We start from the raw sequence: 72,089 nt of genomic DNA on the forward strand, positions 1-72,089 counted from the left end.
CAACAAAATGATTCTGTATATTTTCTTTTTCAAGGATACTAACATAGTAGAAGTTTCCTATTACTCAAAATTTATTTTCAACTTGAAAGCAACATAAGGTAAACACTATTTGAACTACATGATCCTCCAACATTACAACTCTCAAATACGTCCTATCAAACACATGAGCCCACTCCCATCAATGCGTCCTTGAGAATACCAGATGTTGACCTCATCTTAGAGTTCATTACTTTGTAGGCAAACAACCAATCCCTTCAATATGTTCTCAGGTTAGTTATGGTAACTCAGACCATTGTTGTTGGCAGAGGCTAGAATATATGAAGACACCAAGACAAGCCTGCAATATTGACACTAAAAATCCTGGATCACATCTTGCAGGAGAAACTTCTACTACAATGGAAGTTTCTTATTACTCAAAAGTTATTTTCAACTTGAAAGCAACATAAGGCAAACCCTACTTGAACTATATGATTGACAATGCAAGTCCACTTGGTGAGACAATATGGGCCATGAATGAATTCAATTGCAATAACAAATACGAGTCTAAACAAATTAATTCAAACAACAATAACTACCAGATCTTCTCATAGTACTAGAAGAAGGCGGAAAACGACAGTAGTTTTCCAAGTAAAAATACAGTCATGGTATTTTAAGTGTAAAAACAAGTTATCAAAACAAAAATCATTGATAATTTTGAAGAAATACAACAAAATGGTTCTGCAGTTTTGATTTTTCAAGGATACTAACATACATGTTGATAATTTCCTGTAATAAAGCAAAAGTATATTTTCCTTGTATGAAAGCCTAATTCCAAATATTCTTAACTAAATGCATGCAATAATTTTGCAGGTTGTTGCATCTATGGCAAGGATTAGTTATGTTTCTCGTACAAGGAGAAGTGGCAGGAGAGTGACAAGGGGTGCCCAGCTGCGATGCCCATCATCAAATGAGGATAGGGCAGGTGATGCCAATGTCAAAAATGCCCCAAGGAACATTATTGAGGATGACCATGCGACTGAAGCTGATGTTCTCACACCATCACCCATAGAAACACCGTTAACAACAGTCCAAGGGGAAAGTTCAACTAAAAAGATCAACACTATAAGAGGATGGAAAAAAGAAGAAATGTTAGTTGCAATTGACGACATAGAGTTTAATGGATACTCAGTTCGGGCATATACAAAAAAACATGGTATTCCTCCCTCATCAATACATTATTGGATAAATGGACTGACTCATACAAAACATAGAGGGCCTCTTACAGTTATGACTAACGAGGGGGAGTCCGAGGTGGTTGAGTGGTGTAAAGAGATAGCCCAATTGGGACATGGGCTAGAGTTGACAACTCAAAGCCACAGTTGCTCAAATCTGTCAAGGGAGGCCAAACCCATTCAAAGATGGGTTTCCTGGTAAATCATGGTGGTTTGGGTTTAAAATAAGGCATCCAGACCTTGTATTGCGTACTGTTGAGGTCCCTGACAGAAACAGAGCATTAAATTTGTGCTTTACAGTTGTGCAAAAGTTCTATAACACTCTTTCTAGTGCTTATGATAAACATTCTTATGGAGCAGACCATATATGGAACTGTGATGAAACGGGTTTACAGGCAGGGAAGAATTGTGGCATGCGAGTAATTTCCAAGAGAGGGAGCCAAAATGTGCCAAATATTTTGCCTAGGAGTAGGGAGTGGATAACTATTTTATGTTGTGTTAACGCAATTGGTACTTCAATCCCAGGATTTTATATATTCAAAGGTAAAAATCAACTGAAAAACTATATACAGAACTGTGAACCAAGTGCATGCATAGCTGCACATCCCCATGCATGGATGACTAAAGAACTGTTTTTAAGTTGGCTTTTGCACTTTGTTGCATTGGTACCAAGTGGCGTCTCACCTAATAACAGACACCTATTGATATTAGATGGCCATGGGAGCCACATGGATGTACAAACAATTGAGGAAGCAAACAATTTAGGCATCGACCTATTGACATTACCTTCTCATACCACTCACAGGCTGCAACCCCTTGATGTTAGTGTGTTTGGCCCTTTCAAGAGCTATTTCAGGTCAGAGCGTTTTGTATGGATGGTAAAGAATACAGGGGTTGAGGTGAAAAGGTTCGAGCTAGCAGAGCTTGCAAGTAAAGCTTTTAAAAGGGCTTTGACACCATCAAATATCAAGGCTGGCTTTGGGAGGACAAGAATCTGGCCACTGAATTATGATGCTCTTATGCATGATACTGGTTGTAGCCAGGCGTTTCATGTGGATGGTCGGGAAGAAAGACATGTCCAAACAGGTGTTGAAGTGCAAGAAGTAGATGACCATGATGATGTGGTTGCAATTGGTAATATGATTTCCCTCTCTCAAGGACACTTATATGATGAAGATGACGAAACTGTATGTGAAACAAGGTATAATCATGAACAAATTTGCAGTAACATGGAAATCGTTCCACCAACTCAAGAACATAAAAATCATGTTTTTGATATTGTTAATGACATTGTTGAACATGCAGTTGACAATGACCAATTGACATTTCCAAGCCAAGTAACCCCACCGTCATGGCTAGTAGAAGCCATGATTAATATGAATGAACATAGTGTCTCAACAACCAATGAACAAAGCATGAAAATTCCCTCACAACCAACAGAATTGAATAGTGAAATTGTTCATTTTTTGTGGACAACAGATCAATGGAAGAAGATGAAGCACATAATGAGGCATCAAATGAAGATAATGAAAGAGTTCAATCAGTTGTCTCAGATATTGAAAGGGAAGTACTAAGCAATGACATGCAGGTGGGAGGGTGGAGAAGATACTTGGCCAGTTCCTAAAGCTACCAATAGACAGAGTATCAATGAAAAAAAGCAAGGTACACGGGGTAGTCTTCGTTTGGGCTGAAGTTCATAGTTACTCACCTCAGAAGACTATATAAACCTATTTCTTGAGTCTGAAAAAATAGAAATTTGAAATGTAGGAATTAAAACAGAAAAATACGGATCTCGTCAAGGAGAAGAAGGCAACAAGGATTGTTGCAGCACAACGTCGAGGAGATGAAAGGCTTGAAAGAGATAAAGGAAGACAAGTTAATAACCAACAAAAACAAATGGCAAGATAGGAAAAGGAATCAAGAAAGACATAACAAATGCTTGAAAATGAACAAGGGATGATCAATATGGTTGAGAATGATGCAAGCATAGCTAATTAAACCAGGATTATTTCAAACTCATTGGACAATATTGCAGATAATACACCATTATTCCAAGACCTCATAAACATTCAAGAGCCTCACTATCAAATTGAGGGTTTACCCACTTTCCTTATTCCTATCAAAGGCGGTGTCAATTCTATGTATGCTCATTACACACCTCCACTTAATGCAGGGATTAGTAGTACAAATGTGAGGTATGGGTACTCAATTCCTCCATGGTTGGAAGGTGCAAATTGGACTCAATCATATGGCAACAATCAACCCTTTTTAGGTAGGCCAACCTACCTGGCTCAAGAAGGTAACACGGGGAGTTTTGGCACTCAAGATTCTCAAGGCCATAAAGAATAGGGGTGTCATATGTTTTTGGTTGTAACCACATTATAATGTGTATTTTGGATGGATTGTATCTTTTTCTTGTCACAAAAAGATTTTGGCTTACAACATAGGTTGTTTTATTTCATACTGTTTGCGGCATTGTAACCAAAATCCATTTTAGAAGGAACATATATAGTTCATTATAATGTAGAAATCTTTCCTGAAAATGCAAATGAGATTTTATGTTATGCCTCTACACACCAAATGATTTACAAAACATTTATAACGGAGTTGTAAATATCATGACAAACGAGTGAATAATGAAATCTTGAACAAGTCACTTATTTTAATATGAAAATTCCATAAAACAGTGAACCAGATTTCTATGAGCATCAGTTTACCTTTTTAAATCAATGTACTTCCAATTAAAACACAATACAAATGGGCAATGCACTATGGGCATTGAATTTCTCTTATAAACCAACATTCAATACATCAACAATTATGGAGACAGTGCAATAAAGAAGCTCCTCAAGATGACAATTTACAAAAGGACCACTTAGATCCATCTGATATCAACTCAATAAGACTAAATCTGACAAGAACCAAAACCATTTCCAAATTGACATAAAATCCAGATTTATCCACAAACCAGATGCCACAAAGGAATGAAACGACAATACACAAGTAAAACCTCTTAATGTAAAATCTCTACAATGTGAAACCTCTGCATATTATCACAGAATCACACCTTGTAACAATGTATTATGCCTAACGCTACAATTACATATAACATCATGTCCATGCCTGGAGCAATAGTTTCATGTATAAAAGAATTAGAAACTTTTTTTCACTTTTTACGATGTTTATTACAGTGTCGAATAATTCATACCAAAAATTTTGGCCCAGCACCAAAGCTACATAACCCAAAGTAACCAGTCAGTGTTAGTTTGACAACGAATTAGTAATTTTGGGTAAAATGTAATTAGTCAGTTTTATACCGAATTGTCAGTTATGTAACAGAGGTTGATGATATAAAACTGGTGAATGCCCATGGAATGTATATGAGTGGAGAATCATTGTTGAATAATATATTCCAATCCCTTGCCCCTTGGATGTTTCCTTGACACATTGTCGAGGTTTTACCACGTAAATCCTGTGTCTATGTGTGTGTTTGGTTTCCAGTTAGTTATGGTGTTTTCTTGGTCAATATATAATAGAATGTGTGTAATTCTTTCCTATTTTTCCTTCTAATTCACCAACAAGTGGTATCAGTGCCGTGAGTCCAAAACCTGGGCGTGTGGCTGTATCAGCGTGAGAGCCGTGAGTCCAAAACCTGGGCATGTGGCTGTATCAGCGTGAGAGCCGTGAGTCCAAAACCTGACCGGCGTGAGCCGAATCTTGCTGCGTGTATCAACATCAGGCGTGAAGGGCTGTAATTGCTCTGCGTCAAGGAGTGGAGCCAAATCTTGCTGCATGTATCAACGTGAGGCGTGAAGGGCTGTAATAGCTCTGCGTCAAGGAGTGGAGCCAAATCTTGCTGCGTGTATCAGCGTGAGGCATGAAGGGCTGTATGTGCTCTGCGTCAAGGAGTGCAGAATCGTTGCTGAAGAACCGTTCCAGTGCTGGTGTTGTCCCTGCGTGACCAAAACCCTGCGTGAAGGAGGCATGAGGCTGTGTGTGAAGTGAAAGGCTGTGCGTGAGGCGTTTGTGAGTCCAAAACCCTGCGTGAAGAGCTAGACTGCTGGTGTTGTCCCTGTGTGAAGAGCCAGACTGTTGCGTATTTAAAAAAAAAAAGGAGAGCCTGCGTTATCTGCCTGCTGGCCTGCATAAAGTTGCAGAGGACTTGTGACAGAGCCTGCGTGAGATCCGGGTAAATTTAAAAAAAAAAAAAAATAAATAAATAAATAAAAATAAAAATAAAAATTGTTGAAGACAATTTTTTTTTGTTTACCCAGAATATTTTGGTTTGGGTTCATAAACCAGTTGAAAAGGAAGTTGTCCAAAATTGATAAAGAGCAGGGTTTCAGTAAGAATAACAAGTTTTATTTTTCAATAAAATTTGTTGAAAGGTTTCTCTAAAAAAAAAAATATTGCAAAAAAACAAAGGCTCAAAATTGTAGAAAGAAATTTGTAAAATTTGTTTGTTTAAAAAGCAGGCTCAGTTTTTTAAGAAAAAGGGAAACAAAGTTTTTTTTAAGAAAAGGATAGCTGAAAGACTGAAACCTAGGAGAAGAACAAAATGGCCAAGATGTCGAATGCAAAATTCGAGGTGGAGAAATTCACCGGAAAGAGCAATTTTGCTCTTTGGAAACTGAAGGTTAGGGATTTGCTTGTGCAACAAGGGTTGCACAAGGCATTGGATGGGGCAACTAAGAAACCTGCAACCATGACTACTTCAGACTGGGAGGACTTGGATGCCCGAGCTCTCAGTACCATCCGGTTATGCCTAGCGGATGAAGTTCTCTTCAATATTGTTGAAGAGACTACGGCGTCAGGATTGTGGGAAAAACTTGAAAATCTCTATATGACAAAATCATTAACCAACAGAATTTATCTGAAACGACAGTTATACAGTCTTCAAATGAAAGAAGGTTCAAACGTTGTAGAACATTTGAATGTTTTTAATACACTAATATGTCAATTAACAGATATGGAAGTCAAAATACAGGAAGAAGATAAAGCCATAACCTTGCTGTGTTCTCTGCCTGAATCATGGGATCACTTCGTAACTTTAATCAGCTTGAGCACTGTTGATTCTTTGAAGTTTGAATCATTCGTGGGAGCTCTCCTGTTTGAAGAAGTACGAAGGAAATCCAGCACTGAAACAGCTACATCAGAAGCCATGGTCGCTAGAGGACGCTCAAAGGAAAGAGGAGAAAAACCAAGGGGGTCTTCCAGATCGAAATCGAAGGGAAAGAAGTGTAAGGCAAAATGTTGGAACTGCGGTAAAATTGGACACTTGAAGAAGGACTGTTGGAAACGAAAGGAATCTGACAACCCGAAGAAGGAAGCGAATCAGGTCGATTCAGGTATGATAGACGAAGTTTTATCTGCTGAAGAATTATGTATGATAGATGAAACTTCACCTGAATGTAATGTCTCTCAGGGTTTTGATAGCTGGTTGTTAGACTCTGGTGCTTCGCATCACATGTGCCCACATAGAAATTGGTTTACTTCATATAAAAATGTAAACGGTAGTTCTGTGTTTATGGGTAACAATGTGTCATGTCAGACTGTTGGGATGGGAGATATCAGGATTAAGATGTATGATAACACAGTTAGAACATTAACTAGTGTTAGACATGTACCTGATTTGAAGAAAAATTTGATTTCTTTGGGAGTGTTGGATTCATATGGTTATAAGTTTACAGGTCAGGATGGCGTCTTGAAAGTCTTTAAAGGAGCCCTTGTGGTTATGAAGACAGAAAAGGTCGGAAATCTTTACAGGTTAAAAGGAAGTACTCAAGTCAGTGAAGCAGTGGTTGCGTCAGAAAAGGAAGAAGCAGGTACTCGTCTATGGCATCAGTGATTGGGTCATATGAGCGAGAAAGGTCTTCAGATACTGATGAAACGTAAATCTCTTCCCGATCTGAAATCCTTGAAGTTAGATTTCTGTAAACATTGTGTGTATGGAAAACAATGTAAACAGAGATTTAAAGTTGGAAATCATAATAGTAAAGATGTTTTAGACTATATTCATTTTGATCTGTGGGGACCATCCCCTGTTGTGTCATATGGAGGTGCATTGTATTTTTTAACGTTTATTGATGATTACTCTCGTAAAGTTTGGGTCTATATGCTAAAAAGGAAAGTTGATGTATTAAATGTCTTTAAACAATTTAAAGTAATGGTAGAGAAAAAAACAGGCAAATCTATTAAATGTTTAAGAACTGACAATGGTGGTGAGTTCACTTCAATTGAATTTGAACAGTACTGTAAGGATGAGGGAATTGTTAGACACAACACTGCTGTTTATACTCCTCAGCAAAATGGTGTTCCTGAGCGTATGAATCAGACTCTTATGGAAAGAGCCAGAAGCATGATCAGCAATGCTAACTTGCAAAAGGAGTTGTGGGAAGAAGCAGTATCTACTGCTTGTTATTTAGTTAACAGATCACCTTCAGTAGCAATTGATTGTAAAATTCTTGAAGAAGTTTGGACAGGTCAGTCTTGTGACTATTCACATTTGAGGATATTTGGCTGTGATGCTTATTCTCTCATTCCGAAAAATCAGCGTTCAAAATTAGATCCAAAGTCGAAATGTTATGTCTTTGTTGGGTATGACTATGCAGTGAAAGGATATAGGTTGTGGGATCCTACATTGCGGAAGATAGTCATTAGTAGAGATGTAACATTTGATGAATCCTCTCTGTTAAAATCAAATGTTGAAAGAATTGAATAGGAACAGGTATCGCCGAATCAACGAGTTCAGTTGGAGACTAGACCTTTCGGTGACAGTCGAAAGGAAGGAGAGACTTCTGGAGAAAAAGGTGTTGAAGACACAAAGGAATCCGTTGAAGCTTCTGAACCAGTGCAAGTTTCTAAACCAGTTCAGCAACCAGTCGCTCTAAGAAGGTCTACAAGGGAAAGGAAAACTCCCAAAAGGTATGAAGATTCTGCTTCATCTTTTGCTTTGATTACTGAAGATGGGGAACCTTCTTGTTATCAGGAAGCAGTAGATGATACAGATAGCGAAAAATGGAAAACGGCTATGGAAGAAGAAATGGACTCCTTAGCCAAGAACAATACCTGGGATCTTGTAGAGCTTCCTGAAGGGAGAAGTGTTGTTGGATGCAAATGGGTCTTCAAGCTGAAACGGAAAGTTGATGGAAGTATCGAAAGGTATAAGGCGAGACTGGTAACAAAAGGGTATTCTCAGGTTGAAGGTATAGACTTTCATGAGATTTTTTCTCCAGTTGTAAAACTTGTTTCTATACATACTGTGTTGGCACTAACTGCTTTGCTTAATCTTGAGTTAGAACAGTTAGATGTTAAAACAACTTTTCTACATGGTGATTTGAACGAAGAGATATATATGGAACAACCAGAAGGTTTTGTACGAGGTCGCAGCAGAAGATTAGTTTGCAAGCTCAGGAAATCATTGTATGGTCTAAGGCAGTCTCCTAGACAATGGTACAAGAAGTTTGATTCCTTCATGGTGAGCCAGAATTTTATAAGAAGTGAGTATGATCATTGTGTATACTTCAAAAGTTTCAATGGCATATTCATTATCTTAGCTTTGTATGTTGACGATATGCTTATTGCAAGCAAAATCATGGAAGAGATCAACAGGCTAAAGGCTCAACTCTCTAGGACGTTTGATATGAAGGATCTTGGAGCAGCAAAACATATCTTGGGCATGGAGATACATAGAGACAGGAAAAATGGTAAGCTTTGGTTATCACAGCAGAAGTATGTGGAGAAAGTACTTGAAAAGTTCTCTATGAACAATGTGAAACCTGTTAATGTTCCACTAGCTTCCCATTTTAAGCTTTCTTCGGTTTTGAGTCCTAGAGCGGATGAAGAAAAGCAGTATATGTCTCATGTACCATATGCAAACGCTGTATGCAACTTAATGTATGTGATAGTATCTACAAGACCTGACATTTCACATGCAGTTGGGGTTGTCAGCAGGTTCATGGCAAATCCAGGTAAAGAACATTGGCAAGCAGTGAAATGGGTGCTTCGATATCTAAGAGGCACAAGTGACCATTGCATCGTCTTTAATGGTAGTGAAGGATCAGTCTGCAGATATGTAGATGCTGACTATGCAGGTGATTTGGACAAAGAAGATCTACTACAGGTTATGTCTTTACTCTTGCAGATGGAGCAATTAGTTGGATGTCAAAGCTTCAAGAAACAGTTGCGTTGTCCACTACCGAAGCTGAATATATAGCTGCTTCAGATGCCAGTAAAGAAGCAATCTGGTTAAAGGGTCTGCTCGATGAAATTGGAAGAACGCAGGAGAAAGTGAATGTACTATGTGATAGTCAAAGTGCTATTCACTTGGCTACAAATCCTGCCTATCACAGTAGAACCAAGCACATTGATGTAAGGTATCATTTTCTGAGACATGTGATCAATGGCGGAAAAGTAGCTCTTCAAAAGGTCCATACGCGAGAGAATTGTGCAGACATATTCACAAAGCCAGTTACAATAGAGAAGCTGTGGTGGTGTTTAGCTTCTCTTGGCTTGCAGAAAAGATGATGAATGGGCATGGGCAAGGAATTAGGAAAATTGTTGTCAAGGTGGAGTTTGTTAGTTTGACAACGAATTAGTAATTTTGGGTAAAAAGTAATTAGTCAGTTTTATACCGAATTGTCAGTTATGTAACAGAGGTCGATAATATAAAACTGGTGAATGCCCATGGAAAGTATATGAGTGGAGAATCATTGTTGAATAATATATTCCAATCCCTTACCCCGTGGATGTTTCCTTGACACATTGTCGAGGTTTTACCATGTAAATCCTGTGTCTATGTGTGTGTTTGGTTTCCAGTTAGTTATGGTGTTTTCTTGGTCAATATATAACTGAATGTGTGTAATTATTTCCTATTTTTCCTTCTAATTCACCAACACTCAGTTGGTCATCCTCTCATATCCTAGTGATGACGAGAACTGCAGATCGCTCTCAGGTTTTCGACTGGTCTTAATCGTGGAGAAATGCCTGCTCTTCGTTCAGTATGCTTAACGGCGTTAGCGCAATGAGAGGGACCCCGCCAACCTAGCGCCTGCAACTAATTTCTGTAGGTGTGAATGACGGATTCAGAATGCATAAAGAAATATTCTGACAAAACAATGAAGTGTGAGCAGCTAAACTCAAAATGGACCTGGAGAATAATATAGAGAAGCTAAAAGCTACATATGCCAAAACTCCAGTAGACAAAGAAACAAGATTAACAATTATTTTACTTGTCTGTTTTCACCTGCCTCCCTGCAGGATGGATTCAAGGCGCTGTAACTTGATTTTCCTTCTGAATTTTCAGATGAATTCCTCGGCTTCAGTGTCAACTTCCGCGGTATAGGCCCCCAGTGCTACTTTCTCCTTGCGTCTTGCTGTCCAGGCCGGTTGATTCAGGGATCTTGCTATCTAAGCCCCTTCGAAAACTGACGAGGCTAGAAAGAAATGACCCCGTTTTCCTCAAACCCGTAGGAGGAGGAGGCGGTGGGAGTCGAAACTGTCTCCTGGAAGAAGATGTTGCTCCGACGATCTCACCGGAAGACGATGATCGACCTGCCGTACTCTCACCAAAACTGCCATCTTGTTGGTGTACATGCACTTAGACTAGCTGTGTTGGTGTACATGCACCTAGATTAGCTCCAGTTAACTTATTGCTTGCATGTGGCACATGTACACATTAACATAAGATAAAGCACAATTAGCTTTAGTTAGCTTTAGTTATTGCATGTACAACTAAGCTTAACTTAGTTGCTTTTATGTATTTATTCTAAAACTAATATTGTAGAATCAATTTTCATTCTTTTCTCAATTCTTGCTCGCTTCCTTCCTTCTCTTGCAAGCTTGTTTATTGTTTTGCAGATCTAGATCTGTGTATCTCAAAAATCTTACATGGTATCAGAGCACAGGGATTTGTAATCAGTGCACAAGCAATTTTATTTGCAGGTTCAGAAGATTGAAGCAACAACAAAGAATGGAGTCTAAATTGGAGTTTCCACAATCGGCAATTCTCACTCCATATAATTATTTCGAATGGAAGCCAAAGATTCAACTTCATCTCAGAAGTAGAGGCTTATTTCGAATAACCATGGAAACGGAAGTTGAACCAACATCGGCAATGGAGAAAACAAGATATTTCAATCGCATGGACGAGGCCTTCGGCATCCTATGTTTATCTATTTCTCCGGAACTGCTATTTCATGTTGAATCATGTTCAATTCCAAATGAAGTATGGAAAATTTTGGAAGGATTGTTTGGAAAACAGGATGAAATGCAAGGTCACATTCTCGAAAATGAGTTAAACTCATTAGATCCGAGAAACTTTGAGAACATTCAAGAATTTTTTACAAGGTATAAAGTCTTGTTCGTTCAGCTGAAAGGATGCGGGATCGACAAATCCAAGCAAGAAAATCAGTTGATTCTTTCCATTTTATCAAAACTTGGTCCAGAGTATGCAGTATTCGTCTCTACATTCCACACAGTCAGATCTGCAACTGGTGCAGCTTGGAAGATGCCCTCACTGGATTCTTTTATTCAGTCTTTGATGCATGAGCAAGATAAGCTCATCAAAATGGGCACACTTAAAAATTCCAAAGCGCATGCACTTACTGTGCATGCAAAAGGAAAGGCAAATTCCAAAGACCATCAGAAAGGAAAAGGGAAGAAGGATCCTGATCCAAGAAAGGGAGGACATCCCAAACCCCCTGATGGATCATCTGGCTCAAAGGAAAGGAAAGGAACGAAAGGGCAATCAATGTGCAATTATTGCCACCGTGGTTTTCATCCTGAATCTGCATGCATAAAGAAGACTATAGATCTTATGGCGCAGACACTCCAGCAACACAATCTTGGAGACCACATTCCTGAGAATGCTAAGAAGAAGTTTGGAGAAAAAGCACCAGATCCAAGAGGTAACGGGCATGCTTTGATTGCTCTTCATTCTGCACCACAAGAATGGATCATCGATTCAGGAGCTTCACATCATATGGCTTCTTCAAAGGAATCCTTTTCTTCTCTACATGCATACTCAGGTCCTCCCATTCTCATGGGGGATAATTCTGCAGTTGCAGCAACTGGACAGGGAAGGGTGCAATTCGAAGATGGAAGTTTTGAAAATGTCTTGCATATTCCAAGGCTTTCTGTGAATCTTCTCTCAGTGTATCAGATGACACACACAGGAAGCGGAAGGAAAGTGGAATTTACCCCAGATTCCGTGAGCATTTATGACATGCAAACCAATTTGAAGATTGCATCTGGCAAGGTAAATGATCAATCTCGTCTGTATACATTTTCTGATTTTGTTCCTCAATCAGATTCTATTTTGCTACTTACGCATGCAAATGAAGAAAGTAAGATTTGGCACGAGAGATTTGGGCACTTGAATTTCAGATATATGCAACAGCTTAGTAAGCAAGGGATGGTCAAAGGATTGCCAACCATTGAATTTTCAGATGGTGTTTGTAATGGATGTGCTCTTGGAAAGCATCCACAAGAAAAATTCAAGAAGGGGCATGCGTGGAGAGCCTCTTCACCTTTGGAACTTGTACACAGTGATCTCATGGGTCCATTTCCGGTGCTTTCAATGAGCAAAGCAAGATATGTGTTGTCATTTATAGATGATTACACGAGATTCACTTGGGTTTACTTCTTGAAACTCAAGTCTGAAGTTTTTCAACATCTAAAGATTTTCAAAGCGCATGCCGAAAATCAGTCTGGAAAACGCATCAAAACACTCCGCACAGATAATGGGACGGAATATGTCAACAAAGATATCAAGAATCTTTGTGATGAAGCAGGCATACAGTTGCAGCATACAGTTCCTTACACTCCACAACAAAATGGCGTGGCTGAAAGGAAAAATCGATCTTTGAAAGAGATGGCTAATTGCATGTTGCATGCAAGATCTCTTCCGTCGAAATTGTGGGCCGAAGCTATTAATTGTGCCTCATACATCCAGAACAGATCTCCTCATAAATCTGTTACTGGAAAAACACCTTTTGAGGCTTGGACTGGCATGCAACCTGAAGTTAGTCATTTCCGCATTTTTGGATCTCGAGCATGGGCCCGCATTCCTCTAGAGAAGAGAAAGGCTTTGGAGCCTCAAAGAAAAGCATGCATGTTTGTTGGATATTCTGATGAAATCAAAGGGTACAGATTGCTTGATATCCACACTAAAGAGCTCTTTATTGAAAGGAGTGTAAAGTTTGACGAAGATATTTCGCATGCACCAGTAGATGAACTTGTTACCAAATTTTCATCACCACTCATTGATGAGTATGCAGATGAAACTTCAGACCAGCATTCTGATGAAGATGAGTCTTTTCCTGTGACCCCTGTTAGACCACCTGTTGTTGAACATCGAGATCATATTTCTGCATGTAGTTCGGAAGATTCTCGACCACCTTCAACACAAAAATGGCGCAACATGAGTGATATCCTTGATGATCTTGCCTCTACCCCTCTGTTTGAGGAAGATCCGCAAGCACTCTTAGCTATGGAGCCATCCATGCCCATGCATGCTTATATGATGCATGGATCTGATCCACAAACTTATGCAGAAGCAAATGGGCATCCTGAATGGGAAGCCGCCATGGATGAGGAATATAACTCTCTCATTGAGAACCAGACTTGGGATTTGGTTCCGCTACCTTCAAATCGCAAACTTGTGAGATGCAAGTGGATTTACCGGACCAAGAAAGCATCAAATGGCCAAGTTAGTCGATATAAGGCACGATTGGTAGCAAAAGGTTTTCAGCAAGTACATGGTGTTGACTATGATGAGACTTTTGCTCCAGTGGCAAAAATGGATTCCATTCGGCTAGCTCTCTCCATTGCAGCAGCAAGAGGATGGGAGGTGCATCATATGGATGTGAAGAATGCCTTTCTTCATGGTGATCTCGAGGAGGAAATCTACATGGAGCAGCCACCGGGATACATGCAGAATTCATCTCTGGTATGCAAACTAAAGAAGTCTCTCTATGGCCTCAAGCAGGCACCTAGAGCATGGTATGCAAAGATGGATTCTTATTTGTTATCTCAAAATTTTGTACGCTGCAAATCTGATTCCAATGTTTATTTTCTGAAGAAAATTGACTCCTTGTTGATCATAGTACTCTACGTAGATGATCTTTTGATAACGGGTAGTTCAGCTTCTGTCATTACTAACATCAAAACTGCATTGCATAAGCGGTTTTCTATGACAGACATGGGCTTGCTAAATTTCTTCCTTGGACTAGAGATCCATCAGCGTGATTCTGGCATTACCATTTCTCAACCAAAATATGCCAGAGATCTTTTGGCACGATTTCACATGAGTGACTGCAAGCCAGCAGCCACACCTTTCTTATCAGGGATAAAGCTTGAGAATGGCAAAGACACACCATTGGTTGATTGCACATTGTATCGCCAGCTTGTGGGAATTCTTCTTTATCTCACTCACTCCCGTCTTGATCTCTCCTATGCTGTCAGAGCAGTTTCCAGATACATGCAGGAGCCACATGAGTTACACTGGAATGCTGCAAAGCGCATCCTTCGATATGTCCAGGGTACAATCACCTATGGGATTCATTATGCAGCCAATTGTTCTTTGAATCTCATCGGGTTCACAGATTCACACTGGGCTGGCGACACCATTGATCGCAAGTCTACTTCCGGTTATGTACTTAGTTTGGGATCCGGCCCAATTTGTTGGTCAAGTAAGAAGTAGGCTGCCATTGCTTTATCATCAGCAGAGGCCGAGTATAGAGGAGCAGTCAATGCCACTATTCAGGCAATTTGGCTACAACATTTCCTATCTGAGCTTGGGATCAGTGTCCATCATCCAACTGTCATCTGGTGCGATAATCAAAGTATGCTAAAGTTTTGCAGAGATCCAGTGCAGCGGCAGCGTACCAAACACATTGAGATCCACGTGCACTTCATTAGAGAACTCATTCATGATGGGATCATCGATCTTCAGCACTGTCCTAGTTCCGAGCAGATTGCTGACATCTTCACCAAGACTTTCACTGAGCAGAAGTTTCGATTCCTGCGAGATCGTCTCGGGGTGAAGGACACGACTGCCTAGCAGTTGTCTTTTCTCTACTTTTGCATTATATTTTGAGGGGGGGTTTTCTTCCCACTGGGTTTTCCCTCTTTCCTCCTTTTTATGCATTGTATATGGGTACCTAAAATGGCCGTGTTGCCGGGACTCATTCATTTTGCATCACACTCACCTAAGTTATACTTAAGGGGGGGTGTTGGTGTACATGCATTTAGACTAGCTGTGTTGGTGTACATGCACCTAGATTAGCTCCAGTTAACTTACTGCTTGCATGTGGCACATGTACACATTAACATAAGATAAAGCACACTTAGCTTTAGTTAGCTTTAGTTATTGCATGTACAACTAAGCTTAACTTAGTTGCTTTTATGTATTTATTCTAAAACTAATATTGTAGAATCAATTTTTTCATTCTTTTCTCAATTCTTGCTCGCTTCCTTCCTTCTCTTGCAAGCTTGTTTATTGTTTTGCAGATCTAGATCTGTGTATCTCAAAAATCTTACACATCGCCGGGCGGCACACGAGAGGACTGTCGTGTTCTGCCGTGGTCTCCTGGATAAATGTTCAGAGAACTCGAACGCGAGCACAGAGGCGTCATCCTCTTCGCCGGTTGTTCTTGAAAAAACAAGAAGAAAGTTCATCGACAAGGAATCTCAAATCTGAAACATGGTTTCTGCAATTTCAGCGTTTGTTTTAATTATTTTAACAAAAATATTGATAGTCACCATATTTACACAACTAATCACCCCTAATAACAATTTTCCCTTCAAATTTGAACTCTCCGCTCAAGTAAAGCATAATTTCCCTACCTTGGAATTTCATACGATCAGGGATGGCAGGAATTATTACCTTGGAATTGAAGACATTATTTAAAATTGATCAGGAAAGTCCCAGTCAAATTTTGTAATCTTAGTTTTCTAAATAATTTTATATAAAATTGATTTAAAAGTTTATATATAGAAAATCTAATATCGATAAAATTATTTACATCCAAAAAAATAAAACGATATCTATAAAAACAATTACAAAATAAATAAAAAAATTATATACAACTATAGAAAATAGTAAATTTGACAAATTTCCTGTTTCAGTTGAATAACAAGTATTATACATTCACTTGAATTTGACTTCGTTCCAAAAAGCCTCCTAGTCCATATCAAATTTTACCTTGTTCGAAAGGTATTTAATTACACAGAAACCTAATCGGGGAATAGTGAAAGCGATGTAAATATGTAGTAATAGAAGCAAACAGACAGAACCAATAAGCCTGACATGAACCGAATTGCATCTTTGGGAATTATCATAACGCATAAAGAAAGATTATGACTCGCACGTGGTCGTTTTGCCCGGTGGTTGGGACGGTCGGCTTGTGGCCCCTGACCCGGGTTCGATTCACCTTGCATGATGCCTTGCTCAGCAGCTTATTGTAACTTGCTCGGTGGTTGGGAGGGTCGGCTTGTGGCCCCTGACCCGGGTTCGATTCACTTTGCATAATGCCTTGCTCAGCAGCTTATTGTAACATTGTGTTTGGCCATTCCATAGGTTCGTTGTATTGCCTGCCTGAAACAGATGTTGGTTTCATTGCTGGTTTACAGATGATGTATATATTGTATATGTTGCTTTTTCAGCAGGGATGCACTTTTCATGAAGAAAAGAAAAATTACGACTAAACAATGAACTTTGAACTTCTCAGCTCAAAATGGATATGGAGATCAATAAGCCTGGGATGCCCTTCCCCCTGAAAAAAAGAAAGATTATGACTAAACAATGAACTTTGAGCTTCTGAGCTCAAAATGGACATGGAGATCAATAAGCCTGAAACAAAATTAAGTACAACTTTGGGAATTATCAGAACGCATAAAGAAATATTCTGACTAAACAATGAACTTTGTGCAGCTGAACTGAAAATGGACATGGAGATAAATAGGTCTGAAACAAACTTAAGTACAACTTCGAGAATTATCAGAACGCATAAAGAAGGATTTTGACTAAACAATGAACTTTGAGCAGCTGAAAATGGGCATGGAGATCAGTAGACCTAAAACTAACCTAAGTACATCTTTGGGAATTATCAGAAGGCATAAAGAAATATTCTGATAAAACAATAAAGTTTAGGCAACTGAACTAAAAATGGACATTTATCAGCCGAAGAGATTTATCATTAACGGCTCTGCCGTGAATAACTCATTTGCTTCACACAAGTTGAAATTTAAATATTTAAGCGTGGCAAGCAAATTAATAAACATTCACTCAAAATTTGCATAATTTACTTCAATGTTTTTAAAGGTTTCGTCAATTTTGCTATACCAGTAAATTCCAGCCAAACGCTGTTATATTAGGCCCATAGAGAGGCAAGGTATCCGATTTTTGCCAAATACGCCTCAACCGTCAAATTGTCTAAATTTTCCGGCCCGATTTTATAATAGCCACGGCCCGGATAAGCACTCATGTTGTTAGAGCAGGACAAAGATAAATTAAATGTATGCAAGCAAATTAATATACATAGGTTCCATATTTCCACCATGTTGCCAAAGTTACTGTGCCATCTAAGCTAAAAGATTAACGCTGTATCTTTCACAAAATTAGAGTCAGTTACCCTGATCATGAAGTTCTATTTTCTTGCCTGATTAAAGCAAAAGACGCGTTATCCAGTCAACTCAGGTTGCTTGACATCCATTTTTACAATAGAAACAAAAAGTCAGTCAGGAGGGAAAACGCAATAAATGTGTGCACGACTCCCGGAATTAAATATGTTTTATCGTAGCAGTAACTCTGCCTTTGGACTCAGCCAAAACTGTATCAATGAAGGGCATCAATCCAAATTGTGATCTCTATAAACTGCCCATCTCAAAAGGCTTTACAATACACGGTGTTTATCCAACTAACGACATCGACGGATGAGATGCCACGTCGACATTGTCTCGCAGGTCATCGAATTATATTTTCTGGGCCGCTGTCACGCTGCATCATACTCCGTTACGACACAACTCACGGGCAGTTCGGAGTAATTTCCTGAAGCTTTAAAATACACACTGTTTACCCTGCGGATCGGCTCATTATGATCTTCTCTGTGAATTTCGTGGTACTATCTGAGAGCATTAATTAATTATGGCTCTTTTCAAAATTAGTTTCGACGACTTTTCGATCTCTCTGCAATTAGCCGCATACAATATCTTCTCTTCACACCTATTTTCACGACTTTTTGGTGCCCTTGTACTCATCGGCAACACCATCACGACGTCGACATGAGCAAAAATAAAACAAAAAAAATATAGAATGTATTTAACAGATAAACCCGAAACACTGATTAAACATTATACAAATTCTTAGATTTTCTTTTAGGAAAAAGTCTCTTAATCGTATTCAATGGAGTCACTTAATGAATCAGATGTAATCGTAGACTGAGTAATGAAGTGAGATTTAACCAATATGTTTTAGTTACCTTATCATATACTAGTTAAATAATATTCTAATTACATTATAAAACCTCCCAAAATTCATAATCCCTTCTCTCTCCATAAATGTTTGACAAAATTACCCCTAATCATTCACTTATCCATCCATTAATGCTTATTTAACTTATACCGATACTGTTCGCTCTTTAATATACACTGTAAACTACACTGACAACCACGTTGATTGTTTTCCTCGGCATCATTTTACATTCATTTCATCAGTGCCTTCTGTGCTCTCTCTGGCCGTCTTCGTTTCCTTTTGATCCTATTCATTCCCATTCCCAAGAAGCGATGGCTATGGAGTCAGTATCAGCAACATACCACGTTTTTATAAATCACAGGGGTCCTGATGTCAAAAAGACTCTGGCCAGCCTCATCTACCATCGTCTCACCACTTGTCATGGCCTCCGCGTTTTTCTCGATCAAAAGGAACTCCACACCGGAGATGCTCTCTCCCCTGCAATTCTCGGAGCCATTGAGAGTGCGTCAGTACATATTGCCATTTTCAGCAAGCGCTATGCTGAATCGCGTTGGTGTTTGGATGAATTGTGTTGGATCTTGAGATGCAACAGGAAGATCATTCCTGTGTTCTATGACGTTGAGCCCACAGACCTTCGTTACATTGACAGCGAGAGGGGATGTTATAGGAAAACCTTTGAAGAACACCAACTGAAAGGCAGAGTCGGCATGGAAGACATTAAGAAATGGAAGACGGCCCTCAACAAAGCCTCAGAGATTTCTGGCCTTCTCTTCAAAACTAATGAAAGGTGAATACATTCCTCATGAGGAATCTTGGATTTCTCGAAGTCGTTTATTCCTTCCTTCCAGTAATTCTGATTATTATGACTGCATGTACGTGTTTGTTGTTTTGCAGTGACCATGGTGAGGTTTTGGAGGAGATTGTCAGAGCTGTGTTAAAAGGGGTAAAGTGGGAACCACTGGAAGTGGGTAAATACTTAGTTGGACTCGATCTAGCCGTGAAGGAAATAGATGATGAAATCAAGAAACAGAGGGAGTTAAATGGCACAGCGATTGTGGGGATTGTAGGAATGGCTGGAATAGGCAAGTCAACTCTGGTTACATATCTCTACAACCTGAAACGTTCGGATTTTAGTAGATCTTGTTTTTTGTCCGACGTCAGGAAAAAGGATTTATCATCTTTGCAGCGGAAGCTCCTTCGGGATCTGCTAGGCAGTGATTTCCATGTTGAAGACACTAGACATGGAAAAGGTATTCTTCGCGATCGTCTCCGAGGACTCCAAGTTCTGATTGTTTTGGATGACGTGGATCATATCGAGCAAATAAGTAGTCTACTACTGACCGATGTTATGGGATCACGTAGTTTAATTTTGATCACGTCTCGTGATCAAGATTTACTCAGGCGCTCTTCTCATGAGAAAGCTGTAGTGTATGATGTAAAGCCATTGAAGAAAAAACATGCCCAGGAGCTTTTCTGCTGGCATGCATTCGACCAATGTGAACCAGATGAAGGAATGGAATGTTTGGTTGAGGGGGTTTTGAAAATTTGTGGTGGGCTGCCCTTATCCTTACAAGTATTAGGCGGACAGTTTCGTGGCCACTGCCAAGAAGAATATTGGAAGCCGCAGTTGGAAAAGCTCTCGAGAAGACTGCCAGACGATATATTGGACACTTTAAAAGTGAGTTACGAGGCTCTGAATAGTGAAGAGAAGGAGATATTTTTAGATCTGGGTTGCTTCTTCCTCGGAGAGGAAAAAGAACTCGCAGTTCGTGTATTTGAGGGATTAGGTTACAAATATATATGTGACTGCCTTGAAAAGCTCCGTCAAAAATGCCTTACGGAGTATCAGTATGACGTTCAATCCGATACTTGTGAAAAGGAAAAGGTAAGAATTATTTCTCAATTTTATATTGGTCTTTATGCATGCGAAGAGAGTAATCCTGATGGACTCTTCTTAAACGCCCTAATCCTGATGGACTCTTCTTAAAAGCCCTACCTGTTTTCGCTTGCCTCACATTCAGATTGACGTATGGCACGATCCAGACGGTAACTACGATTATCTCTACCTACCAGAGACACAGAAAATTACGATGCATGAGCATATTAAGCAGTTGGCCATAAATATCGCCAGAGAAGAGTTTGGTGTGCTCCCATCCCGTAAGCCACTCCGGCTTAGCTGCTCAGATGATATAGAGGAATCGATGTTGAAGCTCCAAGTAAGCGTATTTCGTCCCGGTGTTATGCCTATTTATTTTTGTTTAATAATCCATTACACACTAGTATTTAATTTAACTTTGTGAAGTGTGCTCGGTAGGGTGTAGCAGATTTCTGTTTGATACGAGGAATTCGAACTCGAAAGGGTCAGAATCTGCCTCATTGCACGAATTATATTAAGGGTGTGGGTGTACGCCTCTTTGTGGTTGAAATTCCCATAGATTTGTCGTCACTTTTTTGTTTGTGGGATATCTCGGGAGATTTGGTGTGGCTTCGCCTGGGCAGTTTCAGATCCATCGATTTTCCGGAGACCACTTCACTGGGAAACCTGAGAGTTCTGGAGCTGGAGGGGCATGGGGACCTCGAGCAATTCTTCCAAAGATTTAATATGGTAAGTACATCTACAGTTTGTTATGAGTATTTTGTTGTGAAATTCTGCCCCCTTTGTATTAAACAGTTCACGTGCATTGTAATTTGCAGCAGCAGCCTCCTCTGCACTTGAGTGTGTTAAATATTGACGTAAAGGGCACACATCAAATGCCCGGAAGGCGAAAAGAGGTTAATTCAGAGGCCAATGCCTCCAGCAGCAACCTTGATCTTAATGATTTTGAGGTAATCTCAGATAGCGTCCAGCAAGGGTTCGCGGCACCTTATTTTTTCCGTTTTCTGGAATGGATAGGAACGAGCATAAAATTTCCCAACAAAATTGTGTTGAAAAATGTCACATTTTTACAATCATTACCTATTGGTTTTGGGGAACTCAAAAGCCTTACACATTTAGATCTATCCGGCTGCAATAATCTAACCCAACTGCCCGAATCCTTCTCTGAGTTGATGCATCTCCAATTTCTCGCTTTGCGAAACTGCAATAATCTCTCCATCCCCATAGACCTCTTGGGAAATATGTCATCACTTGAGTATGTCGATTTCGAAGGTTGTAGCAAGTTGAAATATTTGCCGGCGGGAATCGAAAATCAAAAGTCTTTAAGATACCTGAATTTACTATCTACTGATTTACAATGGCCCTTGAATGTCAAACTACCCGAAAAGTTACAGACACTAAGATTAGGGAATTCACCGAATAGATTTTTTCCATGGGATTCTTCTGGAAAAAGAAAGCAAGCGAATGCACTTTTTCCACGCTTTATGTCATGGGATTCTTCTCGAAACAGAAAGCAAGTAGAGGAAGGGAAAAAGTTACGGCGGTCTCTGGGCGATTTGAGGCGGTTAAAAGAGTTGAAAGAGTTGATTTTGATTGATTTCCTCGGTGCGGACGGCATCTTATGGGAGGAAATTGCAGGGCCAAATATGAAAGTTTTGGTTATAAGGAATTGTCCAATAGATACCCTTAGTTTTAAGGAGCAGGGGACCATGCATGTTGCCATGGGTGCTTTAATAGATTTCACTTTGACGAAGACGCACATATCTGAGATATGTATTCCAGAAGGTGTTCTGCCCAGGCTTGAGACTCTTGATATTTCAAAAAATAGGTTGTTAAGGCAGGTTAATTACTTGCCATCAACATTAATAAGACTAAACCTGCAAGAGTGCTCCCAATTGAAGGCATTAATAAACTTATCAAATCTGGTAGATCTTAAATTCCTCTGCATCAATCGTTGCGAAGAGCTGGAAACCTTGAATGTTGAAGGTCTGACATCGCTGGAGGAGATTCAAGCGGAGGAGTGTTCGAAGCTGAAGAGCATACAAGGATTGAGTCATCGGCAACGTTTGAAATATGCCCGCATTTCAACCAACAATGATGTTATGTGGAATGACATTTGCAACTTTTTGGTCAGTATCCTTCCTTCCTAACACAGCATATTAATTCATATAAACTATTTATATATTTTCAAACCTGGAACTATCTAATGGCGTTCTGGTTGCTGTGAGGTGCCCGTAGGTGTGCAATATTATTTTCAAATTTATTGTTACTGTCACCACGGAAGGTTTATCAACGCGGTGAGTTTATCAAGACTAAATTATACTTTGTGGTCAATGGATTTGGGAAATGTGTGCAGGCGTCGACCTCTAGTGAGAAGCTATCAACTGCCTTCTTTACTGGAAAGTCAAGGATTACTTACAGGGACACAGAGATGGTAGGTGTTTAATTTTCTGGAGAGCAGATATAATCCTTCAGGAAATAATAAATGAATTTTGAATTTTCTCAGAATTGAAATGGACTTATGAAAATTGTGCAGGTCATGCCAGAAATGCAATCCATTACGGGGCAGTTTAACCTGAAAGTGGTGGATGTTGTCTTTCCTGCGCCTGTTCACATCTTTGGCCATGTAATTCTGTTGGATTTTAATACGAAGATAGAGGATTTGCAATCATACGGTGGTATATTGATGTGCTTTCTCACCGGTACCGATGAAGTCGATACACATCGACGGCGTCGTGGGGAAGTCGATGTGTTTCGCGTAAGATTTGAAGGGAGTAATGACGGAGGGTCAGCGGGATACGAATACCGCGTCAGTGGAGGTGGAGTAAAGGTACATGTGTTTATGTGGGGGGAGGGGTGTGATGTGTTTAGAGGTGAGAAAGGGTATAACAACATCACTGTGACTTGTGAGTCGAAGCTATCAGCTACAGCGGTCCATGTGAGAAAGGGATGGATTCTGATGATCCAGAAGCACCTGGACGTCTCACAAGTTTGCAAACAAATTATAACTGCATTGTCATTGTGTTAATTTCAATTAGCAAGTGTGGAAAGTTATTGAATGTTTGTAAACAGAATATGACCTCACGGTCATGATATTATATATGAATTTTAATTTGATTTAATTTCGTAAGGTTTTGTAATCAAAATTATACAAGTTTATAAACATATAAATATGTAAATAATATAATTTCAAAATATTTATGTGTGTACTATGACTTTAGTAAATTTTATTTTAGATGTTCATATATATTTGTATATAAGATATGTATATTATTGATGTGATAATATTTATATAACACTATATTATAAAACTAATATGCTGCATTATTATTATAATGCATAGAAATTATATTATTTGAAAAATAAAACTAATATGCTGCATTATTATTATAATGCATAGAAATTATATTATTTGAAAAATAAATATGATATTACTCGTATGCAAATTAAAACAAGATACTATTCGTATTCTTTTGTATTTTTTTATTAATATAAATATAATATTTTTAAAATTAATATATGATATTATCTACTAACAATATTATTAACTTTTTGATTTGTAAAATTATGTTCTTTTGATACAATAATCTTATTTTATATAAGAAAAAGGTCAATTTTATTGAAAATTATATATGGCTATTTTATAACATGTCAAAATAAACATTACGACCCCTCCAATGAAAGATTACATTTAACAATGATTAAATAAATCTTTCTAAAAAAGTCATTAATCTGAATTAATTATGAACTAGTTACTGTAAAGACTTCACTAGTTACTGTAAAGACTTCAACAACACTAGTAAAAGAAAACCCACACTTCAACGATAAGGGTCAATCCTTCCACATTTTGTGATTATTTTTAAATCTTAAAAACATCCCTTTTATTTTCCCATAATTTGATTATTTAACTTTTTTGGATTGTGTTATCCATCACTTAAGTCGATCTCTAAGTACAATTCCTCCTTTTTCTTCCCTATACCTTATTTATATTATGGTTCATGGAAGCTTAATCTTAGTGCCCCTTGGGATGAATGTATTTACTTTTTCAATTAAGTATCAGGATTTTGAAGAGTGCTTTATGCACCAAACATTTTTAAAACTTGAATTTGTAATTTTTTTTACTCTCGCATAGAACTCCATTTTAGGAAAGCATTTCATTTGTGACTCAAAAACTCATTTCAAGTTGTATGGATCTTGTGGATATTTTATTACGCTCTTTATGATTTTGCGTGAATGAAACTATTTTTTAAGTTCTCGGATATATGAATACTATTATCTCATACTTATCTTTTGATATGTTTTAATGATATGTTTTTACTATAATGGAATGGATGGATGTCATGCTTAAATTTTCATCATTATATCTTTTTTTACATAATTAATAACTCTATCCCACCAAAAATAAAGGGGAAAAAGGAAATATTTCTAGTAAATAAGGGAGAGTGTTATTACTCACTTTATGTTTAATTTTCATATAAATACTATAGGAAATATTTTTGTATGGACTGTATCAAATTTAATAATTTCTTCCGATAAAATAATTAATTTGAATTTAAATCAAATTCACCATTTTAGGCTCTATATTTTTCTTGTATGCATCGAAGTACCTTCATTTCTCTCTGTAACCCAAAATGTATTATATGACTAGAGAAACCATATAACCATGATATTTATTAATTCTTTAGCATATGCATAATATGCCTTAACTTCTCCCAATATATTAGGTATGAGACCAAATCAAGTAAAATAAAATACAAAATATTATGATAGTTACCCTTTTACTTCCGCACATATTTTATTTCTGCATAAACTTTATATTTGCATATGTCTTACCTCCACACATTCTTTAATTCCGCATATGCCTTACCTTCAACAATATTAGACTTGGTAAGATTTTTTTAGCAAGGAGACTTATTGTTGAAGATAATGGAGAATATCCTAGAATAGGTAGAGTTGGTTCACGTAACCTCAGGATAGGAATTAGTTTCTATTTCTTAGGATGTTGTTCTAACTTCCCTAAAACCATGTTTTCTATTTAATGTGTAATGTGCATGAACAATGTAGAGCGTTCTGCAGAGCCAGACTCTCCTGGTTCAGACTCTCTTTCGTAGAGCTGACCAGTGGGTTTTATTTCATTTAATACAAACATTGCCATTTTTATCATGGTATCAGAGCGTCAAGGCTGAGGAACCTGTACGCTGTCTGGTGGGTGCAACTAAACCAAAATCGTCGCAGCGCGATGATAGCACTATTACACTTCCCGGAAAATTTATTTTTCGACCATTACAGGTTTTCATTGTACATCTGCGACAGTCTAAGATATTAGGTGTATATCTGCGACAGTCTCGGATATTGGGCATACATCTGCGATGACATCTCAAATATTAGGTGTATATCTACGACAGTCTCAGAAAATTGATGTATATCTGCGATGATCGTGTAAACAACAAAAAAAGGCTCTGAGAGAAGGCTGCATCGTGAAGAAGGCTGCAAAGGCTGAAAGCAAAAGGTTGTCAGGAGGCTATGAAGGGAGCCACAGTGATCTGCAGGTGTGCTGCGAGATCAAAAAACATTGAAAATCAATGATTAGTCTTTGTCACAGATCTGGGGTAAATATAACATCTTCTTTTACCTATCGAAATTTTTTTGTTGTCTAAATTGCCAAGATGAATAACAATATGTTTGAAGCATGCTTGAATGAGCATAACAAGCTCGATGGTTCCAATTATGCAAATTGGAAATTCAAGATGCAGACGCTGCTAGACGTGTAGAGTGCTTCGACGATCGCTAATGGGGATGAGCCGAAGCCCACAACTGGATCAACATCGATCCCAGATTGGGAGAAGCGAGAAGGTAAAGCAAGGACTCTGTTGAAGATGCCAGTGAAAGACTGCATCATACCACACATTAGAGAGTGTAAGATAGCTAACGAGATCTAGGGAATTCTGATGGAGTTGTATGAGATCAGGAATTCAAATCGTCTTTTGTTCCTCAAGAGTAAGATCCTATCCCTGAAGATGGAGGAAAATGGAACAATTGCTTCATTCGTAGCAAGGATCAAAGACCTGGAAAACAAATTGGCAGATATTGGTCATACAGTTGACGATACAGATCTTGTAACAATTACCATGAATGGTGTCACTGATGATTACCAAATCTTCATCACTAGGATAAATGTTAGAGAAAAGATCCCAAAATTTGAAGAGCTGACAAGAATACTGATGCAGGAAGAAGAAAGAAGATCAACTCTGAAGCCCAAGAGTGTCGATCTTGCATTAATGGCAAAGAAAAACTTCTTCAAAGGGAAAGGAAGTCCACAACAACAAAATGAAGCAAACTCACACAAAAGACCGAATCAGACCCAAGGTATGCATCTAAATAAGAAATACTTTGAAACTAAATGTTTTTATTGCATAAAACTGGGTCATATTGCCAGGGAGTGTAGGAAGAAGAAATATCATGAAGAACATCAGAAGCAAAAAAGACATGCAGGTCATCTCGCAAATGATAATCATGTGCAGAATTTCAGATTGTTCATGGCAAATCATGATGAGAATGTTGATGCAGACATCTAGTAAGTAGATTCAGGAGCATCAACGCACATGATAGGGAACAAGCATTAGTTCAAAGATTTTAAAGAAATCAACGAAGGAGCACAAATTTGCATAGGTGATGATAAAAGTCATCAGATCAAAGGGTGTGGGAAAGTTTATGTCATTCTACCTAATGGTAATATCAAACAAATTCATAATGTTATGTATGTGCCTAGTGTAACAAAGAACTTGATTTCTGTATCCATGATTACAGATCAAGATCTGAAAGCTGAATTTTTTAAATCTAACTGTTATATTAAAGATCTGCTAGATGGCATGAAGACAATTGCTACAGGAATCTGAACAGGAGGTCTGTACAAGTTGGATGTAAGACCTGCACCAGTTCGAGCATTGACAACAGCGAGCCTAGCTACAGAAGAGCTATGGCATCAGAGATTTGGCCACATCAACTACAATGATTTGTTGTTACTATAAAAGAAGGATGTTAAGAGATCTTCCTATGCTAAAGAAAGTACACAATAATTGTGACGCTTGTACATTAGAAAAGATGCATAGAGAAGAATTCCCTGTTCGAGTGGAAAATAAACAGAGAGATTTGCTTGAATTAGTGCACACAAACCTTTGTGGACCCATGCAGACAAAATCATTAGGAGGTGCACTGTATTTTCTACTATTTATTAAGGTTTGTACGAAGTTTTCTTGGGTGTATTTCTTAAGTAAGAAGAGTCATACATTCGAATACTTTAAGCAGTTTAAAAATATGATTGAAAGACAAATAGGGAAACAGATAAAAATTCTCCATTCTGATCAAGGGGGAGAATACAAGAAGGATGAGCTTATTAGGTATTGTAGAGATCATGGAATTTTGTAGCAATTCACAGTACCCCATACTCCATAGTAGAATGGAGTAACAAAAAGAAAGAACAGAATACTGGTGGAATGTGCTAGAAGTATATTGAAAGGTAAGAATCTTTTGAATGGCTTTTGGGCTGAAGCAGTGAATACTGCAGTTTATTTGAAAAACAGGAGTCCTACAAAGAGTCTTGAGTCTAAAACTCCTTATGAAGAATTATATGGATTTAAGCCTGCAGTAAAACACTTAAGAATATTTGGATCTAAAGCATTTGCCCACATTCCAAAGGAAGATAGAAGAAAATTAGATTCAAAAGCCATCAGATGTACCTTTATAGGGTATTGTTCACTGTATAAAGCTTACAGATTATTTAATCCCTCTACTCACAAGATTTTTGTTAGTAGAGATGTCAAATTCCATGAGCAGGATCATGAAGAATCTGATTAGCACAATGAGGTTTGAAGCCACCCCACCACTCAGGAGATCGGGTAGGAAAGCTCAAAAGCCTGCAAGATATAGGGAAAATGCTTTTATAATTAGTATGATGAATGTGGTTGAACCGTCTAGTTATAAAGAAGCAAATGAATGTATTGAATGGAAAACAGCCGTGGAACAGGAATATGATTCAATAATCAGAAATAACACTAGGGAATTGGTTGAACTTCCTAGAGGAAAACAAACCATAGGTTGTAAATGGTTATATGAACCGAAGATTAATGTAGATGGAACTATAGAAAAACTAAAAGCTAGGTTGGTAGCAAATGGGGTACTCACAAAAAGAAGGGATAGACTATGAAGAAACTTTTGCCCCGGTAGCTAAATTGAACACTATCAAAATGTTAATTGCTTTAACTACTAAGAAACATTGGATGATACACCAACTAGATGTAAAGTCTGCATTTTTGAATGGAGAACTAAATGAAGAGGTTTATCTAGCGCAACCAGAAGGTTTTTTCCAGAAAGGAAAAGAACATTTAGTCTGTAGATTGAAGAAAGAACTTTATGGCCTAAAACAAACTCCCAGGTCTTGGTATGAGAATATTGATTCATTTTTTCTGCAAGCTAGCTATAATAGAAATAAAAATGACCCTAATCTTTACACCATGAAAGATGAACAAGGGCGCATAGTGTTGATTTCATTGTATGTAGATGATTTTATCATTACAGGTGATGCTACATATCTAGTCGATGAAATCAAGAAACAGATGTCACAGGTGTTTGAAATGAAACACCTCGATGAAATCAGATACTGTTTAGGTCTTGATATCTATAGAGATTTAGGTCAAACATTTCTATCCCAAGAAAAGTATGTCAAAGGCCTGTTGGAAAAGTTTAGGATGGATCAGTGTAAGCTATAGTGGTACCATTGTAGCAAAACATCAAATTGTAGTGTGAGGATGGCTCAAAAGCAGCGGATGCAACACTTTACAGACAACTGGTTGGGAGTCTAATCTACCTAACCACCCCTGGACCTGATTTGGCTTATGCAGTTAATGTGCTAAGTCAATTTATGTCTAAGCCACTTGAAAGCCATTGGAATGCAGTGAAAAGTGTTTTGAGGTATCTACAAGGTACTGTAGATTACGGTATTATTTACACTGACTCCTCTGATGTTAGATTGACAGGATTTGCAGATTCAGATTGGTCTGGAAATGTAGATGATCCCATATCTATAACAGGTTATGCATTCAGCATTGGATCCGAGGTGATCACATGGAGCAGCAAGAAGCAGAACACAGTCTCCTTGTCCTCAGCGGAAGCAGAGTATCAAGCCATGTGTGCAACAACGTGTGAGGTAGTTTGGTTGCGGAGACTTCTCCAGGATGTTGGGGAAGAATAGATAGATGCAACAATAATCAGATGCGGCAATCAGATTTCAATCAAACTTGCCAATAATCCGGTGTTTCACAAAAACACTAAACATATTGATACACAATTCCACTTTGTCAGGGAGAAAGTGCAATCTAAAGAAATCCATTTGGAATATTGTAATACATGTGATAATGTTGCAGACATTTTCACTAAGCCTCTTGGAAAAGTTAAGTTTCAAATGTTTAGGGAGATGTTAGACATATTTGTGAACCCATTCTCCATTAAGGGAGAGTGTTGAAGATAATGGAGAATATCCTAGAATAGGTAGAGTTGGTTCACGTAACCTCAGGAAAAGAATTAGTTTCTATTTTTAAGATGTTGTTCTGATTTCCCTAAAACCATGTTTTCTATTTAATGTGTAATATGCGTGAACAATGTAGAGCGTTTTGCAGAGCCAGACTCTCCTGGTTCAGACTCTCTTTCGTAGTGCTAACCAGTGGTTTTTTTTTTCATTTAATACAAACATTGCCATGTTTATCACTTATCACACAAGCCTATAGAATTTAATATAAGCACAAACATGTTTCCTTTAATGGAATTCATAAATCTTGTTTCTAGAAATTTAAATTTGATCTCAAAAATATAAATTCATCAACAATTCTTACTAAGTAAAAACTTGAAAATTACGTTTATATTTAATACTCTGCGCTTTTCATCCATATGCTATGTTTCTTTTTCCATGTTTTTAGCTATATGAACTCTATAAATAAATTTCTAGCTATCACATTGAATTATTCTATCTTTTCTTATGCAATGTAATTTTTTGCATTTCTTAAAGCTTCTATCAAATTTTGAAATCCTATGATTGGTTAAACAAATTGTAACATTTTTTCCCTTTTATCTAATTTCAAAACAAAATTACAAATCATGGTCTAAAGGTAGGGCCTAGCTACTTTGCAGTTATTACCCTTGTTAAAAATATTCTTTGGATGTAAGGATAAAATATAACAAGGTAGTATTTGGTATAATTGATCAAATTAAGGACAAATATTATTATAAAGTATAAATGCAAATGATTTTTTTATGAATATTATAGGTTGAAATCACATTTTGTTTTTGTAGTAAGAATTATAATAATTGCTTTTAATTGTGTAATAGTTCATTTTCCTTGTACATAGGGAAATAACTCAATAGCCAAAGACTTGGAAACATTTGGTAAGAGTGTAAGTCATCCTCGTTATGGAACACCGACAAGTCATTTGAGGGGGAATGGTTCTCTTTGATAGTGATGAGAACACCCCCTTACATACCACTGTTGATTTCAAGGGGTATAATTTTCCTTAAATAACAGTTATGAGTGAATGTACATTCACATATAATTATAAGTGATTGATATCCTTACTACCAAATTATGATAGATTCTGCCAATTTAAGAAAAATACATCAATAATACAATAAATATATTTACTAAAATATGAAAACACTTGAAACTAATGAATAATATAGTAGGTAGATTCGGTTGAGTTGTTGAGATAATTTCTCAATAGCCAATCTTCTTGTTTTGGAATCTGTTGGATTTCACTAGCACAATAAATATGTGATGTATCTGTGTGATTTGAAGAGTGTAATAGAAATTTTCCTTTGTTTGTGCATCTCTCTGTTTTTCTACATGGTATCAGAGTTGGTAGCTTTGGGTTTACTTCTTTCAGGAGAGCCCAAGGAAATGCAAGAGGAATGAATTTAATTTTGATCTTGCAATTTATGAGCTTTCCACCATATTAGCAGCAAATAAACTACAATAATTAATCAAGAAGAGACCGATCTGGCTCATATCCTTTATGCTTTAGGGTGACTTTACTGAGAGTAAAAACGTGGTGGAGAGCTCTGTGCATATGGAGCCGAGGGTTGTAGCTTCTGTTGTATGATAGTTTGCGGCATGAGATCCGGTATAATGAATCTATGCCAAGACGTGGTGAATCTCACGAGGCTGACTTTACTTAGCATAGTGGAATTCGTGGTGGTGTAGTGTTCTGCGGAGCTGCGTATGAATTAGAAAGGAAAATCTGTGTGGATTCTGTATTTGGTGATTTCAATGATCAACCTGTAGAAGATTCCCTTTATCAAATGTTACTAAGGAAGGAGATATAGCCTTGGTACTGCAACCAACCAGCAGAAAAATTGTGAAGCATGTAGAGTGTTATTCTACCTGGATTCAGGCCATAGCAGAAGCAAAGGGCCAAGCCATTTTTTTCACCTTGTTTTGAGTAGGCCGACTAGTGTAGATCAGAGGCTTCACACCAAAAGCTCAAGGAAATGTTGAGGAGGCACTACTGCAAGTAGAAAAACAACCAAAACAAATAGCTCAGTAACTGCAGGGAGAGCAAAGGATAAAAATGAAATTTGGCATTAGAATCATGCAGGTGCCAGCTAGGGCACTTCACTGGTACTCACTGTTGAGCTAATTTATTCACACAAATTAACACAAATATTCTTTATCAATCCGGGTTGGTAATACTTGAAGGCAAGTCCACTATATATGAATATCAGATGTAATCAAACTTGAAAGACAAGTTTTTCAAAAACTAAAGAAGTGCATATTACAAATATAACCTATATTAACAATTCCAATTCACTTTGTAAAGAGGGAAAGCTGAAATGGCTCTTAACTTAAGAGGTCCAATTCTTCCTCAATTATTACTTGATGAACAGAAATCAGAAACTAATAGTTTAAAATGGACAAATCATCAATGAAGGGAGGCTCCTAACTTAAGAGACCTTTGGTATTTTCCATCATAATTCATTCACCATAATGCTATCAATTGAAAACCAAAAATACATAAGAAAACTGCTTGCATGTAATCAAGGAAAACTAGTTACAATTCACCAATTTAACAGAAGGAGTGCTCAACTTGAACACTTTGTTTTCCCGTCTTACTAAAGTGATGAATAAACTAAGATTTAATGAAATAAATCATCACACATTAACCATAAACCAATCTGAAACAAAGCATGTAAACAAGTTCTAAAATAACCAGATTATGGAAAATTAAACTAGTCTAAACAAAGAAGTGTACTTAGCTTGGAATGGGGGCCCTCCACCCTTGCTTTGCACACTTGAAGATTGATATCAGAAGCTTAAACTTCAGTCACACATCCACATTATTGAACAAAAAAATAGTAGTAGAACAGGTTCTTCAAATTAGCTTTCAACTCCAAAATGTCTCAGCATGAAATTATACAAAAGTCACTACATAAGCCATCAAAGTCTTGGCTTTAAATAGAAGTTTTGTGAAACAAACTGATCTATAATCTTTCTAAAAAACATATCTACTCATATTCACCTATCTAAGTCGAATTCATCAATCCCATCCCAAGAAATATGGTCAATCCCATAAAATCTCAAAACTGCTCTATTTCTATGAATTTTCTAAGTGACTAGTCATGGTTGACCATCTCTAAATGGGCCTAATAAAGCTTGTTCTGATCGAACCATGTGGATTTAGCTCAGTCCTAGTTCCAAAGTTGTCCATCCATGCATCAAACTTGTGCCCAAGTGTCCTGCAAACATGTCATCCATATAGCTATTACGGGAATTTCTGAATCTGTCAATATTTGCACTTGAAATCAAATTTTCATAAAAAAATTAGAATTTGAAAAATTAAAATTAAATACCTGAATAGACATGAAATACATCAAAATGGGATGGATAAAGTGGAAAATAGATGGAAAATATATTGATTAATTCAGTTTTCTTTAGCAAAAATAGACCAAAATCGAGGGCCAACATCTCCCCCTTGCTGATCATCAAGCATGTCCTCATGCTTGCTTATTCCTTTTTGATCTCCTGTTCCCAGTTGTAGATGCAGTTCTTGTCCCTGTTGCTTCCTGCTGTGCTGCTCTTATCAAATAGTCCATACCTGTATCATGTCCTTCTCTGTATAAAGTGGCCTTAACTTTCTGCTTCTCATACTTAGCCTTCCACATGTTCTTCTCTTTTAGCCATTTGAATGCCTGTTTGGAGAACAGATCATTCTTTCTTTTCAATCTTCCTATTTCTTCATTTAATCTTTCATTTTCTTTAACCAATCTAGCATTATTTTTTTTGCTTACTTTGTTTTCTTCTTTCAAATGTTTTTCCAAGATTTTATTGATTTCTAGTTGGTCTGTTAACTCCCTAATCCTATCCAAGTTTATTTCATTTTCAAGCTCTTGTGTAGTTTTGATTAATGATGCTACTGCTACATCATCATAATAAGAATCTCTCTCCAATGCTTCCTTTTCAATATCATCCTCTACTTGTTTTTCTGTTGAACATGTGTCTACTATCTGAACTTCTTTTTCTTTGCTATTTATCTCAGTTGGACTTTTGTTTCTAAACCTCCTAGCAATGGACATGATGGACACTTCATTTTCTTGCATGGTTGTATTATTTTTCTTTTTGGCTCTTGTCCTAGGATAGAAAGGTGAGTTCATCATCCCCCTGGTAATTCTTCATTTTTAATATCATCCTCAACCTGTTTTTCCATTGAACATGTGTCTACTATCTGAACTTATTTTTCTTTGCTATTTATCTCAGTTGGACTTTTTTTTCTAAACCTCCTAGGAATGGACATGATGGACACTTCATTTTCTTGCATGGCTGTATTATTTTGCTTTTTTGCTCTTGTCCTGGGATAGAAAGGTGAGTTCATCATCCCCCTGGTTTCCTACTCTACCTTGTTCTGTCCCTCATTGATCTGTTCATTGAACTGGTTTTGACTCATGAATTTCCTCCAAATCATCCCTTGTGATCTTACTTGATATTCAACCAAGATTTTTATCAACCCCTGGTGATAAATTTGTTCTTCTCTGGGTTTATGTTCATGTTTTACTAACTCTATCATATTTATGAGGCTTCTAAAGAGAAAGTATGGTAGATTAATCTTATCTTCCCCCTTAATGTGCTATAGGAGTCGGATGTGATATAGATGGGCAACACTATATCCCCTATCACATGTGAGGAATTTTTGTATAACTAGAACCAATTCGCCCCATGGTTCATTGAACCATTCCCTTGGTATACCTTTGGTCCTGTCAAAGGTTCCTTTTCTATTATTTTCAAGGAAGAAAGTCCACGCTTTCTCCTTGAAATGCAAGCCTTTATGATAACTCTCTCCTATTATCAGGAGGTCCAGTGCTTGTGAAAGGAATTCCTGAGTCACAGAAATTATTACATTTCCTACCCTTGTTTGTTCTTGGCTGTAATTGTTTATAAATTCCCTCATTACTTCTTCACCGTGGGCACTAAATCTCTGCAAGAATCCTATTAGTCCTGCTTGGTATAGCTTCTCTATGGTCTCTTTTTTCCAGTTTTTTGTTTGAAACTTTGGCTCTATCCTTGTTGTCATTGTTTCTGTAAACCATTGAATGTATGCCTTTGTTGTCATTAACTTCATCTTTTGGAATGACAAATAACAAATATTGTTTCGTAAAAAATAAAAAATTTAAGTCAGAGAAGCTTACCTGCCTTATTCAACAACTTAATTTAATCTACTTTGACCTCTTTTATTTTTATTTTTGCAGCAACACAATTTCTCTTTTAATCCCCTGTTGTGTCCAAACATTCAAACATTCTGCTTTATATATCTCTGTAAAAAAAACTATACTCTGTTTTGGAAAAGAAATACATAAGAAAACAAAATAATCATATCATAATTTTGTGTTTCTTAATGTAATCTCAAGGCAATTTTATCTCTGCTCTCTGTACAATTCATCATGCAAACTAGGATTCCATTAGCATCATTTTTGATTCACTGTTCTCCATACAAATTATCATGCAAGCCTAATCTTCAGCGTTGTATATAACCAAAAAAAATTCATTTTCAACTCTTCCCTGGTTGGAACAACACCATAAAAAAAAAAAAACTCCTCTGTTCATTGTTGAATAGCTCATACAAACCCCTGCTCTATTTGTGTATTAAAAACATGCAATACAGACCCAAATACTCTGTTTTATTTACACATTTTCATGCATCAAACTAGGATTTGATCAAACTGCCTTATTATACGCACAGGTGTAATTAACTGTTTGTTTTTACACAAATTACGTGTTCCATTCAAAACCTTAGTTTATGCAATTAACACTTATGAACAGACCCTTTTTTTTGCAATGCATGACCGTTTATTCTTTCTTCCATTAACTTCATTGTTGGTTTATCTAAACCTTGCATATATTACCTTCTGAAATCATGGTGAGTTTTTGACGTTCACCTGGCTATCTGCTGGACTCGTGGACTATTTTAATAGCACTCCACATTACCCGTATCTCCTCAAGCTTCATTTCAACGCCTTGGCGTGCTGACTGGTGGCATAAACAGATATATATATACGTTTAAATGACAGGCAGTTCCTACAAAAGAATCGATGATTGTAATCCCGACTTCACCTTTGTGATCTTATGGAAGCAAATCAAATCTCGTCTTACCTGAAATTTTCATGAGATTCTGGGCAACTAACTCGCACTATCTCCGTTAATTTTTCCTACTTATCTCTCCATAAGCTCAGTTATGTTTTTCCCTCGCTTCCTCTGTCAAAACGTTTAGCGCTTTCACCACTATTCTCCTGAGCTCTTAAGGGCGATAATGGCATACAAATGCATTTAAGCAATCAGCATAATGGTTCTAAGAGGCATAAAGGTTTTGGTTTTTAATTTTCTTGACCGTTTTCAACATTTTTTACCGTGCTCTAGCTAAGTACGCCATAAGCACATCTTATTGGCTAATGCCTGCGTGTCGGTCCTTTTGACCAGTCGCACCTGACTGTTTCCATGATTTAAATTCGGGCTTGTTTGCATGCAGGTCGTGGCTGTCCTTCCATACTGTTTACAGCCCTGCCAACACATCCTCCATTGAATTATTTGAACGCATCAGCCATACAAGTTTATGATACTGTTTACAACCCTGCCAACGCATCATAACTCCGTTTGCGTTCATGTCTCATCCCACGACTTCAATCTCATTAGACTTTGAACCCTGTTGTCGACGCCATACTATGAAATCATATTATTGCAAGCCCACACTATGAAATCATATTATATCCTCCTACCTAATATCATTGCCTTGTTTGCCACTTTTGTTATGCACGCAACAATGTTATGTTTCATACATTTCCTTTTTTGTATTACCTTTTCAAAATGCGCATATAATGTTTAATACATTTCTTTGATGTATTTCCTTTTAAAATGCGCATATAATGTTTAATACATTTCTTTGATGTATTTCTTTTCAAAATTGGGATATATTCCCTTGTTGAAATATTTCTCATAATTTTAAAATGACCACCTAGGTCATGTTTAAAATTATCTCCATGTCTAATGTTTGAATTGTTTGTGCAGGTATCATCATGTTGCATTCTCTTTTGATCCCTTTTTGCTTTGAGGAAAAATACTTAGGGGTATAGGCTTAAGGTTATGAATATGAAATGAATATAGGATGTACAAGGTTATGGTTGAGGGTTATAGGATATGCATAAATGTAAGATGATACTTAAGATAATGGGTGGAGATAATGGAAAATATATACTTCAGGTACTAATCTCAATTTAACAAAAACTAAAAATTTCTAAAAAAATATTGAATTTACAAGAGCAAAATTGTGTACTTACTATATTTGTACTTCCCTGATAATATTGGATGATGTCTACTGTTCTTTACAAACTGGATGAAGTCTTTTGATCAAATGTCTTAGATAGATTGAAAGATAGAATTTATTTTTGCTTCTTGTTCTACATTCTTCATTGGTTCTGGTTCTTGAATTGCTGGTTGTTGTTCAGGTCCCTCTGCAATTATTTCATAACTCAGGTCCTAGCTATCATGCACACTTACGCTAATATTTCAAGTCCCTCTGTCATGCACACTTTTATGCAATATGTACATGTTTATGCTAATATTTCAGATCCCTCTATCATTGTTTCAGGTCCCAACTGTGAACAATACAAGTTCCGTCATCAATTCAACTGCACAACTAAATTTTTTGTGCAACCTTCCCCCTTGCTTGTCATTTGACTTGTCCTCAAGTCATGCTTGTTTGGAGGATATCCTGCAAATCGAAGTTGTGATAGAAATAAAACAAGAAAGTGTGAATTCATACAGTCCAAAACATGTTGGTTTTCCTCTATGAATTCTTGTTTGCTTAGCGCTAGTTTCCTGGTTTTCACTAGCAAACAGTTTTATTTATTATTTATTATTTATTATTTATTATTTATTATTAATTTATTATTATTATTTATTCTTCTGTAGCACTGGAAGATGGTTGGGTCTGCTGTGCCATTATTCCCAGTTATGTTCCTTGTATCAGTTGTTTCATGTATTCTTCTTTGTCAAAGGCCTGTTGTAAACTTTGAGCCTATGTCCATTTACCAAAAATGATGTAGACTCCTAGTCAATTGTCTTGACTAAAACAACTTCATTATCAAAGATTTCTTCTATCTCATATGGCCCTAATCAGTGTGTTGTGAATTTGGCCTTGAAATATTTGAACTTGGAGTCGAACAATAGTGCCCAGTCTCCTTTGTTGAAAGTCATGTACTTAATAAATCTGTCATGCCATTTCATGCGTTGTTGTTGTACCAATGTTGTGTGTTCTATTGCCTGCTGGCGATGTTCATCTAGTTGATTTAATTGCATTATCCGCTGTTATTGTGCTTCAGACAGTTCTGGTCCTAGTTTGGCTACCAATTTATATGTGTGTATCAGAAATTCTATAGGCAATAAGACCTCTTTTCCATACACTAACTGGTATGGACTAAATCCAGTGGTGTTTTTCCATGTGATTCTGTGTGCCCATAGTGCATCCCTTAGTTTTTCTAACCAATACTTTCTGTTCAAATGTACTGTTTTGGTCATTATATTCTATACGACTTTGTTTGTTGCTTCCACTTGTCTGTTTTCCTGAGGATGATACAGTGTGGACTTTCGATGCTTTATCTTATATTTTTTTGTAAGATCCCGAACAAGTTTTGAAGTAAACTGTGCTCCCTGGTCGATTACAATCTGTCTTGGCACTCCATATCTTACAAATATTTCTTCAAAGAGGAAGGTGACCACTGTGTTTTCTGTTGCTTTTGTGACTGCCTTTGCCTCCACCCATTTAGTGACGTAATCTGTACATACCAAGATGTACCTTTTGCCATTTGATGATGGATTTATTGGTCCCACAAAATCTAGAGCCCATTGCTCAAATGGTTCTATTAGAACTTGTGGTTTGAGTGGCATCTCATCTGATACTATTGGTCTCCCTATTCTTTGGCAGCTGTCACACTGCTTGACATATGCCTTGGAGTCTTTAAAGATTGCTGGCCAGTAGTAGTCTAATTCTAACACCTTGTAGGCTGTTTGTTTGTCTACAAAATGACGACCACATGGTTCATCATGACATGCTTTCAGGATTTCTAATATCTCATCCTTTCTCACACATTTTCTTATTATTAAATCTGAACCAGTATAAAACAAATTGCCATTTACCCAACCATACCTAAAACTTTCTTTAATGATTTTTCGTTTTTGTTTTTTTGAGAATTGTGTTGGAAATTTCCCAGAAGATAGATAGTTTGCTATGTCTGCAAACCATGGTGTTTTTACTGCTATTGCAAACAAATGTTCATCCGGAAAGTTATCTGCAACTGAATTTGGATCGTTGGGTGAATGTATTCGTGAAAGAAAGTCAGCCACTTTATTTTCTTTACCTAGTCAATCTTGAATTGTGATGTTAAATTCTTGCATTAACAGTAACCATCTTGTTATTCTCGCATTCGTGATAGATTTATTCACCAAGTATTTTATTGCTCAATGGTCTGTATGAATAAATACTTGGTATCCTGTTATGTAATACCTAAATTTATTTATTGCATATACTACAGCTAACATTTCTTTTTCTGTGACTGTATAATTCAATTCTGCAGGTGTTAAGTTCTTGCTTATGAAATATATTGCATAATTGAACAGATTTTCTTTCTGCCCAAGTGATGCACCTATCACAGTATTAGATGCATCAGTTGAAATATGAAATGGCAGAGACCAGTTTGGTCCACGAAGAATGGGTGCAATTGATAGTTTTTCTTTCAATGTTTAGAATGCATTTTGACAGTGATTTGTCCATTGAAATTCAACATCTCTTGCTAATAACTTGAATAGAGGTTGGGATATTTTACTAAAGTTTTCTATGAATAATCTATAGTAGCCTGCATAACCCAGGAAACTCCTTACCTCTTTTTGTGTTGTAGGTGTCATTAAATTCACAAGGACTTGTATTTTTGCTGGATCCACCTTAATTTTTGAGGCGGAAATATGGTGTCCCAAAACTACGCCTTCTGTCAACATCATATAGCATTTTTCTTTACTCAATGACAAATTTGTTTATATGCATCGCTTCAAAACTTTCTCAAGATTGTTGAGGCAATCGTCATATGTGTTTCCATATACCATGAAGTCATCCATATAAACTTCTACACATTCATGGATTAGATTAGCAAATATTGCAAGCATTGCTCTTTGGAAAGTTGCAGGTGCATTACATAATCCGAATGGCAAGACATTATATGCATAGGTTCCCCATGGGCAAGTGATGTTGTTTTGTCTTGGTCTTCTGTTGCTATTCTAATCTGATTGTACCCACTAAACCCATCTAGGAAGGAGAAAAATTTCTTTCCAACTAATGAGTCTAGAACCTGGTCAATGAATGGTAGCAGAAAATGATCTTTTAATGTTGTTTTGTTTAATTCCTGGTAATCTACACATATCCTCCGCTTCCCATTTTTCTTTGGTACTATTACCAATGGGGAAACCCATTGACTGTCTGAAATAGGATAGATGAACCCAACTTTAAGCAATTTCTGCAGTGCTTCCTTCACTATTTCTTTCATCATGGGATCATTTGTCTTTGAGGCTGCCTCATTCATTTGATCTGATCATCTGTATAAATGTGGTGGATACATGTATTGGGATGGATTCCTTGAATGTCTGTATAATCCCAGGCAAAAGCTTTTGAATATTTTTGTAATAATGCAATTAACTCTTGTTCTTGTGACGATTGCAAATGGTTTCCAATGTTCAAATGTTTTCCAAGATATATCTCAATTGTTTTTGTTGTTGAATTGGTAATTGTGTTTACAGGAAAAATGTTTGCAAAAGAGCTTTGTAAGGATTGAATTGTACAAGTTTCCTGAAAACATCGATTAAAAAGATTACTTGCAGCTTCATATTGAATCTCTCTAAGCTGCTATGAAATGTTTGGTTCTGAGATGGAAAGATTCATTAAATCCCCATTCTCTTCTTCTTCTTTAAGGTCAAATACTTGATTTATACTTAACAATGATTTAGTTTGCTGCTGTTCTTGAGTTTCAAGTATTGATTCTAAAGAAGATGATTGTGGAGGTAAATAAAGTGTAATGTGTTTTTATTCATCTCCATGTGAAATAATCATACTTCCAGATCTGCATCCTATAAAGGCATTCATCATGGCTAGCCATGGTCTGCCTAAGATTAGAGGATGTCCTCCCAAATTTGTTTTTGGCTGTAAGATAAGGAAGTCAATAGGATACTCCCATGAATCCAAAGAGACTATGATATCTTCTAGTATTCTTTCTGGTACAACTTTAGATCTGTCTGCTAACTCTAGAATTGTAGAAGTTTATCTAATATTGTTTAAATGCAGATTCTTCACTGTATCCATAGTCATTACATTTATAGCGGCTCCCAAATCTATTAATGTGTTTGGAACTGAGAAATTATTTATTGAAATAGTAACCATAGGGATACCAAGATCAATATATTTCTCTACCATTGTTTGTGTTGACATGAGGCTTGCTAATTTGCCAATGACTTGGATTGTAGTAGGATCCTTCTTCTTTTTACCAGTTTTCTTAATGCATAATTCCTTTATTGTTTTAGCATATATTGGTATCTCTTTGATTGCTTTCAATAAAGGAATTTTTACATAAGCATTTTTCAATTCATCCAAAATATCAAATTCAGGAAGGTTCATTTCTTTTTGTTGCTCTACTAACCTCTCAGGATAGGGTGGTGTTTGAGTTATAATAGTTTTTCCTTTCTGAATTTGTGTTTCAGATTGTGATGTTTCAGGTTGTTCTCCTTGCTCAATTGGCTCTTCTATGATTGGAGGAGAATCTTTTGTAAGCACCTTTCCAGACCTTAAATGGACATCATTTACGGGAAGAATAGAATATGTTGGAAAATATGCTGCTTCTTCTACAGTGTATGCAGGTTTATCCATCTTATTGTTTGGATTTGCCACTGGTTGGGCTGGTAATTGAGTTGGTCTGGGTTGGTTCAAAGGTAGCTGTAACTATTGTGGTTGTGTTAATAATGGTGGAGAATTCTGTTGTGGAAATGGCATGGATTGCGGATATGCAGAATTTTGTTGCAGAAAAGGCATGGACTGTGGATATTGTTGATATGGAAATGGTTGTTGATATTGTTGCTGGTATTTTTGTTGGTATTGTTGAGGTGGCTGATTTCCATAACCATATCCTCTCCATCCTTGTGCAGGTTGGTTTGGATATTGTTGTGGAGGCCAAGCTTCCCATGGCATTAGAGTATTCCAAGAATTTTGAGGAGGATATAGATAATTTTGTTGAGGGAACTGTTGCAAATTTTGTTGAAGAATCCTTGGTTGCCAAGGTCTTCATGGTGCCACATAATAGAAACCTTCTATTCCTTGCACTTCTTCCATTAGATTCATTTGCAATTCTTTCAACCTTAGACAATTTTTTGTTGAATGGTTTTCTGTACAAAGACCACATACTTGAACACTATCCAAAGGACATTCTCTTAATTAATGTTGCTTTCTACATTTGGAACAAAATATTGCTAAAGCGTGTTCTTGTTCTTCCTTCTTCTTATTTGCTTTTAGAACATCTACCTGAGTTCCTAATGTACTTAGGAGGTCAGTTTTGAAGTTTTCTAACAAGCTTCCTATTTCTGCTCTTGTTACTCCTCCTGCTCCTGATTTCGTTGCTTTTGAACTCCCATCTCTCTTTCCATATTTTGATCTTCCTCTAGAATATTTTTGACATAATTCAGCAATTTCATTAAATGGAAAATTTGAAATATCTCCCTTGCCCATCACATTCAGAATGTCAAGATATTCATCTCTTATATCTTTGAGAAAGATTGTTCGAATGGTTTCTTGATTTAGAGTGTTGTTTGGATTTTTGTAGATTATATGCAAATCTTTCTAAGTATTCTTCTAGACTTTCTTCCTCTTGTTGTGTCATTCTGAAAACATCTTCCTTTGAGTCCCTAGGCCTACAATAGGCTTGATACTTTTTAAGAAAGATTGATCTCATATCATCCCAAGAAGCTATTGTTTGCTCTCCTAAACCCATGAACCATTTTAAGGCTGCTGCTTTCAATGTAGCAGGAAAGAGATGAAGTTTGTGTGTATCATCAGTGTATCCATATGTTCTATATAGAATATCAAATTCAATCATAAAAGAATCAGGATCTTCTGTTGACATTCCATAAAAATTTGGCAATACAGAAGGTGGAATATTTTCATTTTCACCTCTTCTCTTAATATTGCACTTGTATCTACTATTGGAAAGCCAAAGGTAGTTTCCTGATCACCACCATCTTCTTGTCTTTTTCTATCCTCTTCTACCTTTCTATCATTTTCTCGTTTTGCCTCTTCCTCTCTTTGTCTTCTCCACTCTCTTTGTTGTCTCTCATATTCAATTCTTTGTTCGAGAGTAAGAATAACAGATCCATGTCCCTCTTCTGCCATAGCTTTGATTGTTTCAATGTCAATTTGAGGTTCAGCTTGTTCAAAGACAGGTTGACCTGTAGATTCAAGAATAGGTTGTTTTTCTTTAACAATTTCTTTTTGTTTTCCTAAAGTTGATAACTGTTTTCTTTTTACCTCTTAGGCTAACAAAATTTGCCTCTCAATTAAAATTAACCTTTTTCCAGTTCTTTGTTTTTCTTCCAATTCCTCAATTGTTGATTTACCAGTAATTGGTGTTGTTGGCTTTGATGGTCCTACCTATATTTGTGGGGGTTTTTTAATAAATCTACCTTGAGGATCTCTATTTCTAGGCATAAAGAAACATAACCAAAAGAAATGTAAGTAATTTTTTTATTTTTGTTTTATGAATTTTTTAGAGTTTTTGCACATCTTCCTATTGATTATGTCGATAATTTTCTCTCCGGCAACGGCGCCAAAATGTTGAGCTAATTTATTCACACAAATTAACAAAAATATTCTTTATCAATCCAGGTTGGTAATACTTGAAGGCAAGTCCACTATATATGAATATCAGATGTAATCAAACTTGAAAGAAAAGTTTTTCAAAAACTAAAGAAGTGCATATTACAAATATAACCTATATTAACAATCCCAAATCACTTTGTAATGAGGGAAAGCTAAAATGGCTCTTAACTTAAGAGGTCTAATTCTTCCTCAATTATTACTTGATGAACAAAAATCAGAAACTAACAGCTTAAGATGGACAAATCAATGAAGGGAGGCTCCTAACGTAAGAGACCTTTGATATTTTCCATCATAATTCATTCACCATAATGCTATCAATTGAAAACCAAAAATACATAAGGAAGCTACTTGCATGTAATCCAAAAAAAAAAAAACTAGTTACAATTCACCAATTTAACAGAAGGAGTGCTCAACTTCAACACTTTGTTTTCCCGTCTTACTAAAATGATGAATAAACTAAGATTTAATGAAATAAATCATCATACATTAACCATAAATCAATCTGAAACAAAGCATGTAAACAAGTTCTAAAATAACTAGATTAAGGAAAATTAAACTAGTCTAAACAAAGAAGTGTACTTAGCTTGGAATGGGGGCCCTCCACCCTTGCTTTGCACACTTTTAAGATTGATATCAGAAGCTTAAACTTCAGTCACACATCCACATTATTGAGCAACAAAATAGTAGTAGCACAGGTTCTTCAAATTAGCTTTCAACTCCAAAATATCTCAGCATGAAATTATACAAAAGTCACTACATAAGCCATCAAAGTCTTGAATTTAAATAGAAGTTTTGTGAAACAAACTGATCTATAATCTTTCTAACAAACATATCTATTCATATTCACATATATAAGTCGAATTCATCAATCCCATCCCAAAAAATATGGTCAATCCCATAAAATCTCAAAACTGCTCTATTTCTATGGATTTTCTGAGTGACTAGTCATGGTTGACCAGCACTAAATGGGCCTAATAAAGCTTGTTCTAATCGAACCAAGTGGAGTTAGCTTAGTCCTAATTCCCAAGTTGTCCATCCATGCATCAAACTCGTGCCCAAGTGTCCTGCAAACATGTCATCCATATAGCTATTATGAGAATTTCTGAATCTGTCAATATTTGCACTTGAAATTAAATTTTCATAAAAACTTTAGAATTTGAAAAATTAAAATTAAATACCTGAATAGACATGAAATACATCAAAACGGGATGGATAAAGTGGAAAATAGATGGAAAATATACGGATTAAGTAAGTTTCCTTTAGCAAAAATAGACCAAAATCAAGGGCCAACACTCACCGGAGGACAAAGAACGAGCTAAAGTATGGAATAATGTCAGCATAAATATTTCTACAATACCAATTCAAATGCTGCATGAAATCCATCAAAGTCTAACAACTGAGCTAAAGGAGTGGGAGCAACGAACCTCAATGATGAAAACACAGACAAAAAAGGAGAAAGTTGCACTGAAGAAGCAGTTGGAGGAGGTGGCTAAGCACATAGATGATGCAATTCAACAATAAGAGAAGTTGGAAGAAGCCATCCAAGAGAGTTGTAGCTCAGGCTCGAATGTGAAGATCGATGACGAGGAACCACCAGTAAAAAAGGCTATGAAGCTCACCCTCGCGATCAAGGAATTGAAGAATACATTGGTGAAGCTCAAATTTGATTATGAAGTGAAGATATCAGAGATGCAAATAAGGTTGCAACTAGCCATGCCACTAGGAGTACAGGAGCATAGACATAAAGATTTAAAGGCAACGTTGAAAGGCATATCTGACACAGTGGTGGACTACGGGAATCTATTGGATGACACGATGTAGATTTGGACCTCACTACAGGAGGATCCAAACATCTAGAAAACCAAGGAAGAATTAAAGGTGAAGCAGAAGCAGCGTAACGAGATCCTGGAAGCTATAAAGACCTTACCGGTCTTGTAGAGACTCGCCATCATTACTGAAGGGAAGAACCTCCAAAAGTAGATAGATGAGCTTCGGAGGAAGGAGTAAATATTGCAAGCAAGGATTTAGCCATGGAAGGATGAGGTGCTCAAACTGTCTCAGGCAGTGGATGACAGGCTCAAAGAATTGAAGACAAGGGATGTAGATATACTGCAGAAGGCTATTGGCCCAACCACAGAGGCATTGCTAGAGAAAATGCGTAAGCATGAGAAACAAATGGCAGAAACGGTGCAGCAGTATAATGCAGTATACAACAAAATTGCAATGAATATCAAGGGAACTGAAGCTGAGTGACTAGGGACGAGTTGTAGGAATTTACAGGGTAAGTTCCTCAGACAGAACACCAAAGGACACCGCTCACAACCAGATCGCAGATCAATACACCAGTATTTTTGACGTGGTTAAAACCCTCAAAGAGGGAAACAGTCCACGGCCTGAGCCAACGCGGCCACTTCAGGCAATTTATTAATAAAAGAATGAAAATTTACATATGTTTCTCTCATGCACGGATTACCCTACAAATGACCCTCCATGCGCTTTAAATAGAAATCATGGACCAATCGAGTGTCAAGCCACGGATCAAGTGTCGGTAATACCGAGAAGAGAATGAACCGTCGGATCACTACATATCATGACCGTCGGATTGTAAGTTACAAAATGTACAATAGTAAAGAAACACACTTTACCTAACTCTATACTAGACCAAGTTGTACTTAACTATTTCCTATGTGTCGGAATATCATGACATCCCCCCTTAAAAACAACTTGGGATAGGATTGAAGGATTTACAAATATGACACAATAGGAGAAGGAAGGAGGCACTAGAGCCTATCCCCCCTTAGTGACAACTTCTTGAACTCCAACCATAAATCGAAGTTTAGTGAACTTCGCCTCTGTGAGAGGCTTTGTGAAGATGTCTGCAACTTGATCATCTGTTGAACAATATTGCACTTCAAGAACATGGTCGTGAATGAGCTTTCTGATGAAGTGCATGTGCAATTCAATGTGTTTGTTGCGCTGATGTTGGACTGGATCTTTGCATAGCTGAATGGAACTTTGATTATCACACCAAAGTGTAGTTGGATGCTGCTGCTCAAAGCCAAACTCTGACAGGATCTGACGAAGCCACAAGGCTTCCTTACTAGCTTCTACGGCACCACGATACTCTGCTTCTGCTGATGAAAGAGAAATGGCACCTTGTTTCTTGCAAGCCCATGTAATAGGTCCTGAACCAAGAGTGAACACATAACCGCAGTAGACTTCCGATCATCAGGGTCACCAGCCCAATCGGAATCAGTGAAACCAACCAATAGAGGAGATGCTTCGGCACTGTAATGAATCCCAAACTGAACTGTACCTCAAACATAACGAAGTATTCTTTTAGCTGCTTTCCAATGACTTTCACGGGGGTTTTGCATGAACCGAGCAACAAGGCCAACAGCAAAGGAAAGGTCAGGACGAGTATGGGTTAGATACAAAAGTTTTCCTACAAATTGACGGTATAAGGTAGCATCAACTTCAGGAGAAGTACAAGTGACTGAAAGTTTGACTCCAGACTGAAAGGGAGAAGGGGCTGGCTTACAGTCTTCCATGTGAAAATGGCGTAGAATATCACAGGCATACTTGGACTGGGAAAGAGAAATACCCTCCTTGGATTGCAAGACTTGAAGACCGAGAAAATAGTGTAAGTGTCCTAAGTCTGTCATTTCAAATTTCCTTTTAAGGCTAGACTTCACATGGTTTATAAGGTTGGGATCACTACCAGTAAGGATAAGATCATCAACATAAAGAACAAGGATGATAAGAGAGTTGCCCACTTTCTTGGTGTAGACAGTATTGTCAGAATGACACCTAGAAAAGCCAGATTCTAAAAGAAAGCTATCCATTTTGGCATACCAAGCCCGAGGAGCTTGCTTGAGACCATAAATGGATTTCTTAAGTCGACATACAAGGCTGGAGTCTATTTGTATGAAGCCAATGGGTTGTTCCATATAGATTTCTTCATGCAAGTCCCCATGCAAGAAGGCAGATTTAACATCCATCTGATGGACTTCCCATTTGAAAGAGGCAGCAAGGGAAAGAACAAGGCGGATAGAGTTCATTTTGGCAACAGGGGAGAAGGTTTCAGTGTAGTCAATGCCTTCAACCTGTGAAAAACCTTTAGCAACAAGACGAGCTTTATGTTTATCAACTTTTCCATCTGGTCCATTTTTGGTTCTGTAAACCCATTTGCATCTAACAAGTTTTCGTCCCTTTGGTAGAGGAACAAGATCCCATGTATCATTTTCCAATAATGAATGATATTCTTCATTCATAGCTGCTTCCCAATCTGGATGGCCTGAAGCTTCTGCAAAGGTGTCAGGATCATAATTTACTGGAGCTTGAGCCAGTAAAGAAGAGGCTCTCTCGAACTGAGAACGTGTGCATCGCTGATCTGTAGGATCACCGGCAAGATCACCTGCTGCATCTCGAGTAGCACGAACCCATTTTGGAAGCTCAGGAGCTGAAGGAGGATCCTGAGATGGTGGGGGAGGATTGTCATCCTCACTTTCATCATCTGAAGAAGAAATGTTTTCAAAGGTAGAAGAGATAGGGAGAGGTGGCACATCCGCCGGACTAGGCTCGCAGGCTGATATATTTTCATCAAATTTTACATCTCTTCTAATGATAACATTTTTGGACTTAAATGGAATAAGTCTATAGCCTTTGACATCTTCAGAATATCCAACAAAAGTACATTTTTCACTCTTAGGTTCTAAAGCTTTATGCTTTTCATCTGGAATATGGGCCCACGCTTCACTTCCAAAAACACGAAAGTGACTTACATCTGGTTTGATTGAGCTCCATGCTTCTTCTGGAGTGATATTCTTTAAAGCCTTAGTAGGAGTGCGATTTATTATGTAATTTGCACAGTTAATTGCTTCTGCCCAAAAACTAAGACCAAGTCCTTTAGATTGTAGCATACAATTAGCCATTTCCTTTAAGGTGCGATTCTTCCTTTCAGCTACACCATTTTGTTGTGGAGTATATGGAACAGTATGTTGCATTTGAATTCCATTCTCAGTGCAATAGTTGATGAATGTGTTTTTAAAATATTCTCCGCCATTATCAGATCTTAACTTAAGAATTTGATGTCCAGATTGTTTTTCAACAAAGGCCTTGAAGGCCAAAAAAGTGTTAAATACTTCACTCTTGAGTTTTAAGAAGTATACCCAAGTGCCTCTAGAGAAATCATCAATGAAAGTTAAGAAATACTTGCAGCCAGAGAATGACACAACTCGAAGTGGACCACATAAATCACTATGCACAAGCTGTAAAGGGGCTGAGGCGTGCCAAGAGGCACGTTTTTCAAAACTGTCCCGATGATGTTTTCCGAGTACACATCCGGAACAAACACCATCTCTGCAAGATACCATAGGAAGACCTGTTACCATATTTTCTTTACATAGATGCTGAAGGGAGCGATAGTTTAAGTGACCAAATCGCTCATGCCAAAGTTTGCTCACTTCATCGTTATGAGCAACAAATACTGAGGGAAGATTTGATGACCCAAAGTTGTGAAACTTATACAACCTTGTAGAATCATCAGCAATGCCAGTAGCGAAAATTTGTTTAGGATCTCTTAAGTCCTTGATTACAACATCATGAGGTGAAAATTCAACGATTTTACCTTCACCTGAATGAGTTATCTAATATACAGATAAAAGGTTGCAGGATAAGGTTGGAACACATAATACATCATTAAACTGACCATTGTCTAGATGAACAGTTCCAGTCCCTACAACATTAACAGATCTATCATCACCAACATATATATTTTTGGTGTTACAATCATTTAAAGAAGAAAACATGGCTTTGTTTTTGGCCATGTGATAAGAAGCTCCAGAATCAATGAGCCACTCATGAGAATGAGAAGAAGAAGATACATTTAATGCATAGCCAGACCGAGATGCTTGACAACCACATGCAGAAAGTGCCATTCCTGAAGATGAAGTTGAAGTTGAAGATTGCCCCAAATGGATGTTATGCTTCTTCATTGTTGCTTCCAAGGCTTCCATCTTCTTAAAGCATTTTGATTCTAAGTGGCCATCTCGATTACAAAAATTGCAATGTCTATCAGTCTTCTTCCCTTTGTTTTTATTTGTCTTATCATTTTGTTGAAATGATTTTTCATTTTGGGGCTGAAATTGCTTAGGACCCTTGTTTGGTTTAGTACCATTCTTTTTAGGATATGACTTCTTAGGATTCTTTGAATTTGGTTGTTGTTGGGCGGCTAACGCTTTCTTGGAAGAGTTTCCAAGATTAAGAAGACCAAGGTGTAAGAGTTTTTCTTGTTCTCTTATTAAAGAATCACAAAAAGAGTCAAAGGAAGGGGACTTGTAGTCTATTCCTTGAGAAATGAAGGCTTCTCTTGTAGAATGGAAGGTGGAAACAAACACAGAGTAGGCTGGTCCCAACTTTGTAAGAATGGAATAGATAAGGTTACTATCTTCTTTCTTAACTTTAACACCTTCCAAGAGATATCTAAGGGTCTTGAACTTGGACAAGAAATCTTCAATGCAAGAAAAATTATTAGGGTCCAATGTAAGTAACTCATTTTCAAGTTGATGGGCTCTAAGTTCATTTTTAATCCCAAAAACTTTATTGATTTGTTTCATTGCTTCATCAGGAGTATCAAGTTCTGCAGTATGGAATCTAAGATCTGGAGAAATAGACATCCCTATCAATCCACGTGCTTGATCTTGCCTATTTTCCCATTTAGCAGCCTTATCTTCATCCTTCGGTTTCTTTTCTTGGCCTGAGGCTATTCTGTAGAGACCTTTACTTCTAAGTAAATCCTTAATGTAGGCCAACCATTGGAAGTAGTTGGTGCTGTCAAGGGTAACTTGGTATTGAATTTCCATTTCAACAGAAACTGAAGCTAAAGATGCTGAAACTAAATGTTCCAATGGATAGATCTCGAAAAATTAGGCTGGTTTAAAAAAAATGGCTCTGAAAACAGCTTCCGGATGAAGAAGATATGGCTTTTTGAAAAAAGTTGTTGAAGTTGCCGACGAGGTACGGGAATGTGCGGAAATGAAAAAGTCCGCCCCCACAAAATGGAGACTTGAACCCAAGACCTCTACTCTCTTAGAATAGCTTTGAACCAATTGAGCTATACAAAAAATTTGTGAGAGAGAGAGAGAGAGAGAGAGGGGGTTGATGCTTTGGGTTGCGTGCTTGCTTTGAGAAGACTCTTTTTCCCTACAAAACAAAAAACACAAAACCCAACACGGACATGCAAAGAAAACGAACCTTACGGCTTGAAGTTAGCTTTAGCCGAAAAACTAAATATTTTCAAAAATGAACCTTGCAGCTCAAAGTTAGCTTTGGCCGGAAACTAAATATTTTCCTCAATGTTTCTGATTTTCCGAGATCACCCTAAGGCGCAGGGAAAAGAGCATACGCATGAGAAAAATCCTTCCTTTCTGTTTCTGATTTGCCCAGATTGCATAGATTCGCAGGGCAAAGAGCATACGCAGAAATGAAAGATATAGATCCGGTAATAAAAAAGCTAAATAAACCGAAACCGAAATAAACAGAGAGAAAATAACAGTAAACTACAAATAAACATTGTATACCTCCAGATCTTAAAAATGACGCAGCTAGGGCTACCGGAAACCTTTTCGCGTGAAACGAAAGGGGTTCCTCACTGGAACAGATGCTCCCACCACAACAGAGCAGTCCTCTCGGCCCGAAAGCAGTCAGAAACAGCAGTCGGATGCAGTTCTACCGGCTTCAGAATTGGATCACCAACGGACGCGGCCCTCAAACAGCTCTGATACCATGTAGGAATTTACAGGGTAAGTTCCTCAGACAGAACACCAAAGGACACCGCTCACAACCAGATCGCAGATCAATACACCAGTATTTTTGACGTGGTTAAAACCCTCAAAGAGGGAAACAGTCCACGGCCTGAGCCAACGCGGCCACTTCAGGCAATTTATTAATAAAAGAATGAAAATTTACATATGTTTCTCTCATGCACGGATTACCCTACAAATGACCCTCCATGCGCTTTAAATAGAAATCATGGACCAATCGGGTGTCAAGCCACGGATCAAGTGTCGGTAATACCGAGGAGAGAATGAACTGTCGGATCACTACATATCGTGACCGTCAGATTGTAAGTTACAAAATGTACAACGGTAAAGAAACACACTTTACCTAACTCTATACTAGACCAAGTTGTACTTAACTATTTCCTATGTGTCGGAATATCCTAACACAAGTCACAGGTGAGTGTTGGTGGTCTGTTGGGCGCAACCTAACTTGGTCCAAGTTTTGGGTCAAAGACTTCGCATTTTGAGGTGCAGAGCTGATGAAGCTATATTCATCATGCGGTGTTTTAGGGGCTTTAGGGTGGGTCAAAGCCCCTTATTTTGTAATGGGTTTCAGGTATTAGTCATTGTTTTGTTGGATCCATGGTTTGTGGACCATCACTTTGGTCATGATGTAATGTATATAAGGAGATGCAATACTTTGTAATTGAATAAGGTTATCATAAGTGAATTGAATCTTTGTATTCATGTCTGTAGTCTGTATTTTTGGGAAAGGCTCAACAGTTGACTGTGCGTGTTAGGGTCCCACCCTAAACCCGTTATTTATGTCATGGGATCACGTCATAGTCAAGAGTCAATAAAGCCCGTATTAATATTTGTAAGTGGTTAAACTGCAATTAATGACGGGACCACAGTTAGTTGCAAATGGGCGGTAGTATTAGATAGATGGTATTAATAAAACCCATGGTATTGGCCCATGGTATCGCATGTATGAGTCATATATAAAGGATTGAGACTCCCTGCGAGGAGTATCGTGTCTTGTTTTGTAATCGAGCTCTGCTCTATTGGAGGTTGCCCCCTCGAAGAGGCCTGTGAACATTTCTCTCTGAGTAATAAAATCATTGCTATTCTGTGTTCTGGGTATATTTTCTTCGCATGTTCTATGTTCTGGGTATCTTTTCTTCGCATATTCTATGTTCAGTATTACTTTGCAGGTTAAGAGCATAACAAGTGGTATCAGAGCACTTTCCAGGGCTCGGTGGGATCTCCAAATTTTAGCAAATTTTTTTTTGGCTAGAGACGTGTCCCGGTGTCTTTAAACCACGGGATCTGTCGTTAAGCGCATAAACCTGCGGATTTGGGGAGGCATGCATGCAGGAAATACAACAGGTGGTCACGTCTGTTGGACTCCCTTGTAACCCCTGTGGGTACCCCTTCGAGTAGTAGCGCATTAGACAGAACCGCGCACGGACTGTCTTCCACGTACCCTCTGGGTATATAGGAAGCCCCCTAGCTCCCTTGGAACCTCGCCATAGATAAACCTTCGGCCGTCTTGTGGCTACAGTACACCGAGAACAACACTCGAAGAGATTACTCGCCCGTACGATAGGGTAGTCGGGTTGTACGGCTAAGGGAACAGTCGATCCTCCTTAGTTAGAGCCCTGAAACATTGGGCCGAGTACTACTGTCAGACCCTTATGTATATTGCGATCTGTAGCACCTGACACTCCTCAAGACCATAGTTCCCTTTCTATCGGGGGATCACACATCACCTATTCTAGATCAGCAAGTGCAGCAGTAGCCGACATCAGTCCCGCAACTCCATCAGATCAGCAGCAGCAGTTGTTCCACCATTCAGCTCAGATCCACCAGATCGGAGTAGTTGTGAAGGGTTCCTGTCCCTGGATATAATTTTCGCAGGACTTTTGGCGGCATTGACATTCTGAGGATTTGGCGACTGCAGTATTGATCAGGAAGGAGTAAAACTCCGTTAGGAGTTTTCCAAAAAAAAAAAAAAAGTCTGAGATCTTCCGGGGCGCTTATTGGTGACCTAGCCCATCAGAATCAGGACGACGAGCTGAGCAAGGTGGTCCCATTCAATTTCTTAGTAAAAAAATTTTAGGCGGTCCCAATTTTTCATCAGGTTGGTGTATGGTAGAAACTCGCACTCAAGCGATGGCCAATGAAAGGATAGACAAAATTGAAGACCATGTGAACTCCCTCCAAACTGCGGTGAAGAATATTGAACTTGAGCTTAAAGGAATAAGTCTCTAGATACATGATGCACTCCCAAAGGGCAAGGAGCCAGCCCATGAGGAGGTGTATAATGGCCATGAATACCATGAGGGTGAGTCTATCCACTCTCATCACGTCTGGCACACCCATCCACCACCCAGTCAGCGACCTCCCAAGTTGGATATGCATAAATTTGACGGTTCTCACACGTCCGCATGGCTAGCACAAATGGAGCAGTATTTCCAATTGAATCATATCATAGATGAGGGGACTAAGCTTATGGTGGGCACCATGTACTTGGACAATGAACGATGGCAATGGAAGGAATGGCATCAGCGTTGCAATGGACATTTTCAGAATTGGGCCCAATTTGCCAAAGCTCTTCGAAGTCACTTTGAACAGGAAGACTCTTTTTTGGGGCGTCTCACTAAGCTCCGACAGACGGGTACAGTGGAGGAATATATTACTGCTTTTGAAGCCTTAGCCTTCCGCACTAGGGGTCTCATAGATGAGTTCTACATGGAATGCTTTATCAGCGGTCTTAAAGAAGCCATCAAAGCTCAGGTTCTACTCCACCACCCTCCCACATGGACAGAGGCTTGCCAGGTAGCTCGTAAGGTGGAACGTGCATTAACAGCCCAATCCAGCCGCCCCAACTTCACCACTAAAGGTCGTCCCTCACAGGCTCCCAATACGACTCAGACACTTAAGATTCAAAAGGTGTCACCTGCGGAAATGGCCGAAAGAAGGAAGCAAGGACTATGTTACTACTGTGATGAAAAATATTCCCCGGGTCATAAATGCAAAGAGCCCAAGTTTTTTCAAATAGATGCCACTGACTACAGCTCCACCGAGGAAGATCCACCACTTGAGGAACCGGAGGCAATCGAAGAAGATAACCAAAAGGAGATTGTGTCTGATGAACCAATTATTTCGCTAAATGCATTGGCAGGAATTTCTTCCCCTCAAACTCTCAAAATCAAGGGTTTTCTTAAACATCGCCCAGTAGTAGTCTTGATTGATAGTGGAAGTACCCATAATTTCATCCATCAAAAGATCGCTGAAGCAGCACATTGTTTCGTCCGGGCAGTTTCTAACTTCCAAGTCCAGATTGCAGATGGGGGCACAATGAAATGTGAAGGTCGCTGTGAAAATGTCAAACTTCAAATGGGGGATTATCAATTGAAAACCCACATGTTTGCAATACACATGGGGGGTTGCGACATTGTCCTAGGCGCGGAATGGCTCCGCACTCTTGGGCCAATCACAATGGATTTCTAGGAGTTATATATGAGTTTTAAGCGGAACAACTCCACACATACCCTCCGTGGACTACAGGCGGGAGCCCCCTCTATCATCAGCTCGCATAGGATGGAAAAATTGTTAAAAAAGGGCCATCATGGAGTGGTAGCTCAATTTAATGCCATCCAGGTAGTCGACACCATGTCTCTGCCAATTCATCCTGAGATGCAACAGATTTTAAATAAACATTGGACGGTCTTTGACAAGCCTCATGAGCTTCCACCCTCGCGAGGGGAACATGATCATAGCATCACATTGGTTCCAGGGGCCCAACCCCCAAATGTGCGGCCATACAGATATCCGTTCACCCAAAAGAATGAAATAGAAAAAATCATCAAGGAATTGTTGGAAGCAGGCGTCATTCGTCCCAGCATTAGTCCTTATTCATCCCCAGTGGTCATGGTCCTCAAGAAAGATGGGGAGTGGCGGATGTGTCCCGACTTCAGGGCCCTCAATAAGTTAACAGTCAAAGATAAATTTCCCATCCCGGTGGTTGATGATTTGCTGGACGAACTCAATGGGGCTCAATTCTTCACTAAGTTGGAGCTTCGCTCAGGCTACCACCAAATTCGCATGAAGGAAGTCGACATTCCCAAGACGGCTTTCAGAACTCATGAAGGCCATTATGAGTTCCTGGTCATGCCATTTGGTCTCTGTAATGCCCCCTCTACTTTTCAGAGCCTTATGAATCACCTCCTCAAACCATATCTCAGAAAATTTGTCCTTGTCTTCTTCGATGACATCCTCATCTATAGTGGCACTTGGGCGGCACATCTTCAGCATGTAGATCTACTCTTGCAACTGCTCCGCACGCATAAATTATTTGTCAAGATGTCTAAGTGTTCGTTTGGCATGGAAGAAGTTGAGTATTTGGGCCACATTGTGGGGCGTGAAGGTGTCAAGGTGGACCCCAAAAAGATCCAGGCAATGCAAGAATGGCCTCAACCTAAGACCTTGAAAAGCTTGAGAGGATTTTTGGGTCTCACAGGCTATTATCGTAAATTTGTCTGCAACTATGGCCGCATAGCGAAGCCCCTAACGCAACTCCTAAAGAAAAATTCCTTCTTCTAGAACGAGGAAGCACAACAGGCATTTACCGCTCTCAAAACCGCCATGTGTTCCACTCCCGTCTTAGCACTACCGGACTTCACCAAATCATTTGTCATTGAATGTGATGCTTCGAGAACAAGTATTGGAGTGGTCTTAATGCAGGAAGGGCGACCATTGGCCTTCACCAGCCAACAACTAAGTGGGAGGAATCTGGGCCAATCTACCTATGAGAAGGAAATGATGGCCATCTTACATGCAGTCGAGACCTGGCGACCTTACTTGTTGGGGCGACGTTTCCAAATCCGCACAGATCATCACAGTAATAGAGTTTAGGCTTCTGTGATCCATATTAAGTTAGAGAAAGATTTCGGCGAAAATCACATGGAATGTCATTTGTCGACGCCTTTCGAACCAACCAGTGTGGTTCATCGTCAGGACAAGTTGAAGAAATAGATCCAGCTTAGCATGTTATATAGACCGAGCAGAGCCTCCAACGGCTAGTTTGACCAACCGCTAATATTGACCAAAGGACCAGGATCAAAATAATAGTTTATCAGTAAATAACCAAAAAATAAAGGTCAATTATTATTAAAAGAAAAATTAGTTGCAACGGACCGCTTAATAAAAATCACAAATTAAATAAATAAATAAATAGATATAAAAAACCTTGAAATAAATACACAAACAAATAAAAAAATAAAAATGAAATCAGATAATAATAATTAAAATAATAAAATAAATAACTCGATATGAATAAGAGTTAAAACGTGAATAAATAAAATTAAAAATAAATAAATAAAATAAAAAGAATAACAATAGTAAAAATAAAATAATAAAATAAGTAATAATAAATTAATTAATTAATTAATTACTAAAAATTAAAAATGAATAATAATAATAATAAAGATAAAACAATAATAAAGCACGAAAATTAATAAAAATGAAAATGAAATAAAAAAATTAAATAATAAATAAATAAAATTGGATAACTAAAAGAGGAATAAAATCTAACTGAATGAATAAAAATAAAAATAATAATAAAAATAAATAAATGACTAAAATAATAAATAAAATAAAATAAATAAATTAAACTAAATTAATAAAAATTAATAATAATAATAATATTAATACTAATAGTAATAATAATAATAAATAAAATAATTAAAAATTAAAAATTGATAATAATAATAATAATTGTTAAAAGTGAATAAAAATAATAACTATAATAACAAAACACGAAAAATAAAAAATGAAATCAAATTGAATAACTAAAAGGGGGGATAAAACATAACTGAATGAAATAACAATAATAATAAAATAAATAACTAAATAAATTAATAAAAATTAATAATAATAATAATAATAATAAATAAAATAACTAAATAAGAAAAACTTAGGTGTATAGAGTAATGTATATAGCTAAATAATATAAAAATTGCGTGTTAAAGAAAAACAATATAAGAAGAAGAGGTTTTTTATATCTATTTATTTATTTATTTAATTTGTGATTTTTATTAAGCGGTCCGTTGCAACTAATTTTTCTTTTAATAATAATTGACCTTTATTTTTTGGTTATTTACTGATAAACTATTATTTTGATCCTGGTCCTTTGGTCAATATTAGCGGTTGGTCAAACTAGCCGTTGGAGGCTCTGCTCGGTCTATATAACATGCTAAGCTGGATCTGTTTCTTCAACTTGTCCTGACGATGAACCACACTGGTTGGTTCGAAACACGTCGACAAATGACATTCCATGTGGTTTTCGCCGAAATCTTTCTCTAAGATCATCACAGTCTTAAATATTTTTTGGAGCAACGCCTATCTTCCCCACAACAAAATAAATGGTTAGCCAAAATGCTGGGATATGATTATGAGATCATTTACAAGAAAGGGAAAGACAACCGTGTAGCAGATGCATTGTCGCGCCAATTTGAGGAGGAAAGTACTCTGCTCGCAATTTCCCTCCCCATTCCAAACTGGATTGAAGAGGCTCGCAGGGAATGGTTTTCACATCCTGGGCTCTCCCAACTCATTTCTCAATTGCAGGTAGATCCTAATTCCATCAAGGGCTACTCGTGGCAGAATGATATTCTTCGCTACAAGGACAGAGTCGTAATATCACCAACATCCACCCTCAAAAGTCGCATTTTGGCAGAATTGTACTCATCTCCCATTGTAGGACATTCGGGCTTTCAGAAGACGTATGCTCGCACCAGAAGATCATTTTTTTGGACCGACATGAAACAGGACATCCTTACTTTCGTAGCAGAATGTGACGTCTGTCAACGCCACAAAGGGGAAACCATCAACACACCAAGCACATTACAACCATTGCCCATTCCGGCATCAATTTGGACGGAGGTCTCCATGGATTTCATTATAGGTCTTCCAAAGTCTGGGAACAAGTCAGTCATCATGGTGGTTGTGGACCGACTGTCGAAGTATGCTCATTTCTGCGCCCTACCCCAACCATTTACACCAACTTTGGTTGCTCAAACTTTCATGGATCAGATCTTCAAATTGCATGGCATGCCCACTTCTATTGTGTCCGACCGCGACCCAATCTTCACCAGTAATTTTTGGCAGGAGCTCTTCAGAATACAAGGCACTCAACTCAAACTCAGTACTTCATATCATCCGCAAACAGATGGTCAAACCGAAGCCGTCAACAAATGTCTAGAAGCCTACCTTAGGTGTTTCACTTCAGAAAAGCAACACCTTTGGGTACAGTGGTTACCTCTGGCAGAATGGTGGTATAACACCAACTATCATGCCACCACCAAAATGACTCCCTATGAAGCAGTCTATGGTCAACTTCCGCCTTCCCCTACTTCTTATCTCATGGGGTGCTCCAAAGTACAAGCCGTGGATCAACTCCTACAACACCGAGCAACCATGCTCGCCCATCTGTGCGAGAACCTTCATCAAGCTCAGAACCGTATGAAGCAACAGGCTGACCAACATCGCTCAGAGTGCCAATTTCAAGAAGGGGATCAGGTCTTTTTGAGGCTGCAACCATATAAGCAAACATCACTCAAAGACAAGGGTTGTCAAAAGCTCTCTCCAAAATTCTACGGACCATACCAAGTACTTCAGCGCATTGGAGAAGTGGCTTACAAGTTGGCTTTGCCACCTACAGCAAAAATCCACCCAGCTTTCCATGTATCGTGCCTCAAGAAAGTGATTGGGAACAATTGCCGAGTTCAAACCAGTCTACCTGAATTGGACGAAGAAGGGTCAATCTGGCTTCAACCTAAACAGGTTCTAGACACACGAGACAAGCACCTGCGCGGCCGCATGATTAAGGAGGTCCTCGTCAAATGGAAAGACACCTCTCTGGAAGATGCAACTTGGGAACCAGCCACTATTCTTCAGCAGTTTCCGCAGCTTCAGCCTTGAGGACAAGGCTAATCTTAAGGGGGAGGGCATGTTAGGGTCCCACCCTAACCCCCTTATTTATGTCATGGGATCATGTCATAGTCAAGATTCAATAAAACCCGTATTAATATTTGTAAGTGGTTAAACCGCAATTAATGACGGGACCACAGTTAGTTGCAAATGGGCGGTAGTATTAGATAGATGGTAAATGGGCGGTAGTATTAGATAGATGGTATTAATAAAACCCACGGTATTGGCCCGTGGTATCGCATGTATGAGTCATATATAAAGGATAGAGACTCCCTGCGAGGAGTATCGTGTCTTGTTTTGTAATCGAGCTCTGCTCTATTGGAGGTTGCCCCCTCGAAGAGGCCTGTGAACATTTCTCTCTGAGTAATAAAATCATTGCTATTCTGTGTTATGGGTATATTTTCTTCGCATGTTCTGTGTTCTGGGTATCTTTTCTTAGCATATTCTATGTTCAGTATTACTTTGCAGGTTAAGAGCATAACAATGCGGAGGTGTGGAAGAGTCTACAGCTAAGTGCGCAGACCACCTGCAGTTGGGTGCGCAAGTTGAAGAAGATAATGTATTGAAGATCATTATTAATAAAGAAGAATTTTTGCCAAAGTATTGTGTATCTTTCTGTGTTCATTGTCTACTATTGTTATTATCATTATGTATGTTTTTTTACCGAATTGCACGAAAGAATACATGTTATAATGTTTTATGTTATTTGATTTGATAAGGGTAATTCTATAAGATTAATCATCAGTGCGAAGTTATTCATGTATGCGAAATTGTAGGAAGGTAGAAAACATAAGTAAATACATAAATACAACAATGCGCATATCCCTCTGGTTGCAGAAACCTTGTTCTACAACCTCCCATAACCACTTTGGGTGAGACTGCAATCTTCTTGCAGGTCATTTCCGAAAGGGTCAGTGGTTGATGATTTTGTTGGTGCACAACACACTCTCAAACTGGGTCAAGCCCCTTAAACCAACAACAACTCAGAGGGGGAGATGCAGATGTGGAGCTTGGCTTCGCATTAGTGAAATTCTTATTACAAATTGCATTGGTTTAGGGAAATGGGCACAAACTCCAGGGTGGAGATGGTGGCATTATGGGGCCTTTTATGGTTTGCAAGAGAAAAACAGGTTTAGAACATTCATGTTTATTGAGACTCCATGGCTATTATTCAGGGCATATTGGATAACTCGACATTCGATCCTCCTGCTCTCAGAGGTTGGAGGGAGAGGGTTGAAGCTCTCATACAATACTTTATTAGTTTTAATATTCAACACATCTTCAGAGAACTAAATGAAACAACAAACTCCATATCCAAAAGGGGACTGAATGATATGGAAGGATATATTTATTATATTTTTGTTTATGATGGTGTTCCAAGGGAAGTGGGGCGCATCGATCTCCCATAGTCTTTCTGCAACAGCTAGTTTATTTTGACAACTTTATACAGGCATGCTATGGCTGAACAATGAAATTTAGACTATATTCTCTATCTAAATTTTGATTTTTGAAGTCTTCCATAAATAAATAGGCTAAAAATGTTCTTGTTTGCAAAAACATAATGACTTGTTATTTTGATCTGGAAATTATATTTAGAAACATGATGGATTTTTTTGATCGAACTGAAACTCAACTCCAATGGCATGTCCATTAAAGGGTGGAAAATCTATTGTATTTTAGTAGTCAATTAACATTGAGGACATCCATCATTAGTTGTTATCTCTTTTTTTGGGCTAACTCATCATCATTATTAAAAAAAAACCATGTCACTTAACTCATTCTTGTTTCTTAAAGAGAAATATTTTCACTCATAAGACATACTTTTTGAATTGTTAACCTATTTCCTTATATCCAAGAAAAATGAACTATAAATCAATCAAAAATAAAAACCAAAATACAATATCAACCTCATAATATTTATGAATAATAGAACAAAATAAATCAACATCTCATTTTAATTACAAACACCATCTAACTTTAATATCATGCATAAAACTAAATACCAACTATTTTATTTTTATTTTCCATACACATTATTAAAATTTTAATAACTTAACTTTCGATCTTTCATTTGCATGTGTCTAAACCTTTACAATTTCATTTCTATATTTCTTAAAATTTTGAATTTAATTTTTTATATCCAAATATACCAAATACATTTAATGTCAATGTTACGTCTAAAGAACACTAAGGAGAATGTGGGTGGTTGAAAAACAAAGATACGGAACCCTTCGCAATTGACACATATTGATTTGTCGTCATTCACACCTTCGGAAATCAACTGCAAGCACCAGGCTGGCGGGGTCCTCATTACGCTAACGCCGTTACGCACACTCAACGGAAGGGCGGGCATTTCTCCGCAGTAAAGACCAGTCGGAAACACCGATTAACTGCAGTTAAGAGCGACCTGCAGTTCTTGTCATTACTAGGGAAGGAGAGGACGACCCGTTGATGGATTACTTTGGGTTATGTAGCTTTGGTGCTGGGCTTAAATAAGTTAGCAGACATTTTTGGTATGAATTATTCAACACTATTATAATAAACATTGCCAAGAGTAGAAAAAACGTTCTAAATTTTTTTAGATAAAACTATTGCTCCAAATTACCCCTATATTTCACTGGCAATGGCATAATAATTACACTATGTAATGCCATAAACATGTATAATGATACCAATTTGTCCCTAAATTTATAGTGACGTCCTTCTCCTTGACACATACAATCCATAATCCAAATTTCTTTGTAACACCTAAGACCATCACTGCAAATTTCGTTATGACATGTATGATGATGACAATTTCCCACTCGAACTCGAAATACTATAACCATGAATCACGTGACCGTGTTAAATAAAATAAAATAATCATATTTAAATTTGATTTTCAAAATTTAAATAAATAAATTTATTAGTTTTACCTTTGAATTAAAAAAACTATTATATAATATGATATTAATTATTAGAGGGCATGTGACACGAGGAAGGACGGGGAGCTGGGAGGGTTTCGATCGAGGGTCGACGACTCAGGTACGAATAGGCCGCAACATGGCCTGAACGGGATTTGTAGTTTTGGCGTTTCGGGGCTGCAGGCCGACATCGGTCCTGCAGCCAGACCTGACCCGTACCCCCTCTGTTCGTGCTCTGAGCCAGGGTGATTTTTTAATATTTTTTACCTCACATCTCTCCTTCCGTTTCACTTTACCCTCCTCCCATCTCCGCTAGCTCCCTCCATCCCGCTCGGGCTTACCCTTCTGCCCCGATCTGCCCCCCTTTGCTGCTCGTGGAGAGTTCTCCGTCGCCGCGCCTAAACCCTTTGCAACAGCTGAAGGTCGTTTTCCCCTGTCGCTTTCCACCCGGACGGTTACCCGCTGTCCACTATTCCCGCACCTGATCGGCAACGGCTTCCTGACTGTCGGCGACGGACCCCGAACGGTTTTTTCCTGGTTCCGAGGACTATCTGTTTCGAGCAGCTGGCGATGGATCTTGACGAGGTGGACTACTCGGACTCCCCGCTGGCAGACGGTTCCATCTGGCGCTCCACGTTCTCGGCTTCTGGAGGTATGTACAGCGAAAGCCTGTCCGCTAGTTTTGAAGACCCTGCACAATCGTCGGATCCGTCCCTTACTGCCGCTCTCCAAGCTGCCGATCCCTCCACCTGGGCTCCTTTCTCTGTTCCTTCGCCGGCCTCCCTAGGGTTTCTAGCGGAGTGCCTGCACTCCTCCCCCCTTGAAGCTGGTCCCTCGACTTTGCAGACTCCTCATCCCCCCCCCCGCATCCTGACCTTTCCCCTGCTGCCCCTCCCCCCTCTGCTACCCTCCCCCTCTCCGCGCCCCCTGCCACTTCGCGCTGCTACAACCCCATCCCCCCTGTAACGCCCTGGCGTTTTGGGCAGAGGCGCGCCTTCACCCGACGGGCGACCCGGGTGGGCAACCCGTGGGCGACCCGTGCACGACGGGCGGGCGACCCGGGTGGGCGACCCGTGCACGACGGGCGGGCGCCCGGGGCGCCGCGACCCGTGCATGGTGAGCTACGGCAGGTCGGGCAAGTATGTCATCTGGCGCACGAGAGACGAGCTGCGAACGAGCTGCAGCAGACTTGTACGCGGGTGCAGCTATCCGAACCAGCGGAACAGCATACAGTTGAGGCTCGGGCGAGCCGAAACGACGAGTCGACCCGAGGGCGACCCGCGCCCGACGGGCGGGCGACCCAAGGGCGACCCACACCCGGTGGGCGAACCAACAAACAAAGGCATGGTGAACAGCAGCGAGTTGGTGGGCACGGACATGGGCGCGAGTTGGTTCAGACACAAGTGTGGGCGGTTGAGCGTGTAGACGTGGACGAAGGGAGGGCGACCCGGGCGGGCGCCCCTCCATACGACGGACGGGCGGAACACGACAGCAAACAGAGGTGCGACGGCCAAAAACAGCAATGCGACATAAGGACAGGTGCGACGTTCTCACGAGCCGGTTGCGACGTTCTTGGGAGCACTTACGAAATACATATGAAATAATGCGATGGAGTGCAAAGTTTATAAGGGCGTAGGGCGGCCTTGCCTTTAGGCAAGGGCCGACCTGCCCATAAGTAACAAAGGGGCTTCAACGCATATGTTTTGGGGGTCGGCTTAAAGAGCTGACACCCCTTCGTTTTGGAGCTAGGATGGCTATATATGTATGGCGCAGAAAGCTCATTTGCAACCAAGCACTTCGCTCTCCTCTTGGACTTCGATCTAGAGTTAAGAGGACGTAGAAGTGCGCATCTCTCATGCGCATAAGTGAATAAGTGCGCAGTTCAAACCGGGGATTAGTTTGGAGGATGAACAGTTCGCGATGAAGACGATTTGGTGCGGAAATTGATTCGGCGGAGTTCTAAGAGGCTCGGGTGAGCTCGCTCTAACCAAAGGTAATTGGTATCAGATTGTAAAAGGCATTCTTGCCTACGTTGTATAAATTCTAAGTGTTGGCCGTGGGCTGCCCGGCACACTTGTTGTATTATTGAAAAGAAGGTTCATAATATATTTGGGCGAACTCGTTCGGGTGTTGCCCCTCCCATTATAATTGTGTGTCAATGTTATGTGCTCGGTTTACATTGCATATTAATTATATTGGTTATGAATGTTTATGAAGTTTTATGCGCTCTACTTGGTTAAAGAAGATTAATTAAGTACATTAATGTGGAAGGCGTAGTCCAAGTGTATGAGTATTACGAAAAAGAAAATACACGTTGGTGCCGCACCCCGCCGGAGAACGGTCGAAAGACTACCGTAGACTTGGGGGCGTGACAGGTGGTATCAGAGCTCGGTCAGAGCTGGTGGACAGATTACTCGTGGAAACTTGGACAAGGTTGTCTCGGTTGAAATTGAAGGTGAATCTGCTTGATCTAAAGCAGGTGACTCGGTAGGGATGTCTCTCTTGGAACAATTAGGTTTTGCGACTATGGAAGAATTCGAGAAGGAGATAGTTGAAGAAACGGAAAAGCTAAGGCAAGAATACATGGATTGTGGCAAAAGGTTGTCAGAAACAAAAAGTGCTCTCCGTGCCTTGGTGGAAAAAGGGGCCTCAGACCTGGATGAGGATGAAGCCCTTCGGCTTACACATGAAGGAATCTTAATTGAAGCAGAATTCAAGGAGCTAAGGATAAGACATGCGCTAAACAAGAAAAAGAGGGATTGTTTAGTCCTTGAAAAACATCTCGAAGTCTTGAAGGAGGAAATCAAGCTTAGGGAGAAACAAAAAGAAGGAAGTGGGGAAGGAACCTCACGAGTTCAAAAAGACTTGGTGATAGAAATTTATTCTACCGATGATCCTCACGATGAGGCTGCAAGTGAAGAAGGCCCGAGTGCTACTTCAAAGGCAGTTATTGATGAAGATTGCAAGGAAGAAGATCCGGAGAAAAACAGGTTGGAGTATGTCCAGATGAAGATCGGTGGGGCCGATGTACTCACTATGGTTGATAGTGGGGCTTCACATAACTTCATGAGTAAAGATACCGCAAGGAGACTTGGACTGAAATTTGTACCTGTAAAGGCACAAATGAAGACGGTGAATTCTCCTCCTATGGCAATCCTTGGTATGGCCGAAAAGGTGGACACTACACTTGGTGCATGGACCGGGAAGGTGGACTTCACCATAGTGCGGATTGATGACTATGAGGCAGTATTGGGGATGGAGTTTATGAAACAATTTGAAGCTATGGTTGTGCCACATTTGAGGAAACTCTTCATTTATGATGGAAGGGAAGATGTGCCCATTGGTGTTCCAACCATTGGTGTAACAAAACCCGATCATAAGTTAGGAGGAATGCAGATGGAGGACAAGGTAAAGGTAGACAAGCGGTTGTCTACGATGGAGGCAAAGATTGCAGAACAATCTGAGGTCATCCGTGCACTTTCAGATAGCATCTTGGACTTATCAAGAAGGCTAGAGGTGGTGGAGGACGATGATGATGATGATGAGCTATATGTGAGGCCGAATATCCGGAAGAAAGATCGGGAAGCATATCTACAAAGGATGGAGGTTGAGGATCCTGATAGATGGATCGAACTGATTAGTGAAGGAGAGCCTCTAGGCTCTTCTCGCTCCACATCTTCTTAGATGACATAGAAGATGGGGCTCATTGTTAAGCTGCTCATGGCAGTGAGCCCTCAACTTGGTTGAGCAGGTATGGTGATTATAACATGCTGCAGAAAGATGGGGTTTCCATGGACCTGGGCATGGAACCGTGAAGATGAGTGTTGGCACATGGCTAGGATGTGTAACACTCGTTATACATGGGCAGTTGGCACATGGAAATGGCTTGGTGGAGACGGGACCTTATATATGTTGTAGAGGTGTTGCATCATGAAGAGGAGTCTACATCACGGTCGTAGTCTTGGTGAAGGACTCACTAAGATGGAATGTTGTCGGGACGACAACGTCTTCAGGTGGAGGAGAGTGTAACGCCCTGGCGTTTTGGGCAGAGGCGCGCCTTCACCCGACGGGCGACCCGGGTGGGCAACCCGTGGGCGACCCGTGCACGACGGGCGGGCGACCCGGGTGGGCGACCCGCGGGCGACCCGTGCACGACGGGCGGGCGCCCCGGGCACCGCGACCCGTGCACGGCGAGCTACGGCAGGTCGGGCAAGTATGTCATCCGGCGCACGAGAGACGAGCTGCGGACGAGCTGCAGCAGACTTGGACGCGGGTGCAGCTACCCGAACCGGCGGAACAGCATACGGTTGAGGCTCGGGCGAGCCGAAACGACGAGTCGACCCGAGGGCGACCCGCGCCCGACGGGCGGGCGACCCAAGGGCGACCCACACCCGGTGGGCGAACCAACAAACAAAGGCATGGTGAACAGCAGTGAGTTGGTGGACACGGACATTGGCGCGAGTTGGTTCAGACACAAGTGTGGGCGGTTGAGCGTGTAGACGTGGACGAAGGGAGGGCGACCCGGGCGGGCGCCCCTCCATACGACGGACGGGCGGAACACGACAACAAACGGAGGTGCGACGGCCAAAAACAACAATGCGACATAAGGACAGGTGCGACGTTCTCACGAGCCGGTTGCGACGTTCTTGGGAGCACTTACGAAATACATATGAAATAATACGATGGAGTGCAAAGTTTATAAGGGCGTAGGGCGGCCTTGCCTTTAGGCAAGGGCCGACCTGCCCATAAGTAACAAAGGGGCTTCAACGCATATGTTTTGGGGGTCGGCTTAAAGAGCTGACACCCCTTCGTTTTGGAGCTAGGATGGCTATATATGTATGGCGCAGAAAGCTCATTTGCAACCAAGCACTTCGCTCTCCTCTTGGACTTCGATCTAGAGTTAAGAGGACGCAGAAGTGCGCATCTCTCATGCGCATAAGTGAATAAGTGCGCAGTTCAAACCGGGGATTAGTTTGGAGGACGAACAGTTCGCGGTGAAGACGATTTGGTGCGGAAATTGATTCGGTGGAGTTCTAAGAGGCTCGGGTGAGCTCGCTCTAACCGAAGGTAATTGGTATCAGATTGTAAAAGGCATTCTTGCCTACGTTGTATAAATTCTAAGTGTTGGCCGTGGGCTGCCCGACACACTTGTTGTATTATTGAAAAGAAGGTTCATAATATATTTGGGCGAACTCGTTCGGGAGTTGCCCCTCCCATTATAATTGTGTGTCAATGTTATGTGCTCGGTTTACATTGCATATTAATTATAATGGTTATGAATGTTTATGAATTTTTATGCGCTCTACTTGGTTAAAGAAGGTTAATTAAGTAAATTAATGTGGAAGGCGTAGTCCAAGTGTATGAGTATTACGAAAAAGAAAATACACGTTGGTGCCGCACCCCGCCGGAGAACGGTCGAAAGACTACCGTAGACTTGGGGGCGTGACAGGTGGTATCAGAGCTCGGTCAGAGCTGGTGGACAGATTACTCATGGAAACTTGGACAAGGTTGTCTCGGTTGAAATTGAAGGTGAATCTGCTTGATCTAAAGCAGGTGACTCGGTAGGGATGTCTCTCTTGGAACAATTAGGTTTTGCAACTATGGAAGAATTCGAGAAGGAGATACTTGAAGAAACGGAAAAGCTAAGGCAAGAATACATGGATTGTGGCAAAAGGTTGTCAGAAACAAAAAGTGCTCTCCGTGCCTTGGTGGAAAAAGGGGCCTCGGACCTGGATGAGGATGAAGCCCTTCGGCTTACACATGAAGGAATCTTAATTGAAGCAGAATTCAAGGAGCTAAGGATAAGACATGCGCTAAACAAGAAAAAGAGGGATTGTTTAGTCCTTGAAAAACATCTCGAAGTCTTGAAGGAGGAAATCAAGCTTAGGGAGAAACAAAAAGAAGGAAGTGGGGAAGGAACCTCACGAGTTCAAAAAGACTTGGTGATAGAATTTCTTCTACCGATGATCCTCACGATGAGGCTGCAAGTGAAGAAGGCCCGAGTGCTACTTCAAAGGCAGTTATTGATGAAGATTGCAAGGAAGAAGATCCGGAGAAAAACAGGTTGGAGTATGTCCAGATGAAGATCGGTGGGGCCGATGTATTCACTATGGTTGATAGTGGGGCTTCACATAACTTCATGAGTAAAGATACCGCAAGGAGACTTGGACTGAAATTTGTACCTGTAAAGGCACAAATGAAGACGGTGAATTCTCCTCCTATGGCAATCCTTGGTATGGCCGAAAAGGTGGACACTACACTTGGTGCATGGACCGGGAAGGTGGACTTCACCATAGTGCGGATTGATGACTATGAGGTAGTATTGGGGATGGAGTTTATGAAACAATTTGAAGCTATGGTTGTGCCACATTTGAGGAAACTCTTCATTTATGATGGAAGGGAAGATGTGCCCATTGGTGTTCCAACCATTGGTGTAACAAAACCCGATCATAAGTTAGGAGGAACGCAGATGGAGGACAAGGTAAAGGTAGACAAGCGGTTGTCTACGATGGAGGCAAAGATTGCAGAACAATCTGAGGTCATCCGTGCACTTTCAGATAGCATCTTGGACTTATCAAGAAGGCTAGAGGTGGTGGAGGACGATGATGATGATGATGAGTTATATGTGAGGCCGAATATCCGGAAGAAAGATCGGGAAGCATATCTACAAAGGATGGAAATTGAGGATCCTGATAGATGGATCGAACTGATTAGTGAAGGAGAGCCTCCAGGCTCTTCTCGCTCCACATCTTCTTAGATGACATAGAAGATGGGGCTCATTGTTAAGCTGCTCATGGCAGTGAGCCCTCAACTTGGTTGAGCAGGTATGGTGATTATAACATGCTGCAGAAGATGGGGTTTCCATGGACCTGGGCATGGAACCGTGGAGATGAGTGTTGGCACATGGCTAGGATGTGTAACACTCGTTATACATGGGCAGTTGGCACATGGAAATGGCTTGGTGGAGACGGGACCTTATATATGTTGCAGAGGTGTTGCATCATGAAGAGGAGTCTACATCACGGTCGATATTAGTCTTGGTGAAGGACTCACTAAGATGGAATGTTGTCGGGACGACAACGTCTTCAGGTGGAGGAGAGTGTAACGCCCTGGCGTTTTGGGCAGAGGCGCGCCTTCACCCGACGGGCGACCCGGGTGGGCAACCCGTGGGCGACCCGTGCACGTCGGGCGGGCGACCCAGGTGGGCGACCCGTGCACGACGGGCGGGCGCCGCGACCCGTGCACGGCGAGCTACGGCAGGTCGGGCAAGTATGTCATCCGGCGCACGAGAGACGAGCTGCGGACGAGCTGCAGCAGACTTGTAAGCGGGTGCAGCTACCCGAACCGGCGGAATAGCATACGGTTGAGGCTCGGGCGAGCCGAAACGACGAGTCGACCCGCGGGCGACCCGCGCCTGATGGGCGGGCGACCCAAGGGCGACCCACACCCGGTGGGCGAACCAACAAACAAAGGCATGGTGAACAGCAGCGAGTTGGTGGACACAGACATGGGCGCGAGTTGGTTCAGACACAAGTGTGGGCGGTTGAGCGTGTAGACGTGGACGAAGGGAGGGCGACCCGGGCGGGCACCCCTCCATACGACGGACGGGCGGAACACGACAACAAATGGAGGTGCGACGGCCAAAAACAGCAATGCGACATAAGGACAGGTGCGACGTTCTCACGAGCCGGTTGCGACGTTCTTGGGAGAACTTACGAAATACATATGAAATAATGCGATGGAGTGCAGAGTTTATAAGGGCGTAGGGCGGCCTTGCCTTTAGGCAAGGGCCGACCTGCCCATAAGTAACAAAGGGGCTTCAACGCATATGTTTTGGGGGTCGGCTTAAAGAGCTGACACCCCTTCGTTTTGGAGCTAGGATGGCTATATATGTATGGCGCAGAAAGCTCATTTGCAACCAAGCACTTCGCTCTCCTCTTGGACTTCGATCTAGAGTTAAGAGGACGCAGAAGTGCGCATCTCTCATGCGCATAAGTGAATAAGTGCGCAGTTCAAACCGGGGATTAGTTTGGAGGACGAACAGTTCGCGGTGAAGACGATTTGGTGCGGAAATTGATTCGGTGGAGTTCTAAGAGGCTCGGGTGAGCTCGCTCTAACCGAAGGTAATTGGTATCGGATTGTAAAACGCATTCTCGCCTACGTTGTATAAATTCTAAGTGTTGGCCGTGGGCTGCCCGGCACACTTGTTGTATTATTGAAAAGAAGGTTCATAATATATTTGGGCGAACTCGTTCGGGAGTTGCCCCTCCCATTATAATTGTGTGTCAATGTTATGTGCTCGGTTTACATTGCATATTAATTATATTGGTTATGAATGTTTATGAAGTTTTATGCGCTCTGCTTGGTTAAAGAAGGTTAATTAAGTACATTAATGTGGAAGGCGTAGTCCAAGTGTATGAGTATTACGAAAAAGAAAATACACGTTGGTGCCGCACCCCGCCGGAGAACGGTCGAAAGACTACCGTAGACTTGGGGGCGTGACACCCCCCCTCCTGGAGGCTTCCCCCCCCATCTCGATCCCCCTCTCCCCTCCCCCGGTGGACGCTCCCGCTGAACCTAGGGCACCAGAAAACCCTAGCCGTATGTCCTCCTGCCCGAAGAAGAAAATCTGATGCTTTAAATCCAGACCAGAAGACATCATTCTGAGGCTCGAAGAAGACATTCAGTGGGGAGACGCGATGGACCTAGCGGACAGAGTTCTAGTGGGACGCATCAGGGGCAGGAATTATTCGGCAGAGAAACTGAAGACCTGGGCATCAGAAATATGGGGTCAATACCTGGCGGAAATCCCCACGGTCCAAACGTTCGTGCGAGGCTGGTTTGCGCTGAGGTTCGCGAGGGCTGACCACACGAGCTGGGTCCTGTCATCCTTCTGGCACTTTGAAAAAGCTCCCATACTTCTAAAAAGATGGACACCCCTCTTCGACCCGGAAACAGAAAAAATTGTGGTCGGGCCTGTATGGGTTAGACTTCCGGGCTTACCGTTGCAGTACTGGTCCGAAGACATTTTCCGGCGAATTGGCAACTCGTTGGGCGCCTACATGGAATCAAACAAATCCTACATTGCGACAGGGATGATGGCATATGCCAGAATACTAGTCCACCTTGACACGCGAGGATGTCTGCAGGAACACATCACTATACAGTGGAAAACTTTTTCGAGGAAGCAGAAACTTGACTACGAAGGGATCCATTATCGATGTAGAAGATGTCATCAAGTGGGTCATCTCTACAAGGACTGCCCCCTCCTCAAAAAAACCCATCAGGAATCCATATTACAAGAACATCCGACTTCAGAAGAACCCCAAGCTCCTCAAGCCGTGGCGGCACCACGGGCGGAACTTAT

At 39.6% G+C, this 72,089-nt stretch overlaps 1 pseudogene across 1 annotated transcript; it reads left to right on the top strand.

Annotated features, from left to right (window-relative positions):
* The first annotated feature begins 18,995 nt into the window (after positions 1-18,995).
* LOC149244592 (TMV resistance protein N-like) lies at positions 18,996-46,296 on the top strand (annotated as a pseudogene). Its single transcript, XR_016246054.1, has 7 exons — positions 18,996-19,471; positions 19,579-20,569; positions 20,706-20,900; positions 20,999-22,689; positions 22,917-22,994; positions 23,097-23,390; positions 46,105-46,296. The product of XR_016246054.1 is annotated as a TMV resistance protein N-like (transcript).
* The last annotated feature ends 25,793 nt before the right edge of the window (positions 46,297-72,089 follow it).

The sequence above is a fragment of the Pinus tabuliformis genome, chromosome 8, assembly GCF_031772625.1.
Source record: "Pinus tabuliformis cultivar Carrire ecotype Pingquan chromosome 8, CPIR1, whole genome shotgun sequence".
NCBI lineage: Eukaryota > Viridiplantae > Streptophyta > Pinopsida > Pinales > Pinaceae > Pinus > Pinus tabuliformis.